This window comes from Rhinolophus hipposideros, assembly GCF_964194185.1.
Source record: "Rhinolophus hipposideros genome assembly, chromosome: 5".
In the NCBI taxonomy this organism is placed as follows: Eukaryota; Metazoa; Chordata; class Mammalia; order Chiroptera; family Rhinolophidae; genus Rhinolophus; species Rhinolophus hipposideros.
This window is the reverse complement of record NC_138051.1, coordinates 38,537,965-38,608,566: the sequence shown is the minus strand read 5'-3', so window position 1 is coordinate 38,608,566 and position 70,602 is coordinate 38,537,965. Positions and strand designations below refer to the sequence as shown.

The 70,602-nt window shown below is 47.0% G+C and overlaps 3 protein-coding genes across 4 annotated transcripts in view; 1 reads left to right on the top strand and 2 right to left on the bottom strand.

The window, feature by feature from the left end:
• MGA (MAX dimerization protein MGA) overlaps positions 1-2,495 on the bottom strand; it is a 129,069-nt gene extending 126,574 nt beyond the window's left edge. Inside the window, exon 1 of the mRNA XM_081049209.1 lies at positions 2,394-2,495. The gene's annotated coding sequence lies outside the window, so the exon portion shown is untranslated. The remainder of the gene's footprint in view (positions 1-2,393) is intronic.
• Positions 2,496-30,835: 28,340 nt separating this feature from the next.
• Positions 30,836-47,582, bottom strand: TYRO3 (TYRO3 protein tyrosine kinase). 2 transcript variants are annotated; one of them, XM_081049662.1, is made up of 19 exons: positions 47,121-47,582; positions 45,196-45,379; positions 44,895-44,995; positions 43,979-44,149; positions 42,418-42,504; positions 41,515-41,630; positions 39,841-40,018; positions 39,041-39,186; positions 38,383-38,527; positions 37,871-38,000; positions 37,688-37,788; positions 37,302-37,397; positions 36,913-36,993; positions 36,347-36,439; positions 35,818-35,939; positions 35,308-35,417; positions 34,975-35,134; positions 34,658-34,794; positions 30,836-32,299 (listed from the first exon to the last, which is right to left on the bottom strand). In XM_081049662.1, exons 1-19 carry the CDS (start codon positions 47,236-47,238, stop codon positions 31,909-31,911), a joined length of 2,667 nt encoding a protein of 888 aa, XP_080905788.1. In that variant the 5' UTR covers positions 47,239-47,582; the 3' UTR covers positions 30,836-31,908. The 2 variants fall into 2 exon arrangements, with proteins under 2 accessions (XP_080905788.1, XP_080905787.1); XM_081049661.1 differs by lacking the exon at positions 47,121-47,582 and adding an exon at positions 46,640-46,764.
• Positions 47,583-55,353: 7,771 nt separating this feature from the next.
• On the top strand, positions 55,354-70,333 carry RPAP1 (RNA polymerase II associated protein 1). The gene is made up of 25 exons (XM_081048447.1): positions 55,354-55,425; positions 56,193-56,449; positions 56,724-56,872; positions 57,155-57,244; positions 57,718-57,838; positions 58,431-58,652; positions 59,475-59,654; positions 60,680-60,795; positions 61,070-61,168; positions 61,962-62,063; positions 62,286-62,453; positions 62,705-62,878; positions 63,009-63,143; positions 63,236-63,406; positions 63,937-64,094; positions 64,529-64,687; positions 64,829-65,030; positions 65,470-65,579; positions 65,836-66,031; positions 66,235-66,387; positions 66,610-66,752; positions 67,429-68,185; positions 69,317-69,493; positions 69,641-69,700; positions 69,807-70,333. The coding sequence occupies exons 2-25, from the start codon at positions 56,269-56,271 to the stop codon at positions 69,954-69,956; spliced, it is 4,173 nt and encodes a 1,390-aa protein (XP_080904573.1). The 5' UTR covers positions 55,354-55,425; positions 56,193-56,268; the 3' UTR covers positions 69,957-70,333.
• The last annotated feature ends 269 nt before the right edge of the window (positions 70,334-70,602 follow it).

The following is a 70,602-nucleotide window of genomic DNA, read 5'->3' as shown; positions in this document are numbered from 1 at the left end:
CTATAAACCTAAAACTGTTCTAAACAATAACATTTATTTTTCAAATTAAATTCATCCAAAAAATTCTACCACTCAAATAAAATCACTGGTTCACATCTCACGTATACCATTTTAGACTTCAGTGTTAGATTACATTGACGTATATCATTTTAGACTACTAGGTAAATGAACACATATAGGTATATTCCTACAAAAATGTGATCCTACTACACATAATTTTGTAACCTATTTTTTACACTTAACAATATACATAATGCTGTGCTTTCCAAATCATTAGTAGAAATCTGTATCATGTCTACTAGCTAAAAGGTACTACCTTCTATGAGGGCACTATATTTATTTAACCAATCCCCTATTATTCAACACCTAAGTTTTTCCAGTTTTTGCTTTTATAAAAAATACTACAAAGACAACTCTTAAATGAAAATCTTTATAAAGTACCAACCAGTTCTCTAACAAAGAGGAGCTGCTGGGTCAAAGGACATATAGGTATTTAATGCTTTCATAAGGACAGCCAAAATGGCCTCCATTAAGGATGTTCATACATAATTATTAATCAACGGCAGTGTATGAGTATGCCATTTCCGACTCCTATGCCAATGCCAAATATGAACATTTTATTACATATGTGCCAATCTGCCAGACAGAAGAATGAAGTTTTATTTGTTTATAAGTTAAAAAAATGTGTTTTCATCTTTATTGGTTATTTTTATGTCTCTGTGTGTGTGAAAGCTACCTATTCATGTCTTTTACCCGCCATTAGATATTAAGGTCATTAACGTAGGTCCAACACATAGCATAAGATTTTTTTCCCACAATTTGTCTGGCTTTACTCATCATGGGATCCCTATATCTGAAAAACTGCCTGGCACATAGTAAGCACTCAATAAATATGTTAAATGAATACTGAATTAATAAATTTGTCTTTTAACTTTATGGTGTTTCTGCCAACTAGAGGTTGTTTCGTGCAATAATTCTATCAATCTTTGCCTTTATGAATTCTGCCTTTCAGTCATGCTTAGAACAATTCATCCTATTCCAAGATTGGAAAATCGTTTACCTACTTTTTAAAGTAGCAATTTTCTAACTTCACATTTTATATTTAATTCACCTGGATTTTATTTTATTTACATTTTAAGGTACAATTCCTTTTTTAAAACAGCCAATTGTTCCAACATCATTTTGAAATTTTTTCTCCACCTATATGAAATGCCACCTTTATAGTACTAAACAGCCTTATATATTTCTAGATTTATTCTGTTCCACTGCTCTATTCCAGAGTTACTACTTACTGTTTTGATTATCACAGCTTTATTTGTATAGTCACTAGTGTTAAGAGCCCTCCTCATTTTTCTCTTTCAAATTTTTTCCTATTTTACAGGTTCATTCTTCAAAATGAACTTTTTAATCATTTTGTCAAGTTTTCAAAAGGCATTCTGGCTGGAATTCTGTAAATTAATCTCTCTGTTGCTATTTCCCTCATTGGTAAAACGGATATAATAGTACTTACCTCATATGTTACGAGAACTAAATGAATTAAGACATATAAAGTACTATGCTAGAAAGATGTTAACTATTACTCTAATTGCTCAAAAGTGATAACTATCATTATAATGATTGCTCGATAAATGTTTCCAGATTGTGCTCCCACAAAATTCAAAGGCTTTTTAAGATACGTCAAAGGGTAGCCTGCAACTTAAAGAATATGAAAAATATATAATGTATGCCTGCTTCATTTCACTAAAGGCCTTGACCTTTGATAAAATGAAGAGCTGGAGCTGGGAGCAGAGAACCATGAAAAATACCAAAGGCTAGTGACAGGAAGCCTCAATCTTTTTTATATTTTTTATAAAGATTGGCCCATCAAGAGGAGAATCCTTATGGGGCATGAGCAAGTCTCTTCTAATTACTTGTGTTTCCCCATCTCCATAGTGACACAGTGATGACAATACTATTATCTCAATTTCTTTCCAGAAAACACACACGGACGAGACGTCCAAAAGAATAGTTTTCAAGTAAGAAAGTGGGCAGGTACAAAGTATAAACGCTATTGATAAATATGGACAGATGGTGCCAGACTCTAATAACAAATTACCTTCACTAAATTCCCACATCACTGTAATGATGAGGGAGGAGATCGTTATGGGGTTTTTCTTGGGGGGAGATGCGATTATTTCATAGTTGTTAATAATGTTTACTGTTCTTTTGTCCTCTACATGACATTGAGATGAGGCAGAGTCCTACACCATACGAAGGACCTTAAAGAAATAATCTCCTATACGGAGCTAAAATATAAATGACAAAATGGAGGCCGAGAGGGGCAACGTGACTTGCTAATTACAAAAGTTGCTGAAGGCTTAGACCCCTGGCCTCCTAATCCCCAGACCTCAGACCTCGGCTGATGTCACCACACCGCACAGCGTCTCGCCGAGGTTCGCCACGCTTCGAGGTGGGAGGAGTCAAAGCAGGCAATCCGGCCGCAGCGAGAGGCGCTGGAAACCCACAGGACCGCACAGTCGACGGCACGTGACGAGCCACGCCTCTCTCTTCTCCCACCCTCCCCCTTCCCCGCGCCAGCGGCACGCGCTGCCAACCTCGTCATGTGACCTTCACGCGGCCCCAGCGCTCCCCCTGCTAAGAGACTTGTTTCCAGCAGCCATTTTGCCTTGAACTTGTCGTCCGTGCTCACAGCGGAGCTGGACGCCACGAAAACCCGTGGCCAGATTTTACAAGCCGCACACGCGCTTCGAAAGAGCGCTCTGGCCGTCAGGGCTGAGCCGAACCTCACTGAACACGTCGCACCCCGGGGCGCCGGGGAAAGCTGTGGGTGCGCCTCGGCCTGCGATTGGCTGTGGCGTCCACGTGATGCCAGCCCCCCCACCCCTCTCCTACCCCCTACCCACAAAAACACCCAAACATACTCTTAACACCTCGCGCCAAGTACACGCCACTGGGCGCGTGGGGACGAACGGGATGCGTGGCAACCAAGGCGCCTGCGCGTACCTGCCGGGCCGACCGGAGCGGGCCCACGCGCCGCGCCGCTCTGCTCACGGGTCCGGGAATCCTCGCGCTGCTGGACCACCAGGCTAGTCATTGGCTGCCAGCTTTGGTCACGTGCTCAACTCAGGCCTGCCCCTAACCGCTAATCACCTGGCACCGTGCTCGAAGCGGCGCTGAAAGTCTTTCGCACGCGGAAAGGGAGGGTAGTTAGAGGACCTCCTTTTCTGCCGTTAGGGGATGGCATTCACAAAGGGGAAACGAGAAGACAGGGTCTCAAAACTAAGGAAGCTCATACCTACCAGTTTAACTTCGCCTGCCCCTCCAGGAGCCGGGAACCATCGCCCTTGGGCGCTCCCCGATGCACGCCGGGATACGTCTGGCGCCCCTCGGTGCGCTGCAGAGCATGCCGGGAAAGGCACCTCTCCCGATTTCCTGGCTCTCACCTCCCGGGCATTCCTTTCACGTCCCCTTGAAAGCCCGGTCCTTCGGCTTGGAATGAGGCGGATTGAGTAATTATGGGCGTGTAACTGGATATAACAGGCACTGTCAGTCCCCCTCCCCCCACTTGTTCCATCCGTGTGGTCTTGGGGAAACCGCTTAGCCTTTCTGCATAGAGCACGCATTTAGTAAGTACCTGCAGGGTGCCTTTGTGAACATTGCAAAAAAAACCAGCAAGGGTGTTTGCCCACAAGTAAACTACCAGCCTTTCATGGTCAGTGGAAAAGAATGCTAATTTATATACAACTTACTTCAAACCCCACTTGGGAGGGAAAACGACACCTTGCATTTCTGTTGGGACAGAAGACCAGCTCTTCCTTGGTAACTTACTCCTCTTGTTGAGGTAAATGGGGGTGGACGAAACAAGAGTCATTTTAAAGGGCCCTATTACAGTTTCTGGTTCAAGCTGATACTAGCTATGTCTATTGGAAGTGAGAAAAACACCATCTGCTAATGCTGAGAAAAGGTGGTCTTACATCAGAACGAGTTCGTTTTGTAACCTGTTTACACCCCGGCCTCCAGGTCAAAACTTAATACTCTACGCCCAGGAAGCCCCCAATTAAAACAATTCGTATCAGACCTCCTCCACTTTGAACTTCTTTCCTCAGTTTTGCTCATTTCAAAACTTTGGTCTTTCAGTTAAAGGGATGACCAAGCATGGGGAAGACTCACAACAGTGCTGATTCATAAACAAGGCATTAAATGTATCAATGTATAATGTGATTACCAAGCCAAAATATAGAGTTTCAGACACCCTTTTCTTGTTTCAAGATATTTGATGAGCCTAATTAATTACCACACAATTGTTTCCTGACTAGAAAGTCAAAAGAAAGGGAATTAGACTTCTGAATATTTATCCAAAGAATATGAAAACACTAATTTGAAAAGATATATGCACACCTATCTATGTTCATTGCAGCGTTATTTATAATCGCCAACACATGGAAATAACCTAAGTGTCCATCAAGGAATAATTGGATAAAGATGTGGTATGTGTACACACACACACACACACACACACACACACACAGAGGAATATTACTAAGCCATAAAAAAGATGAAATATTGCCATTTACGACAACATGGATGGACCTTGAAGGTATTATACTAAGTGAAATAAGTCAGAAGAAAAAAGACAAAATATAATTTCACTCATGTGGAATATAAAACAAAAAAGAAACAACAAATAAAACAAAAACAAACTCACATTCAGACAACAGACTGATGGTTACCAGAGTGCGAGGGGGGTAGCGGAAGGGCAAAATGGGTAAAATGAGGTCAAATGTATGGCAACAGATGGAAACTAGATATATACATGTTATAGTGTATACAGATACCGAATCATAATGTTGTATATCTGAAAATTATATAATGTTACTAACCAATGTTACCTCAATTAAAGAATAATCATAATAAAAAATATATAAAAATAAAAGGGAATTAGATGATCAGATAATAAAACCATTAAACTATATCTATGTTAATTTGAAGTTTATGAAACATTCCAATATACTTTATTACATGAAACCCTAACAACAACCCTGAGAGAAAAGTACTATACTAATATTACCATCTTCTGAGACAATCTTGAATGGGAAGCTGGAAAACGTGTTTTAACATAGTCTCCAGGCACCTGTAATGCACAACTAGATTTGGGTTCGACTGGCTCTAGTGGAAAGAGCCCAGTCCTCGAAGTCAAAGCCATCTGTGTGAACTTGCAGTTCTCTCACTTACTGTACTTTGACCTTGAACAGGTTTTTGAATTTTTGAGGCTCAGTTCCTTGAACTACAAATTGGGGCCAATCGTACCAAGTCTTTGGATTATCATGATGATTCTGAAATAAAAATATTTAGAATACCTGTCACAGTCCCTGATGAATAGGAGGCACTCTATAAATGGGAGTACTAGTTAGTGGCAAAGTTGTATTCTAACCAGTATCCTGTACTCTGTCCAGTATAGCAGACTCTTGAATCCTTTTTTCTCCACTATTCTCTTTCTCCCCTAGACAGTGCTAGAGGCACACTAACAAATTCTAACACTGCAGATTTCTTTTAGACGTCTTAGTGACTGTTGCCCATCTGTTGGTGCATATTGTTACATTATTTCCTGCCTTCATTTCAAGCTTTTTTCTTCCTTAACATATTAAAATGCTGAACCGTAGACATTATTGAAGTAAAATAATGATGATACAGAGATGCTTAGAAGGTGGAGTGGGCACCTGTGCCTACACTTCAAGGAGGTTAAAGTTGTGTATATTTAAATACCTCAGAGTAAAGACACCCTCAGAACTCACTTCTCTCTTCACTTATGTAACACAATGTTTTCCATGTTCCATTCCCAGTCTTCTTCCAGTTTCTTTTCCTCTTCTAGCTTCACCATTCACTCCTAACCAAGGGAGGATTTAGATAGGGCAGAGTTTCCCATACACATCTGAAATTCAAAATTTCAAATTAATTATCTATCCATTTACCTCACGCACCAGCTACCACGGTATTCCCTTAAATGAGCAATGACACCACTATTCCGATAAGTCTCCCGGTCCAGGAAACCTCCATATCCTTAATTGCTCCTTCTCATCTATTTTCCACTTTCAATGGTTACAACGTCCTGCTGGTTCTCACACGTAAATGTCTTTTAAATCCAACACCTACTTTCCATTTCTTCCACCATTGCATTAGTACAACCCTTATGTCTATGAGACCCTACATATATAAGTATTTCATTATAATGAGAATATCATGTTAAAGTTGATTTCAGAATACAAAATTTGTCATCTATGTTATTTTACAATAGACGAGTAAATGGTTTATAATGTCCTACACAGTGAATGTCCTTAGTAAGGATGAGTGAAATATTTTTTTAATATAAGCAAATGTATCTAAATACATATAAGAAGTTATAAAGTCTGGAAGTTTTGGGCAAATATTTTACTGAGTGCTGAAGAGAATTAGTTGTGATCTTGGAAGTAATTGTAGATATTTTTGCTATCCTCAAATATTTCTGGTTTTCCCAACTTTCAACAACAAAATATAATTGCTCTCCTTTGCTCCTTTGAAGTTCGGAGTGACTGCTTTGGCAATGAAATGTGAGTGGAAATGGCATGTAGTAGTTCTGGGAAGAAGTTTTAAATACTAGTGTACAATTCAGTCATTTTCTCTTTCCTTCTCCACAACCACAAGCAATGGTAGTTACTCCATCAACCTTGTTCCCATAATATGGATGACACAAAGCAGATACCCCAAGACAACTAGCACTGAACATATGTCATGAGCAAGAAACAATTTAGTTTGCTTTAAGAAAGACACTGAGATTTGGGATCTTCAGTTATCACATAACCTAGCACACACTGAACGATACAGAAATGAAGGAAGTTGCTAGAGGTGAGAAAAATGTATTCTGTTAAGGAAGACCCCCATTGCCAATGCACACGATGTGATACAAATTCAGAAACATAAGAGAGTAGAAGACTCTAGCAGCATGAGGGGACAACTGCCTGAGGGTGGAGTAAAAGAAGAGCCTGAAGAAAGAACACTCATTGGAACCTTGCTTTTCATCTCTCCCTACTACATAATCCATTTTTCACAGACCAGCCAAAGTGATCTTTTAAAAGTATTGGTGAGATCTTATGACTCCTCTGCTTGAAACTGGCCAGGTTTCATATTACACTTACCGTTAAATCCACAGTCTTCACCTTGGCCTATAAACCCTAACTGATCTGGTCCTTGCCTACTTATCATTTTGTGGTTTATGCGCACACCCTTGATCACCATTAGCATCCGTACTTTTTATGGGATGAAATCCATGTGGATGGCTCCTTCTCAGTGATTCTCATCAACTCAAATGTGACTTTCTAAGAGAAAGGTTTTAGTTCCCTACCCTAGGTAAAGTAGACTCCCTCCATCTACCGGTCATCTCTAATTTATCATCCTGTTTCTTTTCTTTATGGCACTTCTCCTTATCTAAAACTACGTTATTTGTTGTATTGTTTCACTTCTGCCTCTACCCAAGAGAACACAATCTCCATGAGAATAGAGGCCTCCTCTGTATTCTCAATATCTTGAACAGTTCTGGCACATGACAAACAATCAGCAAGAAAATACTTGCAAACCATGTATGTGATAAGGCTTTACTATCCAGAATATATAAAGGACTCCTACAACTCAACAACAGTAACAACCAAAAAAAAACAAAGCTCAATTAAAAAATGGGCAAAGGAATTGAATAGACATTTCTCCAAAGAAAATATACAAATCATAAACACATTTTAAAAATGCTCAACATCTTCGGCGGTAAGAAAAGATGAAATAGGACCATTTGTGACAACATGGATGGATCTTGAGATTATAATGCTAAGCAAAATACGTCAGACAGAAAAAGCAGAGAACCATATGATTTCACTGATACGTGGTATATAAATAAAAACAACAAAAGAACAAGACAAACAAATGAGAAACAAAAACTCATAGACACAGACAATAGTTTAGTGGTTACCAGAGCGTAAGGGGGGAGGGGGTGGTATATGAAGGTAAAGGGGATCAAATATATGGTGATGGAAGGAGAACTGACTCTGGGTGGTAAACACACAATGGGATTTATAGATGATGTAATACAGAATTGCACACCTGAAATCTATGTTGTACACCTGAAATTTACTAACAATTGTCACCCCAGTAAACTTTAATTTTAAAAAAATGCTCAATATCACTAATCATCAGGGAAATTTGAATCAAAACAATGAGATACCACTTCACACCTCTTAGAATGGCTACTATTATAATTTTTTAAAAAGACAGAAAATAACAAGTGTTGGCAAGGATGTGGAGAAATTGGAATGCTTGTGCATTGTTGGTGGGAATATAAACTAGTGCAGCCACTGTAGAAAACAGGATGGCAGTTCCTCAAAAAACTAAAAATATGTTACCATATAATCCAGCAGTTCCACTTCTGGGTATATACTCAAAAGAATTGAAAGTAGGGTCTTAAAGAGACATTTGTACATCCACGTTCATAGCAGTAATTCATTATAGCCAAAAGGTGGAAACAACCCAAGTATCCATGGACAAGCAAAATGTGATATATGAGTATACATACATACTTTATGTTTCCATTTATATGAGGTACCTAGAGTAGTCAGAATCATAGAGACGGAAAGTGGAAGTGGTTGCCAGGGGCTGCAGGGAGCGAAAAATGGACAATTGTTGTTTAAGAGGTATAGCGTTTCAGTTTTGCAAGATGAAAAAAGTTTTGGAGATTGGTTGCAAAACAATGTGAATGTACTTAACACTACTGACTGTACACTTAAAAATGGTTAAAATGGTAAATTTTATGTTGCATATATTTTACCACAATTTTTATAAAAAGACAGCATATATTTGTTGACACTGGATGAAAGAATGAATGAATCTCATATACAAACTAAGAATTATGTTTTTGATACTCATTTACTGTTTAACTTCACTGGACTTGTCTATCTCCGATGATTAGAGAAAACCATTGTCATTTCTGTTACTCTTGTCTCAAAAACCAAATTTTGATTTTTAATTAAAAAAGAAAGTGTTGTATATCTTACTTATGGTATTTGCCCTAAGAAGTCAGTCTCTGAATCTCTATCTCTGTCTCTGTCTCCATGTGTATGTCCCTCTCTTCCCTCCTCTCCCCTCCCCTCCCCTCCCCTCCCCTCCCCTCCCCTCCCCTTCTCTCTCTCTCTCTCTCTCTCTCTCTCTCTCTCTCTCTCTCTCTCTCTCTCTCTCCTTCTTCTTCTTTAATTCAGCATTTTACTCAATTCTTACAGTAGACTGCTCATTGGCCTCCCTGTCTTCAGTCACTATCCCTATCCAATCCATACTGCACACTGCTCCCAGATTTGTCTTATTTTTCTGAAGCACAGACCTCATTATATAATGCCTCCATATAAAACCATTGACAAAGTCCAACTTATCAATCTTGTCTTTTATGGCTATTACTTATTGAATCTTGTCTAAGAAATCTTTGCCCACCCCAAAGTTGTAAAGTTTTATAGTTTTATCTTTTACACTTAGGTCTAACATATACCTCAAATTAATATTAGTGCATGGTGTGAGGTAGGGTTGAGGTTCATTTTTTTTCCATGAAAATATCAAGTTGATCCAACACTATTTGTGGAAGACTATTTCCCTCCTTTGAATTCCCTTGGTAACTGTATTAGTTATCTATCACTCTGAAACAAATTGCCCCAAAACGCAGCAGCTTAAAACAGGAAATATTTATTTACCTCATGGTTTCTGTGGTTAAGGAATCTGGGAACGGTTTAGCTAGGTGCCTCTGGAAGAATATTTCTCATGAGGTTGAGTCAAGCTGTTGGTCAGGGCTGCAGTCTCATCTGATAGCTTGATTCCAGGGGATGAGGGTCTGCTTCAAAGCCCATTCATGTGTTTTAGGCAGGCCTTGGCAGCCCTCACCACATGGGCCTCTCTGTAGGGCTGCCTTACAACATAGCAGCTAGTTCTTTACTAATAGCAAGCCATCCAAGAGAGAAAGAGTGCCCCCAAGATGTAAGCCATAGTTTTTTTTAAAAACTAACCCCAGAAGTAACATCCTATCACTTCTGTCAGCCCATATTCAAAGGGAGGAGATTATATAAGGGTGTGAATGCCAGGAGGAAGGACTCACTGGGGCCGTCCTAGAGGCAGCCTATAATAACATCCTTTTCAAAAACCAATTGACGATATATGTTTGAGTCTATTCTAGCCTCTGTTCTGTTCCATGTTCTGTTCCATTGACCTGTTTATTTGTCCATATACTAATGCCATGCTGCCTTGATTTCTGTAGCTCTATGGTAAGTCTTGAAGTCAGGCAGTATAAGTCCTTTAACTGTGTCTCAAAATTATTTTGACTATTCTAAGTCCTTTGTAGTTTAGAATCAGCTTGTCAATTTCTATGAAAACCCCATTGGCATTTTAATTGGAATTGCATTGAATCTATAGATCAAATTCTGAATAATTAATATCTTAATATCTACAAATATCTAATACTCATATGAAAAGATGCACAATACTGTTAATTATCAGGGAAATACAAATTAAAACCACAATGAGGTACCACTTTATACCCTCCAGAATGTCTTAAATTAAAAAGACTGACAATAGCAAATGTTAGCTAGATTTAGAGCAACTATAACTCTCACACATTGCTGCTGGCAGTGTAAAATGATACAATCCTTTGGATAGCAGTTAGACAATTTCTCATAATTTTTTTTTTTTTTTTTAGATTTTGTTGGGGAAGGGGAACAGGACTTTATTGGGGAAGAGTGTGTACTTCCAGGACTTTTTTTATTTTTCCCAAATCAAGTTGTTGTCTTTCAATCTCAGTTGTGGAGGGTGCTGTTCAGCTCCTTATATCCCAGTCCAGTTACCGTTGCTAGTTCCCACTATCCCTTGTGGGAGTCGAACTGGCAACCTTGTGGTTGAGAGCCCGCGCTCCAACCAACTGAGCCATCTGGGAGCTCAGTGGCAGCTCAGCTCAAGGTGCCGTGTTCAAACTTAGTTGCAGGGGGCAGAGCCCACCATCCCTTGTGGGACTCGAGGAGTTGAACTGGCAACCTTGTGGTTGAAAGCCCACTGGCCCATGTGGGAATCGAACCGGCAGCCTTCGGAGTTAGGAGCATGGAGCTCTAACCTCCTGAGCCACCGGGCCGGCCCAATTTCTCATAAATTTTAACATATACCTATTCTATGATCCAGAAATTCAACTCTTAGGTATTTGCTCACAGAAATGAAAACATATATCTACAAAAAAGTATCATATAAGAATTTTTGTAACAGCTTTATTTGTAATAACCAAAAACTAGAAACCACCCAAATGTCCATCAATAGATAAATAGATAAACAGATTAATTACCAATGGAATTATTACTCAACAATGAACTATTCATAGATATAACAACATAGATAAATCTCAAAACACATGTTGAGCAAAAGAAGCCAGACATATAATAATATGCATTATATGATTCCATTTACATGACATTCTAGAACCAACAAAATTAATCTATGATGTGATAGAATAAAAATGACCCAAACTCTTTGTCACTATCCTCACTGAAAGGTGAGATTTAGTTCTCTGCCCCTTTGAATTTGTGACTGCTTTGACCTACAAAATATAGCAGAAATGATGCGGTACCAGTTTGGGGTCTAGTCTTTAAAAGGACTGGCAGCTTCCACTTCCTCCTTCTTGAAACCCATGCTGTGAGGAAGCCCAAACAGCTGTGTGGAAGAAAAATTAGGTCTGTAACTGGCAGTCCTAGCTGAGCTTCTAGCCAAGAGCCTATTCTAACTTGCCAGACGTGTGAGTCATCTTGGAAGTGGATTCTCCAGCCTCAGTCAAACTATCCCAGCTGATACACAGAGAGTAGAAACAAATGGATTCCACTAAACCCTTACCAAGTTGCTATATCATAAGCAAATAAATGATTTTTGTTGTTTTAAGCCACTAGGTTTGGGGATATTTTTACATATTAATAGATAACCAAAACATATGGCAATAAAAGTCATATTAGTAGTTGCCTTGCGGAAGAGGACATATCAACTGCAAAGGACACAAGGGGATTTCAGGGGGGATGGAAATGTTCTCCAGCTCGATTGTGTCAGCCGTTATAAGGATGTATCAAAATTCTTCGAACATCAGACTTAAAATCTCTATATTATAATGTATGTAAATTGTATCTAATTAAGTTGATTTTTTAAAAATAATAACTTTGCCGACTCTCTATTCACTAGAAAGTAAAGATTAAATTTTTTGGCTAGCTGAGAGACTCCTCACAAAGTAGCCCTAGCCTGAATTTCCAGGCTATTCCTTTACTCTAAAGCTAAACAAAATGATTTGAAGTTCCACATCGTCCCAGACTTCTTGAGGTTGTTCTATCTTCCCAGCATGTCACTCCTCTGATCTCAGGCTGCCGAGGTCTCAGTCATCCGGTGACATCCACCTTTGCCCGCTCCTGTGCTGAGAAAGGCTTAGTCACCACCTCCTCTTGCTTGCAGAAAACACTTTGTGAATACTTTTATTATAATACTTGTCATCTTGTATTGTAAGCTTTTGTTTACATGTTTTTCTCCTTCATTAGACCCTGACTTCCTTCAAGACAGAGACAACTTCTCAATGATCTTTGTATCACCATCAGCTAAGTACCGGGCAAGTAATAGGTAGTACTCAGTAAGTGGTACAGGTGTCTCTGGAGTCTCCATCCAGTGCCATCGTCCACTATCTGCTTCTGTCTCTTTTCCTCACTCTCTCTCACTCTCTCTCTTACCCCTTTAGCAGTCTCTACAGCCTCACCCACCATCCTGGCTGCAACCATTACTTCACTCCAGATATATCCCAAAGTTATTCATCAGCAGCAAATGTTTACTGAGCATTAAGGACACTGCATTAAAGGCGGGAATACAAGGACTTACAAAAGAATCCACAGGGCTTGAGGATTTGAAGAATACGGAATATTGGAGATAGGAGAGAGAAAGGAAATCAAATATCTTCAAGAAATTGAGCCTGTGTGCCCTAAAGAATAAGGAAGTATCATGAAATGGGGAAGTATGAAGGAAGAATTGGTTTGGGAAGAAACATAATGAATTTTGCGTTGGCCATGTTGGATTTCATACTATTACATTCAAGTGAAACTATGTTAGAATGGAAATGCAGAATTTTACTCATTTGTGAATGCCTCCACCCCCCCCCCCAAAAACCTACATATATATAACGGTTTTTGCCCTCATGAGACTTGTTCAGGTGATAGAACACAAATCAAAGAATTCTGAAAATGAATTTAAAATTGCAATTTATAATAAGTGCCGCAAAGAGGTACATATTCCTATAAAAGCGTATAATATAATAGGAGGAATTGACCTGCTCAAGGAAGCTGGCACTGATCGCTGACGGAAGAGTAGAAGTTGACTAGGGCATGGGAGGAAAAATGTTCTAGGCAAAAGTAACAGCACATGCAAAACCCTACAGCACAGAGACAGAAAGTAGATTAGTGGTTGCCAGGGGCTGATGGAGGGCAAGGGGAAAGGGAGGGACTACCAACGGATATAGAGGGTTTGTGTGTTTTTTTGAGATGATGTTTGTATGTCTCTGGAACGAGACAGTGGTGATGGTTGCACAACTTTGAGAATGTACTAAAATCCACTGAAATATATACTTTAAAAAGATGAATTTTGTGGCATGGGAATTATAGCTTAATTTTTTAATAGAAAAAAGTTACAACAAAGGTGAAGACGAATGCAAGTTAACACCAATACAAAAAGGCCTATGTCAGATAGGCCACGGCACCTTCAAGAAACTAGAAGACAATAAGCATGGCCAAAACACAGAGTGACGGCAAGGCTGAAGAGGTTGAGTACAGAGAATGATGAAAGAGCCATACTTAGAGAAATAATGGTAAGACATGAGACAAAAAAGGAGACCAAAGAGTCAGAGTACAGAGACGAATGGAAGAGCTTCCACACTGAACCTCCCTCCATGGCCCCAGCTGAGAGTGGCAAGAAATGAAACCTGTAAGGGCGTTAGACAAAGAGCCCACAGGGGAGGAGAAGACTTGCACACACACGAGACAGGAGACGATTCCTCAAAGTAGACAACAGTCCACAATCCCGACCATTGCAAAGAAGCTAACGAGGACAGGAATCAAGAAACGTCCTTTGACTTGGGAGATGGATGGGCACAGACGCAGCAGTGTGAGTGAGGGCTGGGGCAAGAGCCAGATGGCAGAGGAATAATGAGAGAATGAGTCATGAAGATATGGAGGTACACAGTTTTGGGCAGGGAAAGGAGGAGGGAAAAAGGGACAGTAGTTTAAAGAGAGTGGGGTCATAGCGAGGCCTTTTTCAAAATAGGAGACACTTGAGCGTCTGAGAATGAGAAAAAGAAGTCAGGAAAAAGGAATCAACTTAAAATGTGAAGGAGAAAAGAATTCGTGTAATAAGTTCCCTTGAGGAGACGGGAGAGGGAGGAATCAAGACACAGGTAGAAAGCACAGACTTAGAAATAAGACAGCCTTTTACTCTGAGGTAGGGAGAGAGAGGCAGTGATGGATAATGTCAGAGATATTTTTTTAGGTGGAGAGGATAATGGAGTTCACGTCATTGGCCTCCGTCTACTCAGTAAAATTAAGAGCAAGTATTTACTAAGCATTCACCACAGTACTAGCCTAAATAATTTTTACATATTGATTCATTTAATGTTACCAACCACCTCATAAGCCATACCTCATTTTATTGCGCTTCACTTTATTGCATTCACAGATGTTGTATTTTTTAGAAATTGAAGGCAAGACCCTCCACCAGCCAAAAGATTGTGGCCCACTGTATTGCAGTGGTCTGGAACCAAACCAGCAATATCTCCAAGGTATGCCTACAGCGTCGTTACCTCCATTTTACAGTAAGGAAACAGAGTCACGGAGAAGTAAAATAACTTTAACAAGGTCACACAGGTAATAAATGGTAGAGCTCATATTTCTATCTGTGTGGTAGGAAGAGAGTGAGGTGATCTGCCAAGATTAAAAGAGCAAGTGGTGGGAAAGGAAGGAAAAAGGGAAATTGATGACTTGAAGAATATAAGAAAGTTTAGAATAGACAAAGTGAAAAATATGCTACTGAGGGTGTGATTAAAGTTAGACCTCTTCCAGAACAGCAGTTCCCATATTTTCTTTCTTTCTCATGAACCCCTGTACTGGAAGATCCCACGATCTTTTCACTCAGTTTTAGGTGATTCAACCCTTCCTTTCGAGTTTCTGGGCTCTAGGTCTACCCATTGGACAGGATTCTCGTAGTAAAAATTGAAGATGGCAGAGAATTATTCTGGTTCTCAGAGATGGGACCTGAAGCCACCCATACACCTGCGCGGTTTTACTGAAAATTATAAAGTGCATGCTTTATATTAGAGTTGGGGGTCTCAGGAGGCCCTATGTTTCAGGGAAGATTTTCTAATATAAAGTGAACAAAGAATTTCTTGAGACTGTTCCTGCAGCCCTTATCACAGGTAACAAACCTGATTTTTCAAAACCAATTTTGAATTTGCTAAAACTTTTAAAATGTTCCATAATTATTTACATCACCAAGGAAACAGAAGAATTTACAAGAAGCCAAACTGTCTCTATTCTCTTCCTCAAATGTCAACGGTACGTTGGCAAAGATTCTTAGAGGAATGAGAACAGAAAAGCACCAACACTAAAAAGCCAAAAACATCTTTATATAGAAACATCAATCAAAAAATGCCACAGCCCAAATTTTATTCCACAGAAAGGCAAACTGGATTCAGAATAGATTCCAAGCAAATTTGCATCATTGATATAGCTTCCTCCAGCAGTATGTATTAGTATGTTTTTCATATCAAAACATTGTGAAGAACACTCAGCTTTTTAATAATAATTCTCTTGAGGTACGAGCATTCATACAATTCAATATTCCAGTTCACATGTACATGTAGAGCTGGGTTGACGAGTCAAAGCATAAATACTGGCACAAATAAATTACACATGGGGCAGCCTGGATATTCAGCTGGACAACCAATTGGGAGTGAAACTCAGATACAAAGATGTCGAGATCCATTGTCCCTGAGATGTGAACAAGGAGCAAACACAGCACAGAATGGAACTGGGTTTAAGAATGTGTCATGTGAATCCGCCTACAGACAACTCTGGGAACTGTTCCTGAAATGGGAGGAGGTTGTCATCACCTCTCCCTCGGTAGCACCATGTGCCATAGAAATCATTTTCGTTTTGGAAGTGCATTTTGATATGCTGTCCCCCTTCCCTCATTTCCCTCCTCCCCACTCTGGGAAATAAACTTGATGCTCACTAACCTCTGCATGTGATGTCAGAGAAAGGAAGTGGGCTGGGGTTGGGGTAGTTTTACAAACCCCTATAGAGCAAGGTTGCCCCTGGGATCACCCAGGCAGACCTGCTCTCTGCCTCCTCCTAGTGGTTGTGGAGGGAAGACTGATTCCTTATAGTGACTGGAAAGAAAGCTAAATTGGGGACAGTCAAGGTCTGTACAGAAGGACTAATGGGGAAGCTTTGACCTGTTTCTTCATTCTCTGTGGACAGACTTAAGAGGAGTGACAAATGGCAACACCTAGTACTTTACTGGGAAGAGAAGCCTACAGTTTCTAACTGCACTGTGTGAAGGCTCAGGAAAGAGCAGCCGTGTCTGACACTGCAGCAGACAGAGTTTAGCCTGTCAAAGCCATTACACGAACAGCTTACCACTGATATCCAGCCACAGTCCTGGGGACTCCACGTATGAGCAAGTGGTTTCTTATAACAGAAGAAAGCCGTCTTCTAATTACTATTCCTAATCAGAGCTAGATGTTATGCATCCACATGTGCAAATAAATTACAGATTGAAGGTCATCCCGTGCCATCTGACCTGAAGCTATCTGCCTGTCCTTTTCAAGAAAGTTCTATATAGTCCCAAAGCCCCACCAAGCCTCTTTCTCTCCTAGCAGAACAGAAAGATACCCACAGATTCTAAAATATCTGTCTTTCTCCTATTACTTTTGCTCCTTGCACAGGCTCAAACCCTCTTCTTGAGTTTTTACATCATATTTCATTCCCTCTTAGTCACTGCTTAGCTACATAGATTTTGGTCCTTATGTTTCTAACAGAGATCAGCTCTTTTCTCTTAGTCACTTTTCCTGTCCCCCTCTCCGATTGGTTTAGAATTATCTCACTATAGTCACACAGAAGGCCCTCCTTGAGACTCCATTATTTATTTCTGTAGCATTTTCAAGGTCACACACACATAACACACTCAGTATTGACCTGGGGCCAGATGTTCTGGGCCCCCATAGACTCCTTCTAAATGGATATGCAGAGCCCGAATACATAGCTCTTGGCGAGTTTGACCCTACGATACCTGCCTGACTGAATGAAGGGAGAGCAAGGTTGTGGGTTGTGAATATGTGAGGTGGATCATTATCCATGGAACATTAAACACTGAGAGGAAAGTCTTCATGTTAACCCCAGTGATCCAGCAATTGTTTTCTGACTTTTCATTAACATTTCCTGCTGGCCTAGGAGATAGGGAAATTCTGAAAACATACTAATAGTACCCTTTCAACAATCACACTGAGAGACGGAAAGCCTGGGTGTTGGGAAAAGCAATTTCATGGTAGGCTATAGCCATCACAATTATCACTTGTGTTGCAATTTGCAACACGCAAAGCACTTTCATAAATAAGAGCTGATTTGATTTTTGCAGCATTCTAGTGAAAAGGCCAAAGAAAGTATTCTTATCTCCATTTTATAGGTGCAGAAGATTCAGAAAGGCTTAGTAACTTATCCAGAGTCAAGCAGGCCAAAAGAGGAAACAAAGCAGAATGAAAGGAGGGAAAACTCAAGAAAGATAAAGTGAAATGTCTGCAGAGAGCTGTTGGCATCTCACCTGCTATGATGCAGGGGACCCTCTGTCAATATGGAGGGAGGCAGGAGAAGGGGGGGGGGAACCTGTCATGAGCAGAGCCCTGCCTTTCTGCCTCCCCCTCACACACTCACATTCCTGATTTTTTCTGCTTCTGCTCCTGCCGCTGCCGCTGCTGTTTGCTTTTTTCTCCTTCCTTAGCATCACTCACTTCCTCTCCCTTTTTCTGCATGAGTCTTTCTCTCCCTAGTACTCCTCTCACTGTTTTCCCTCTGTACCTGGAGGAACCAAACAGCTCCACTGTAAGGATTCTGTGAAACACAGGAACACGCTGTAGTTGACTGACCTGGTGAGCGGAAGACATCACCGGAACCCGCACTGATGTCCTAGGGCCAGTCAACCTGGGCGGGGCCAGAGTTTCCCTTCTGTTCTATTGGCAGCAACTCCGGGGAGTCCAGATGGTCCCAGAAAAAAAATCTCTGGCCCAAGGATATAAAGGCAAAGTTGATTTTAAGCCCCTAGAAATGTTGAATTACTGCTTATGAATTTTGGGATGGGGTTGGATCTAGGGCCCCTGATAGCCGGAATGTGACCTACGCCTACAGGGGGTCACTGTAGCCTCATCCAAGGTTCAGGCGCTCCCGGGGATAGTGCTCGTGGAAGGAACCTCAGGGCTAGAACCGAAGACTGGGAGAGACATAGTCCACTCCTTGCAGGCACTCCTGCCCCAAAAAAATGGTTCAGAGGAAGCTCCTCTATTCCCCAGGGAATCCTCGGGAAGGGATATCACTTGGCCAAGCACTTCATTTGCACGTTTCTATGCGTGCATGGTGCCAAAATGCTGTCCTGAGTTCAGCACAACAGAGGTGAGCACATGCGTACATACCCTCCTTGTGGAGAAAGATGCCCCTTCCTGTGTTGGGAGCTGATTATATTCTGGTTTAACTTTTGTTTGAAAATATTACAGAAGGTAAGAGTGCGGTCTTATGGCCTCCACGTTCCCCTTTCTCACCCCAATCTGAGTGGATGTTTGCAGCTAAGAAAATGGATTGCAGCCGTGAATGGGCAGGATCAGGGGCCATGAGGCAGGCCTGAGCCACTGAGCCAGGCTTGAATTGGAGCAGAGGAACACCCAGGGCAGCTAAGAGGAAGAGAATCTTAATAATAATAATAATAGTAATAATAAATAAATAATGAGAACAATTTTCTCATTTAACTGGAACTGGTAGTAAGCATAGAAGTATCTGGGAACCCTAAAGGCAAACATTATCAAAAGCATGGGCAAAATGGCAACCATCCTGACAGCTGGATCTTCTAGAGAAAATAAGCTGCAGACTGGGGTGGAACAATCCAGTAGAGAAACATGATTTCTTCATCCAAGAAATTACTCCAAGAATTTGGCTGGAGAACATGGTAGAGACAGAACAATCCCAGAAAAACAGAGCTAAGAAGGAACATAGAGATAATCTAGAATCTTTTTTCCCTTTTTTTTTTTTTTTTTTTTTTTTTTACAGGACTAGGATCTGCTAGCGTAGAGGAGCTGCAGACAGAGTACTAACAGATAGGATCCAGTAAAGGAAGTCCTGATCCTGGTAACCTCAGCAAAGGGCAAAAGAGGATGCAGGATCAGAAGTCTGAAGCCAAGGGAATTCATTTACTGAAGACCCAGGTAAGATGGCACACAATCCCTAACTCTAGGACACAGAACATTGCCCAAAGCAAAATAGGGATGGCTGGGTCCCAAACAGGACAGGCATGTTCTTTAGCATCCAGGAGGAAAACTAGCTCATGGAACTTAGTCTTCCCAGTACTGCAGGTGACACAGAAAGCAAGGGAAGAAACTCGCAGCTGGGCTCAGTCTTCCTGGGACTTTTGCATGCTCTGGGAAGGCTCTGTCCACAGAAAAAGGTCTGTCCACTATACCCAACAGCTTGGATATAGTCATAGAATAAGAGAACAAGCTCTAAGTAAAAATGAGATCTCTTCTAATTCAGAACTCCTTTTATGTAACCCTCTGTATCTACTTCTCCCTTCTCCTCATATAGAATTTGCTTTAAGACAATGATTCTCAAGGGGGTGGAGGGTGGGGAAAAAGCATAACAGATTCCCTGGGAAGGAAAAAAGAAAGGGGTAGTGGGCGTTTATATAATAGTTTGTAAGATTACCCACCTCACTCTGATGTGTTCCTCCCTTGCCTCTTTGAGACACCCTGCACAAGAAGTCACTCACAGAGGAGAAGAAAGAAGGACTGCTGCTTTACGGGGGCTAGTGTGCCTTCTGTTGGCCCACCTAGAGTGATAACAAAGGGAATATAATTTAAATCATTACCATATCAATGGTACATACAATCTGGAATTATCCCAAATTCTTTGTCTTAATCCATTCAGGCTGTTATAACAGGATATCTTAAGCTGGGAGGCTTACAAACAACAGAGATTTATTTCTCATAGTTCTAATGGCAGAGAGTCCAAGATCAAGGTTCCAGCAGATTTGATATCTGGTGAGGGTACCACTTCCTGGTTCATAGACTGCTGTCTTCTTGCTGTGTCCTCACATGGTAAAAGGACTGAAGGAGCTCTCTGGAGTCTCTTTTGTAAGAGCACTAATCCCATTCATGAGGGTTCAACCCTCATGACCAAATCACTTCCCAAAGCCCCCACCTCCAATACCATCACACTGGGGATTAGGTTTCAACAAATGAATTTTGGGGAGATACAAGCACTCAGTCTATAGCATTCTTCAATCAACCTCAAAAGTACCCCAGGAATTCCACATTATTTAAGATGTGAGTACCTTTTAGGGAGATAGCATAATCCAAACTAAATCTTCTCTCCTCCAAAATTAAAAGAATTATTATATGAAAAAGGTACTTGGCTTGTCTTTGATTCCTTAATTCAGTTAGTCAACAAGCATTTATTCGAGACTGTAGTAGTTTTTCTATTTCTGATGTAACAAATTACTACAAATTTAGTGGTTTAAAACACACTTTTATTATTATTCAGTACTAGATGTCAGAAGTTCAAAATGGGTTTCGCTGGGCTAAAATCAAGGTGTTGGCAGGGCTGTTTTTCCAGAAGTTCCAGGGGGAATCTAATTCCTGTTGTTTTCCAGTTTCTAGAGGCCACCCACATTTCTTGGCTCATGGCTCCCTCCATATTCAAAGCCGCGTCCAGCAACGTAAGGAAGTCCTTCTCACTCCATCTCTGATTTTCCTTCTTCTGCCTCTTTCTTCTACACATAAGGCCTCTCTTACTTACATTGGGTCCACCAGATAACCCAGGATAATATCCCCATCTCCAGATCAATTGATTAGCAACCTTAATTCAGTCAGCAACATTAATTCCCCTTTGGGAAGAAACCTTACATATTTACAGGTTCCTGGGATTAAGAAGTGGACATTTTTGAGGAGACATTGCTGTGACTACCGTAAAGGCTATCACTCTGTGTGATATTCCAGAGGCTGCTTCAGAGAACAGAAGTAGAGCCAGTGAGTGGCAGTCAGAAGTGCTGAGTTTGTTGTCTTATGTAAATTATCCCTCAACTAAGATTTTTAAAAGTTAATAGATTGACATTCAAGGCCCTCCAAAATCCTAATAATACCCGGGGGACCAAAAACTGATACACATTTTAATAGATGTTATCTATGTATTACTTTTCGATGTTAAATTGAATTATGGTACCAATGTGTAGTATGACGTTCACTCAAAAGACGGTATTAATCACCTAATGCTAGTGTCACCATGGGACAGGCAGGACAAAGAAAATGGCGGGAGCACAGTTGTTGTTCGCACTTCCATCGAGATGTGAGTTTACCTCGACAAGAATTTGCCAGGACAATGGATAGGATGAAGAGGTGCAGTTGAGTTTCACCCACATTCTCTGGATTTAACACCCCTTGACTTCTACCTATGGGGGACCTTAAAAGATGTGATATACCATAGAAAACCAGCTACACTGGCAGTACTTTGGGAAGAAATTGAAAAGGCATGAGCAGCGATACAAGTGGACACTTTGGTCAACGTTGCTCAAGCAGTAGCTCCCCGTAATCAGAAGTATCTGGATGCTGCTGGTAACCACTTTGAGCACCTCTTGTCATCGCAGAAGTCAAACGTGACTTGTGTCTTTTCATCTTTTGTTATCGGTATATATTGAGTATTAGAAATTTAATACAATTTTTTCCTTTCTTAAAATGTGTATAAATTTGTTTTTTTGGCACCCTCTGTAGTTATGGCTACCACTTAGTAAGAATTTACTCTGACTTTATATACATTACCACCAACTGTCCTCACAACAACCCTCTGAGACAGGGTACTCAATTCCCTTTCAATAGATGAAACTAAGGTTCAGAGAGACGAAGTGGGTTGTCCACCTCTCGTCAGCGGCGGAAGTGGGAATGGAGCTAAGTCACTGTGAACTCCACAGCCTGTGCTCTAACCTCCAGCCTCTTCCTTCGGTGTGTGCTCCATGCTCTAAAAAGGCAGCCTATGCTCCAAGTCCAAGGATGGTGTCCCCAAACCCCCAGGCACACTCCCACTATGAGACCGCTCAAGGATCCATTTTAAAACCACCACTACTGAGAAGCCTTCCTTAGCCCCTCACTGGAAAGTCGTTGCTTCTTCTTGTGGGCTCACATAGCTCTACTAATTAGTTTTCAGTCTGTCTTAAGACCTTATTATAGCTGACAGAGTTTATTCTTGCCTGCTTGAATTTGTGGATTCAGAGAAATGCCTTGCCACCCAGATGTGTGGAGATGTCACGATGGTGTTATGTTGTGAGTTACCTTCTTTTACTAGATTCTAATCTCTCTGAGAATGGGGGCCCTTTCTTACTCATTGTTGTATTCTCATAGTGCCTTGTCAGTTCATTGTGCATTGTACATTCAAAACCATGTTTTGAGATACTTTGAGGCACGAAGGCTCTGTGAGTTCATTTAGGCACTCCCTCTGCCTTAAATATATAGCAAGGATAGATAAAATATAAAAAGAAAACACCAAAATGATAGTTCTGAGCTCAAAAACAAGATTATCACCTCTGTGACCCTGAACTAAAGAGAAACACAAGTCATGAGCAAGACTAAAGCCTCAAGGCTTCAAGATCCTACTGGAGGTGCAGGGGAGGCAGCTTAGAGAACAAAAGTACTCCAGTCTCGAGTTAAGCTCAGGGCTTGAAGCCAAGGCTTGGGGCAGTTTCTCCACAAGAGAAAAGAGACTGACAAACATAGCTGCTGATAACTGCCAGACATGTAGCTTACTTGGATTATAAAGGAAATTTTGCATAAATAATAAAAGATTGAGGATTACATAACAATAGAAGTAATATATGACAAAATTAGTGGAGTGGGGAGACTTGACAGCACAATATGCGAATGGGATAGCAAACCAAAGACCATAGATGATACCTCCAGACACTTGGGTGGCAAGGCATTCCTTGAATCCACAAATTCAAGCAGGCAAGAATAAACCCTGTCAGCTACAAAACTTGTGTGAAATCAGAATCTGTGCAGAGAGAGGCAAAGGGGAAGAGCTTGGCTTTTTGACAACACTGAACGTCAGAGAACAACCCCCCCCCCCCCATCACAACTCTCAGTGGAAGCTAGGAGGGGACCCTGCAGGGTCGAGCTCACCAAAGAATGCAACAGCACCAGAAGACGCAGTAAGGTCTCATGGTGATGAGGCAGACTAGGCCCTATAAACTCTCAGAACTGCAAACAAAACTCCTTCCAAGACAAAGCCCTACAATGAGGAGAAACTGCTGGGAATGAAATCTCAGGGACAGGGACAAATGGGAAGAAGGTCCAAACAAAAGTAGGAGAGGGAATCAGAAGCGGCAAATCTCAGAACATATGAGGCCATATTTTTTAAAATCACTATGTAAATACAACTAAAGAGGAAGCTGTCCTCTAAAACTTGAAATTATATATTGAAAGGATATGCCAGGTATTTGGGAAAATTGATCAAGAATGGGCAATACAGAGATATGCTCTATTGAAACTATTGGAGCTAAAGGAAAAAGAAACAATTATTGGTATCCAGGCAAAAAAACCCCATGGGAAAAAGTTACGTATTTTTTGTTAGTTAACACTTTATCCAGAAAGCAATGGAGTAACATATTTAAAGACACTTAAAAAAAAGAAAATGTGAACCACAGATTTTGTATCCAGCCAAATTGATCTTCAAGTATAAAGGCTATAGAAAAACTGTTAGAAATATTGCAAAAACTCATAGACTACTGTTCTTTCTGAGAAATCAACCAAAGAAAAATATCAAAGTCAAATAGTCAAATTTAGAAAAAAAAACAACTGAGATTTTTTAAAGCTAGGTGGTGGACACACCCACCTTGCTATTTGTTTCAAAACTTTTCTGAGCATTAGAAATATTTTCTAATTTAAAAAATATTAAGGAATTATTTTGGCCCTCATTTTCCTTATAGATAATATGGGGTAGTAATTCTCACAACATAGATTTGTGGTTAAGAGTCTGAAACCAGAGGGCTTTGCCGTTTATGAGCAGGTGACATTGGAAGAGTTACTTAACATTTCTGTACCTCATTGAAAAAAAATGGGATAATAATCCACACTCTTACCATTGTTAAGTAGATTAAATATGCTAATATTTGTAAAACTCTAAAACAACACAAAGGAAACAGTTGTGTTTGTTAAACAAGTTAAAACAAATATTTTAAATGTTGAGAATTAAAAATAACAAAGTTTACAAAAGTACAAGAGTACCTTGTATGTAGTATATGCTGGAACAGAGCATTAGGAACAATTATTATCATGTTAAATAGTTTCCAGGTATGAAAAAAGGACCTACAGTCTCCTTAAAAGAAATAATAACAGAATTGGAAGAAGGCGGAACAGTTCCAATAGTATGCAACATATTTCTAGAAGACACTACTGGTGTATTGCAAAAGCTCAACATCTATGAGATTTAACCCTTTCCTCACCCCAGGTTTGTGGGTAATGTGAGACGGTACTGGTAGAAATACATGCTTCATTTTACAATGGAAGTTTGAGCAAGTAACAAATGATTCTGGCTCTTTTTTTTTCCTCATACGGGTATATACATTTCAGTAATTGGATCAAGGGTACCTCAGGGACACAAATAAGAAAATGTGGATGAAAAAGGAGTGCTGTAATAAATCTAACCAAAGGGTGATCAGATCATAAATTCCTAACTGGTTAGGTCATAGTGGGTGGTCACTCCTCAGGCCTAGAACTTCCCTAAAAGGTTATCTTTACCTTAAGCAATCCTTGTCCATTGTTTTTGTGCATCTAGGTTAACACCCCTTTGAAATGTCTGCTTTTCAGACCCCTTAGAGAACACCCTCAAGAGAGCACATAATCTGAACTACTCTGTAATCAAATCCCATACCTGCTTTCTCCCACCTTCATGTAATCTTCTTTCATTCCAAATGTATAAAAGAAACTTCAAAACTGTCATTTTCTGGAGCACTTGAGATCTGCTTCCTGGCATTGTGGTCAGTTTGGCTCAAGTAAACTTGTAAAAATTCCCTACAGCTTTGGATAGTTCTTAGGTCAATAAAAGTATTTCCTAACAGTGAAGATTTAAATGTTTAAAGGGTCTCATTTATTATTTTCATCCATTTTACGTATTGATGTTACATGATACATACATTTCATTCTAATAAAAGACTACTGCTAACAGCCTGTAAAAACTATTGAAAAATTGTTTGTGGGACTGGATTATGATCTTTGGCTTTAGCAATTTCTTCAGACTCTTCATGTACATTTTTGCCCAGTAAGCATTTGCAGACCTTGTTTCCGTGAGGCATTCCCACCGCTCCGGTGCTTGGCTAGGACATCTTCCTGCCCGCACGCTGCCCAGATGGCTCCCGCCCATCTCGCACTCTCCCTCTCTGCCCTCCGGCCACCTACTGTCCATACTGCTCCTTAGCTCTTTCCGGACAAATTGGGGACGCTTTTGTTGTTTCCGTAAGCGTGAGCTCCCTGGGCGTAACAGGAGCTCACAGTTCTTTTCGCTTTCTCTCGGCCAAATCAATCCTTGGTGAATTAAATTTTACCTCCAGAAGAGACACACTTAGACAACTTTAACAAAAGCAGGGTGGGCGTTCGGTGACGGTGGAATGATCGCTGGGCGTTGGGAGGATCCACCCAGTTGACTTCGGCGGGTGTCTCCCCCCCACCCCGGCAGGGAAGGGAAGCGCTCCCTCCCGCCGCCCCAGCCACGTGCTTGCGGCCCGTGGCTCTGCTCTCGGGCCTGCAGCTGGGGCCCTTCCACGCTGCGGACAAAGGGGCTTGTGTCCTGCTGCCCAGTCTGAGCCTTTCCCTGCCAAGGCTGGGGCAGAGCGTGTGGCCTCATCGTGTGGCCCGCCTCCCTAGTGGGCCAGCGGAGCCCGTGGGTTAGGCCGCTCCCCTGACACCAGCCTCGTCCCCTGCAGGAGTCTCCGCTGAGCTGTCGGTAGAAAGTCCAGGTGGCAACCTTGTGTTCCACCCAACATTTCGGGGCACGCTCGCGCCACGTTCTGGCACAGCCATCTGTGCCAGAATGGGTCGGAATGTAAAATTCCCTTCCCCGTTTTCCTGATCCAGCTTCCTCCACTCCACCTCTCTCTGTGTCTCAGAGAGGGCCCAATCAGCTTCTCTCCTTTGTTTTCTCCCAGGGAAAAACAGGAATTTGGGAAAAGGAGAGGAGTCGTGCCTAATATTTATTGAACTTGCCCACATGTCGGGCACTCTTCTAGGCACTTAGAGACTTAGTTTTAGTAAATCCTCAAAAGAACTTGTGAAATAAATATTATTTTCCACATTCAAGTTTTCAATTCTTAGAAAACTGAGGTTGGAGTTTTTCCTCTCTGTGCCCTTCATCATCCACCAAATCCTCCAGTTTTGAATTTTACTAGACTCTTCCCTTCCGTTTACTCCCATGCCCATAGTCATTTAATGACTATTTATTGAGTGCCTACTGTACGCTAAGATGCTACTGTAATGAATAAAGCAGACAAAAACCCAGGGCTCACACACCTGGGGGGAAGGGGTGACAATCACCAACAGTTATTATAATTACAAAAGGGTAACATGAGAGCCCTCAAGTCAAATTCCCCAGGTGCTGGGGGACAGAGCTTTATGGTGAGGGCGTATGACCTGGTCTAAGTTGGCAAAGGGCAGGAAGCTTCCAGAATTGTTGCAGTAGTCTACAGAATGGGAGGTCTCAGGATGCTGATGGCAGGAAGAACCCATTCAAAAGGAACTAGGAGAGTGGAATCAACAGGACTTAAAGACCTGTTAGTTGTGGATGGTGACCCAGCCTCTCTGCCACCTTTACCCTCCCTCCCTGGGGCACTGAAAAGGTGGAGGAACGAGGTCAATACCTGGGTTCTGATCCTGATTGTGCCCCTCCATGCCTGGTGACATCGTGGGCAAATCACTCTTCTGGAAAGCCTTGGGAAACCTGCATTCCTTCCTTAGACTGCAGGTACACAGTTCCCCTAGGGTGCTCCTTAAACCTTGGGGGAACATTGCAAAAAAGGTAAGAGGAACAGGTAGGAAAACTACATCATACACTAATGGAATAGTAGTACTGGCACATGGCAATGGGATAAAGAGTCTAGAAAAACGCCAATATATATGTAATATAGTACATGACAAAGGAAATAATGTATAGAAATGCATAAAGATAGGTTATTCAAGAAAATATTCAGAAAATATAGACTGGTCAATACATGGTGTTAGGAAAATCAATAGCCATTTGGAAAAAAAAAGTTGGATCCGTATCTTACAAGATACATTTTAGATGACTCAAAATGAACACTGAAAAATAAACTAGAAGAAAATATAGGTTTTTAAAAACAATCTCGAAGTAGGGAAGTCCTTTCTAAGTATGACACAAAACCCAGAAGCCACACACATACACCTGCTCATATAGACATAAACAACAACCCAACAAAAACACCATATACACGACATACCACAAACAAAGGAATAATTTCCTTAATATAAATGAGTACTTACATATTAGCAACAAGAGGCCAACAATTTAGTAGAAAAGAATATACAAACAGTTCACAGCAAAGAAAATCAAAATGGCTCTTAAATATGTAAGATGCCTCATTCATAATAAGAAAAATGCAAACTGAAATGACAATGAAATACCAGTCTCACTTATCAGATAGGCAAAAACCTATGGAAGGCAACTTGGCAACATCAACCAAAATTAAAATGCACATTCCTTTGACTTGGCAATTTCTCTTTTAGAAAATTTCCTATAGATATACTCCTAAAAGTATGAAATAATATGCCTAATAAATTCTTTGCAGCACTATTTGTAATAGCAAAGTATTGGAAACAACCTAGATGTCCACCAATAGGGAACTTGCTAAACAACTTATAACATCATACGAAGGAGTAGAGATGCGTATGTGCAGTTCGGGGAAAATCTTCATAATGTAGAGGCTCTGTAGAACATATTAGATTTGAATAACATATAAAATGGAAATGATAATTGTACTTACTGCACAGGGTTGTTGGGAAGATCAAATGAATTAAAATGAATTCTGAAAGCACTTAAAAACAATATCCAGAATCTATACCATTAGCTATTTACTTACACATGTTGTTAATAAAAAGAACAAGGAACAGAACAGTCTGTACATTAATTTATGTAAAAGAAAAATAAATATATGGGTAAAATATCCCTTAAAAACTTCACCGTAAATCAGTAATAGAGGTTGCCTCTGGAGAGAGTAACTGAGGGACTCGGGGCAAGGCACCTTATTTTCACTATCTCCATTTCTATACCTTTTTAATTTTTTACCATAGGTATTTGACACCTATTTGAAAAATTACTTTTTTAAGTAGAAAAATATCAATTAGAAACACACAAGGCAAACGTAATTAAATTTTTTAAGATGTAGAAATGATGTTCCAATCTTTTCCATTAGTGTTATTTTGTTAAAATAATTAAATATTCCAGTCATTTGAATGATTTTCAAACACTTGCTGCACACTTTCAAATTATTGATGGAGCATAGTGCTTGCACTTCCAAGTACGGTCCTTAGACCAGCAGCTAGGTATCACCTAAGAACTTGTTAGAAATTCAGAGTCTCAGGCCCCACCCCAGACGTACTGAATCAGAGTCTACATTTTAATAAGATTCTCAGGCAATTTGTCTGGGGGATCTTGTTTGAGGTATGAGAAACACTGAGCTAGAGGACATAATAAAAAAACAAAGAAATACAAAACAAAACAAAACACTGTTCTACTCATCTCATCTCTTTGACTCCCACCTCTCAAAATTGCTGTGGTTAGATGATTCTGGAAAACAAATTGCTAAGTGAAAGAAGGTAAACAAAATAACCCAAACTATACGACGGTTTGTATTACGTTCAAAAAGCTACATTGATCCATGGTGTCAAAAGTCAGGATAGAAGTTACCTTTGGGGAGGAGGGAGGAGGTAGAGATTGGAGCAAGGCCCAAAGGTTGCTTTTGGAGTGCTGGTAATATTGTTTCTTGATCTGGTTGCTAGTTATTTAGATCTGTTTGTAAAAATTCTTAAGGACTATAGACTTCTGATTTGCATACTTTTTTGTGTGTGTTCAACAAAAAGATTTTCTTTTAATTCCACTAGTATCACCTACCTCAAATCCCTTGACCATGGGAGGGTCAAGGTGCTTGAGGAAAAGATACTGAGCTGATAAAATTATCTACTCTGATTTAATTACTGATAGGTAACTCCCACACACTCAGGTCACAACTCCTGTGTACTTTCAAAGATGCCTACTATTGATTGCATTCACCCAAAAGATGACATGATCACAATAGAGCTTCAGGGTGCTCTCTGGAGTGGTGGGAGGAGAAAGAGATGCAGGCTCTGCTCTCTGACTTAGTGGGTTTCCAGCCTGTAACCTCCTGCATGTTACTCTGCATTTCTGTCCTCTGGGAGGATAATTATATTCCCACCTTAGAGGAATGCTCTCTGTATTAAATGAGATAATGGATATGACGTGCTAGGTGCCATGCCTGGCACATAGTAGGAGACGATTCATGGACAATTCTCGGAGAGTAAAGGTCTCAATCAATAATTCCCAAACACTACCTCACAGATAATCATTACCTGCAGTTAAAGCTAATTACAGCAGGAAACATTCTGAAAGCCACTTCCCTGGAAATCAGTTCAGGTCTAATGATCCACGTGGGAACCAGAATCTGGAGTACCAGAAACAGGTTTTTCAGGATATTTGCTTTCAGAAACACCCACCCCATTCCATTGCCTTCAGCCAGCACTGCAATACCTCTCTGTCCCGCCCAATCTTCCCACACCCCTCCACACAGAGCTGGGCCTGTTTCTCAGGTCTCCTGCTGCTCGTTCCCATGAGCTTGCTCTAAAAGCTTCTAAACTAAAATTTTCCAGTGGAAATACTTAGAAGCAAACTTCATACTATTTTTAATCCTCAAGAGGCTCACCGTTCTCTTTGCCCACTTGTTTCCAGAACTTCTCCTGGCTCCAGGCAAGTGTAAAGGTGAGAACAAAGTCTCTACACCCCATATAGAAGGAAAAGTCTGATAGAGGGGTAGGAGACAGCCAAAGCAGTCTCTTTGTCATTGTTCCAAGGTAAACAACTTTTTCAAAACATCTGCATTTTCAAAAGGTCAATGGTTATCTCTAGGTGGTAGGATATAGGTATTTGGCATTTTAAAAATGATTTTCTGCATTTTCCTCATTGTTTACAATGACTGTGTATTATCTTTAATATAAGATTCTTTGGGGTCTTCTCTAATTACAAAAGTATTTTGTGCTCAATGCAGAAAACTTGGAAAGCACAAAGGAAAAAAGTTCTCCTTAATCACATCATGTAAAGATAACAGCTGTTAACATTTTGGCGTATGTCTTTCCAGACTTTTCTCTAGGCAGAGATGCTTCATTTTTGTGATCTGGGAACAAAGTAAACATTTAAGTGACAAAGCCTTGGGTCTTCAGTCTTCAATTTTATTTGTTTTTAAACAGCATCTAATGGTTTAGAAATGTCCCTAACAGCAAGGACCCACCCCATGCACTCCCCCAGCCAGGACTGAGGTCCAGGCTCCAGTAACTCCCCCTCACCCACACCAGCCATCAGGCCTGTTTTCTTTCTGTCTCCGGAGGCCTGGGACAGAAGACGGTCTCCAGTTAGAGGGGAAGTGGGGACTAAGGGACACTGAATGGAAGGATTAGGCTCAGACACAGCTGCCTTTGTTAGTCTTAAAATATTGTGGGATTTGGTAGCATGCTCACTGTAAGAGGGCGTAAAGAGGTGCTCCTGGACTCCTCTCTGGCCTTGCTCATTCCTGGGCAAGCCCTACAGCACCCCTTCATCTTGCCAGGCTCAGGCATTGCCTTTAGAAGCTGGGCAGGTGGCAGCCTGTGGTAATCCCGCATGCCTCACTGTGACCTGGTCACACGCCTCGCTTTGCTCCGGGCCTAGGCAGGATGGGTAATCAGGAAGGTGACGATGGTTCAGACCTGAGAGTCCCACTGCCTCCTCCCACAGGGCTTAGGTCCTGACTGTACTAGCCCCTTATCAACTCTCACCTAACAGGAACAATACAAGGGCATCTCTTTGTGAGGAGGGGCAAACTTGGACATAGAAGCCCAAGCATGGGCATAGCTGGGCCCCCGGGCCAGAGACCCCTCAATGCATGCACTGAAGCAGCAGGAGCAGCTCAGCTGGGAGAGTAGGGGCCCACAGGGCTGAATGTACTCTCCCCCAACTCCTCTCCACACCCATGGTAACCATGGAAACATAACCACCCCCTCCTGCCAGCTGCCTGGGTTTAGACAACCAGGCTTGGCCCACCTCCACCCAGCCAAGGCCTGAACTGATGCCAGGCTGGCCACAGAGTGGCTGCAGGAAGAACCGGGATTGGGCGATTTGGTCAGTCCAGGCTTCCAGCACAGCTTGGGAAGACTACCACAGGAGCCTCCACGCCTCGCTGCCTGGGCTGGGGTCACACAGGGCTAGGTCAGCCAGGCGCAGGGCCCGGATGCCCTGTGCCTGCGGCCTAACAGCTACTATGAGGCAGTAGCCCTTGCTGCAGCAATATTAGCCTCTGGGCCTCGTTGAGGGGGCTTTCTGGCTGCTGTTCCCCCTGCCAGGGCCGCTCATCCAGCCCTCCAGGGTTGAGGATGTACCGGTAGTCACTGGGGACGCCCCCGACGGCCCCTATGCCCCTGCCATCCTCAGCCCCACCAGTGGCCTGCGCCCCACCAGGCAGCTCCAGGCTAGCTCCCTCGACAGGCTCCTCAGCTCTCTCGAGGTTGATATACAAGGGGTCCTGGCTCGCGGACAGTACAGACAGGTGGCCCAGAATGTTCTCCAGCTCCATTCGCAGGCATGTGAAGCTCGGGCGCTGCTTGGGGTCGGCACTCCAGCACTGGTACATGAGCTCGTACCTGGGACAGACAGAACAGTGAGGGGAGGTGGTGAGGAACCAAAAGAAAGGAGAAGGATGGTCCTTCCCTCAAACACGGAGGTCCCTTAATCATATGGAACCAGGATTTTTGAAATTTTATTTAACACACTCATGTATAGGGCTTAACATGTATCATGCACTCTTCTAAGTATTTTATGTTTACTATTCAGTTCTCACAATAAGGAATCCCTATTGTACCAGTGTGGAAACTGAGGCACGGAGAGGTTGAGAACCTTAACTAAGGTCACACAGGTAGAAAGTGATGGAGCTGCTATTCAAAGCCAGATGGGGTGACTCCAGAGTCCCTCTTGGGAGGGGGTACTAGGAGGGTTTGTGTCTTCCAGAACACAGCCTGGAAAGTGGATTTCAGCCATCACCCTTTGTCCTAAATCCTCACCCCCTCAGGCAGTCTTAAATCCTCTTTGTTCATGGACACCTTTGAGAATCTGAGAAACGCTTCCAGCCTTCTTCCCCTGGCTGGAACACTTTTGATATGCAATTTCAGGAGTATTACAGGTTCCCTGAGATGGTATCCCATTCCCAGGCAATGTCTCAGGCTGACACCAGATCTAGTCCGAGAGAGCCTGACTCGCTTGCCTGTGCACACAATGAAAGCTCTACACACTGCCCCCCACACCAGCCCTTCTTGACAGGGGCCCCCCAGTGACGGAGGGCAATCATGCCAGACACCAAATAGGCCGTGGGAATTGTCCCGGGCCACGGGTCCACGGCCAGGCTGGGATACATTGTCAAGGCTGTGAGAGGAGCCAACTGGCGCCCGTCCACCAAGCTGCCTAATGGGAGACCAGCGTCCGCCCACCCTCTATCAACAACACTAGTTCCCACCCAGGAGACTAAACCAGGGACTGGTCTCCACTGCCCAGCAAAGTCTCTGCAGCCCCAGAGGCCGAGGCAGGCTGCAGCCAAAAGGAGACCGGAGCTTCCTGCCCCTGCCATGCCCTGAGCTCTGCTGAATGAATAGGAGGGGTAAGGCCTGGTTCATGCACTCAGCCTTCCCTCTTACCCACAGCCCAGGCTTCGAGCACCTCAAACCCACTGCCCTATACAGAAAGAGGACCCCACCGTTCAGGCCGAGCCTTCTTCTCTTTGTCCGTATTCTTGGACCTCTGGAGGTCCAACCCCACAGCAAGAAATAGGGAGCAGATTTCTTCCCTGGATCACTGTGGACTCCCTCCTGCTGGTACTACCATGTTTCCCCCGAAAATAAGGCCTAACCGGAAAATAAGCCCTAGTGTGATTTTTCAGGATGACATCCCCTGAACATAAGCCCTAATGCGTCTTTTGGAGCAAAAATTAATATAAGACCTGGTCTTATTTTCAGAGAAACACAGTAGTAAAAAGGTCCTCTCGGGGCCCAGGGAGTCTCCGGCTTGCACTGGGTGGGGGGAACAACACTAGAACAGACAAATAACAGCTGGTGTCACGATTAAGAGGCATGTATTCTAAAATGACAGGGAACTAGGTTCAAACCCTAACCTATCCACTTAATAGCTGTGTGACATTGGTCATGTTCCTTAACCTCTTTAATCTGAGTTCCTCATCTACAAAATGGGCATAACAAGTCATTTCCTCACAGGGTTAGAGGAGGATTACCAGAAAGAACGCCCATAAAGTACCCAGCTAATGTCAGTGATACTGTCTTCTAGTCACAAGGGGTTCATAACACTGCCCTGTGCAGTGGGCGTATCACCACTCGCCCCACTCCCGACGGCTCCAGGCTTCCAGAAAGGAAAGAAGGCAGTTCCCTTCTCCCCAGGATCTCAGTTTGTTATCTTAGGTCTCTCCACTCCCTCAAGGGGAGGCCAAGACAAGAAAGGAACACAACCTCCAGCCCCCAGCGCCCCTCCTTGTCAAGCAAGGAATGTGATGGAGCAGCAGTTTTTTCCTTGCCTCTGTGCAGCCCTCTCAGGGCGCTCAGCCCAGCAGGTTTTCTTAGACTCGCTGGGGACTGAGCGGGAGTGGGGGTGGGGAGAAGGTGACATGGAAACCTGCACTGGTGCTCATCCCTGTAACTTCTGCCCTTGGGGTTCCTTGGTTCTCCGCGGAAACTGGAGAAAACAGAGTGATAGGAAAAGCCTGGAGCAAGAAAATATTGGATGGGAAAGAGGAAGAGAAAGAAAACAGGGAAGTGCAGATGAAGAGGAAGTTTGGGTGAAGGTCAATCTTCCCCCTAACAAATGACAAGGGTATTTATATTTTTATAAAAAGCCTAATTGAGGTTCTGAGCTGCCACTGGTGCAGCAGCTGTGGTGGTGGCCACCAGCTGAACCCCCAGATTCCTGTTTCCTCCCAGAAATCCCCTGCCTGGGGCACTTACAAGTCCTCCATACAGCCCGGAGGCTGTTTCAGGCGGTTCCCGCCGATGAGGTAGTTGTAAATCTCAGCGTTCTCGATGCCAGCGTACGGTGTCTGCCCGCGAGTCATGATCTCCCAGATGGTCACCCCGAAGGCCCACTGGGACAGAATCAAGGTTAGAGGAGAGGTGTCATGGGGCTCCCTGAGCCAGGCAGAGCTCTGAGGCTCGAGGCCCCCACAAAGTAACCAAGGCCCACGAGTGCAGGCCTGGCTGGGCCCTTGAGGAGCCTAAAGGTACCCCCACGCACCAGTCCACACCACTGGCGTCACCACGCTCACCACGTCACTTTGCACAGTATACAGGTTGTCAGCCAGGCTCTCCAGGGCCAGCCACTTGACAGGCAATTTGGAAGCACAGCCCTGGCGATAGTAGTCCCCGCTATAGATCTTCCGGGAGAGTCCAAAGTCGGCCACACACACCGTCATGTCTTCTGCCAGCCTGTGAGGGGGATTGGGAGGATGAGGCTGGCAGCCTTACTAAAGCCAGGCATCTTTGCTCCTGAGCTGTCCCCTCACACAGCAGATACTGCCCAGGCTAGAGCTGACCATTAGCCAGCTCCGCCTGGCACTAGCCACTCCCTCCCACCCCCATACCCCCCAGAAGTCACATACATGCAATTCCGAGCGGCCAGGTCTCGGTGGATGAAGTTCCGGGAGCTCAGGTACTCCATGCCACAAGCAATGTCCACCATGAACCGGATCAGGGTCTGCAAGGGCAGGTTCTGGCGGGCAGACACGGAAAGTTCAGGCTGGATCTGTCCACCCAGCTAGGACAGGATAAATGGGTTCCCCGGCCAGAAAGCCTAAAGACTGTCCTCAGCATCACCAAAAGGAAGGGGAAAGAGGGACTTCCCAAGGCAAGGAAGATGTGGCAAATCTTTCAGAGTACCGAGGAATCAAGACTCCCCCAATCTGGGGCTCCACAGGTCTCTCCACCTAGAAAAGGCCCTTGCCCAGCCTAAAATTCCCTGCAGGGCCTTGTGAGGAAAAAGGAAGCCTGTTAGCATAAAGCATCAAACTCAGAGGCCGCCTTCTCCCAACCAGCTCAATTGGCCCTCCCCACCCACACAACGGGTCTTTGTCCCTCTCCAACTCATGGCCACTCCCACCCCAGGCACTCACAAAGGGGTTCTCCCCAATCCGGGAGGCAAGCAGGAAGGCGTGCAGGTCCCCGTGCTTCATGAAGGGCAGGATGACCATGGGGATGGGGAGACGGCCTTTGGCCCTGCTCCGGAGGCTCACCCCTGAGAACAAGGCAGAGTCAGGAGCGGGTATATGAGGGTCAAAAGACGGCTCAGGTGTCTGCATGAGTCCCCACCTGCTGGGTCCTACCTCTAGCCCCGGCTCTACTACCTTTTGCCCCTCAAGTTCCACCCAGGAACTCTGACTGCCCCCAGCTCTCTGGGGCATCTTCTCTGTCCCCTCCTCCCTTCACACGAGCAGTCTTCATGTGCCAACCTTTGGTACAGGCCTGCAAACAGGACTCCCTACCTGGAGTCTGATCAGATTTCAGCCAGGACCCTCCTGGCTGTTTTGCTATCCACTTACTCACCAGGTAAGTCCAAACTTCTCTCCCACAGGCTGCCCTCCTACCTCGGAGGAGCACCATTTTAGCCCTATTTTATTCTGCCTCCCCCAAGAAGGGGCTCACCAACAAGCTTGGCCACATGTGGGTGGTCAAACTCCTTCATGCAAGCCGCTTCCCTGAGGAACTCTTCGATGTCGCTTGAGGCAATGATGTCAGCTGGGAGAATGGGATGGGAGGGAGAAAATGAGTATGATGTGCCCCCAGTTCTGACCCAAGACGCCTAGGCCTTGTCCTTCAGATGTCCTGGGCTTCCCAGCAGGGGGGCTGGGGGGACGGCCAGGAAACAGTCTGGCCATGAGCAGGAGACACCCCGCCACAGGTGTGGTGCTATCCAGCAATTTCTCCATTTGCTAATGCTTTCCTTTGGGTTTGGACAGGCCTGCAGTTCAACCAACCACAGTTTTCATCACCCTGAGTGAGACCAGAAGACAGTCACTGCTCAGGGGAGAGCAAAGACTGGGGCACGAACGTGTGTGGGTTCATGCCTTTAGATTAGTCACGTGGCATCCCAGTGAGTGCTAAATCTCCTTGAAGAGTCTCGGGGCCCAGCAGAACCTGCTTCAGGATCAATCAGCCCTTTCACCCTCCCCAGTGATACCCTCGCTCCACATCTCCTATTCTCCACTTACCTTTTAGCATCTTTACAGCTACTTTCACAAAGGAGCCATCCTCCTGCTTCAGCTGGGCCTCCCGCACTGAACCAAACTCTCCTAGGAACGAATCCAAATGATGGTGAGTTCCCTTGCCCTCCTGTCCCTCACCGCCTTCCCTCCCAGGTGACCCTCCATAGGGACACAAAATCATTAGACTCTGGAGCCATTGGAGGAGGCCCCCTCATCCATAGCCAAAGCAAAGTATGCTGGGATTAACTCCTCAGCACGCCCTGTCCCCAGCTACCATTCCCCTAAGCGTCCCAAACTCAGGAGTCTATAAGCATATCCTGTTTATAGGAGCTGACCCAAATCCACTGAGACACAGCAATATCCACTCGTGCCAATGCCCGCACAGCCCCACGTACCTTTCCCCAGCATCCGGCCCAGGGTGAACTGCTGCTCTGGGATGAGCACATCCTCCAGTTTGTCCTTCAGCTCATCGCTGATGCCCAAGCTGTCCACTGTTGGGAAGGGAGTGGTAAGAAGAGAGAGGAACCTCTCTGCTTCCTGATCCAAATCACATCCTGCCTCCTGCCCCCGACTCCACCCGCAGAGCAGAGATGAGCTTAGTTCAGCTCTCCCACAGCTAGGACAGTGACCTCCACAAGAGTAGGTCTGTGTGTCTTCCATACTGTGTGCTTTGGACCCATCAAGGTCCAGACACATTGGTCAAATTGATGAATTAGTAAAAGGAATGAGGACAAGGGGTAAGATAGCCCATTTTTCTCTCCTGTGATTTCCCACCACTCACGCGTGGCCTCGATGCGCTCGGGCCTTTCCCGATTGAAGGACCGGGCTGCCCGGAAGTGAACGGCTGGCTCCCCTTGGGCCATGACACTGTCAAAGGCTTGCCTAAAGGGAAATCCAGGACTAGGGGTCAGCTCCAAGGTCTTCAGTCACGGCCCACCTCTCCCTCCATGTTCCTACCCCTTACCCAAACCGTGTCTCCTTCCGCCTCTTTCGCAGCAGGATGAGGGCCAAGGCAGCAGCCGTCACCAGGGCTGTCAGCACACCCAGGACCACGGGCACCCAGGACGTGCGGCTGTGGGGCGGGCCCTGCTGGCCTGGGGGAAATAGGGGCCTAAGGTCGGCTGACACCAAGGAGTCCCTTTAGAACTTCCTGATGACAGCCATCTGACCTGGTCAAGAGATTCCCTTCAGTCAATTAAGGTTCCAAGTAGAAAGAGGGTCCAGAAGAAGACCCAACAGTTTCTACCCTGTCAGTGACAGGCCCTGGCTAGTGGGACCTACAGCATAACCAGAGATTTCTATTCTAGTTCTGAGGCAGGGGGAGGAGAATGAGATGCTGTTTAAATATCAACCCTAGCCTCAACGGCTTCATTATAAGTCCTCAGCCTAGGAAAGTCGGGTGCTGCCAGCCTCCCCCCGAGTCCAGGGTGCTCCTGAAAGCCCCAGTCCCCTAGCCTCTCCCTCTACAGGCCTCACCTGCGTGGTCATGAGACGAGACCACCAGTGGCGGACTCCAGGGCCCACAGCCAGCTGCATTGGAGATGCACACACGCACAGTCAGGTCTTTCTGGGGATCCCAGACTGTCAAGTTGGCCCAGGTCCCCTCCACTATCAGCTCACCCTGCAGCCAGGAAAAGCCCCCATCCCACACTGAGTCTGAGCAAAAGGCCTCCAGCTGGGCCTGGAGGCGGAAAAAAAGGTGTAGCTAGGAAGTAGGAGCCTAGAGACACTGGGTTCAGAGGCTGCAGGAGCACAACCGGATAGGAGTTATCACATTCCTGCTCCAGGCTGCAGAGGCCTCTCCTGAACACAAACGAGGCTCAGTCCCAGCAGGGGAGGTGGGGGATGGAGGGAACTGGGCCGGGGATCAGAAAGCCTTATCTACGCCCTCCTCCAGTTTGTGCAGAAATGTGTCTCCTACTTTACATCCAACATGGCCACTGGATGCAATACTAACTGGAGACATAATTCAGTAAGGAGTGCAGCCTGAAGGGAAAGGTGGGAGCAGTGGGCTTGCTGGGTGGTGGGAGGCCCAGCCACCAAGGTCCCTAGGCCCCCCCAAGGACAGCCATTCCGAAGCCCTCAGGGGTGACTCTGGCACACCTAGACAGCAGAGGTTTTTGTTCCCCCTTACCTGCGTTCCATTGTCTTGAACCCAGGACAGTTTATAGGGTCCCAGGGGGCCTTCCAAAGAGCCATCAGGGATCACTTCTTCCCACTCCAGGATGAGGCCTGAGTCTGTGCGGATGGCACGGAGGTTCTGGGGAGCACTGGCTGGGGCTGTACCCACAGAGAGAAGGTTGCTAAGAGTCCTGCCCTGCCCACCATCACTATCCCAGGCAGGCCTTTGGAAACAGCTCCCAAGAACTGAACAGCTCAGAGAGCAACAGGTGGGGGAAGAGCTCGCCTCCCCGCCCTAAGGCTGAGCAATGGCAGCCCTCCAGAAACAGTGTTGCTCTTCATCCCCTTGGTGACGGCCTCAGTCGCCACATCCCTCATTGCGCCCTAGTGACAGTCCTGCCAGCCTCCTTGCAATTGCTAGAGAATGCCAAGCAAGTTCCCACCATGGGGTCTTTGCACTCACTGTGCCCACTTCCTGCAGTGGTTTTCCACCAAACATGGCTCCTTCCTTATCAGTCAGACCTCGGATCTCTTTATGGGGTATTCCTGGACCACCTTGGGCACTCTCGTTACTAATTATCTGATCTTTTCTACTTTGCTTGTCTACTCCAGCCACTAGAACTAGAGCTGCATGGGAGAGGGACAGATTTAGTAGCTCATAAGTATGCTGCAGGCACTCGGTGTTTGTCAAGTGATGCATGAAGCTCACTCAGGGAGCGACCTCTCCCAGTCAACTCCATTCAGAATTAGAGCCACCATGGCCCCTTCCCCGCTCCAGCCCTCCCCAGCCACTCTGCTCTGTAAGCCCCTTACCTAGGCCCTTTGTCCGAAAAGGCACCCAGTCAGCATATGGAGAAGGCCCCAAGGCATTAGCACAGCGCACCCTGAGGCTGTAGTTGGTGGCAGGTGCCAGGTCCCGGAGAAGGCAGGTAAAAGGTGGCACAGGGACCACAACAGCCAGGACCTCCCAGCCTCCTGGGGCCTGTGTCACCTACAGAAAAGCAGAAAACTAATGATGTAGAGGGAAACGGCAGATGGGATAGATAGATATGAGTATGGAGTTGGGGGGCCTTCAGCTAACGCCTCCCTTCTAAGTCTATCAGCAAACACTTGTAACCCACACCCTTCCACCGGCCCCCGTTCCAATAACACACCAGGTTCCATACCTCCCTGCTTTGGTAAATGCTGTTACTTTTGTTTAGAATGATCTGCTCTTCCTAGCAAAGTCCAACTCATCCTTTAAGACTCAACACAAATACCACTTTCTCTGTGAAAGACTGTTTCACCTACTCCAGAAAAGTCATGCCCCTTTGTGCTTGGTACATAACTCAGGGAGAGTAGTTAACGATTACTGCAACTGTTTGCATCCAGGCAGCACAGTCTTGGTGTTTCCCAAGGGCAGAGTAACTGGAGCCCAGAGATACCATAAACCTGGCCTTTAACTTATCTTTGGGGAGCCCGGGGCAAGAGTACAAATGGAGATTCATGTACCATAGAGCTAAATATTTAAAAGTTATAAATCAGATAACAAATTATTAAATAAAATATTTCCTATCTTAATATACTGACAAACGGAACTTCAAAACAACCTGGCAGGTCAGGTTTGCATTTATACTCCTCCAAATGCTTGAACTCCCAAGTCACAATGTGGTGGCACAAGCATCTGTACCCTGTGGGACATGATGGGCACAGGTGTGGAAATGCGGCCTGCATACCTTCCCTCACAGATGGCTGCCCTTTGGACAGAGAGGATGGCCCGGGGACAGGCCCACACAGGCCTGGAAGCAGACTTGCCGTGAGACAAGAGCTTGTTTTCAGTGGTACGGTGTGGTGGCTGGGGTGGGGGTGGGGCTTATCCTCATGATCGGGACAGGCATGTCCCCCCCTGGGACTTGCAGGTTCCTTGCCCAGGGGCAAGGGATGCAGTCAAAGGAGGCCCAGAGCGGGCTCATCTAAATGGAGGAGCCCAGAGCAGGAGGGGCCTCTCCTGCCTGGGGATCTGCCTAGAACAGTTTCTAGAAGGTGCTCGTTCAATACCTTTTGAGTAAACGTATGAAAATAAATAACCCTGCATCACCTCTTGTTTTCAGTATCACCTTACCAAGGTTTTCCACTCTCTAGGGCTTAGAATCTAGTCTCCTTATTCTCTTTGGCATGAGTCGGGGGGCGAGGCATGTGAGTGCAGGTATCAGATAAACCAAAGGTTTGGGTTTTCGACAACATAAGAAAAACTCTTCCAGACATGACATATCTGCTTTACGGATCTGCTTTCCAGCCTGAAGAATGCACGTGTTGAAGCCAATCTGTAGTCACTTGGTTGCCAGAGCACCCTATGATAAGGGGAAGTGGTCTGGGCTGTTCCTAATAAGGGAACAACACCTGAATAGAGCTGGAGACCAAGCTCCAGGGGCAAGTCTAGACAAACGTGACACCACTGTCCACAAAGTGCCACAGGCCAGGAGAGCCTGTCCCACCCTCTCAGCTTACCTGGACCGTACAGGACTGGAGCATGGCTCGGCCATCAGCTCCTGGCGTCCAGGCCACGCTGGCGTTGTTGCTGGAGAGCTTCGTCACTGTGATGTTGAAAGGAGCTGCAGGCAGTGCTGTGGATGGGGACTTAGAGTCAGTGCCCTGGAGCTCAGTGCCCAGGAACGACAGGACAGGAGGGAGCAGAAGGCATGACAGGCAAGCCTTGAGTCCCTCCCTAGGGTTTGCTCTCAAGCCCCAAACTAAAGCTGTCTATTTAGCACTCCCAGGACCACAGTTAATACACAAGCCAATTAACCAGTAGGAGACAGCTGCTCGTACCTGGGAGTGCCTAGGCTGTGGAGAGAGGTTGCCTCTCCCTGAATCAGGGGCCCTGTCTGACCAAGGAAAAGGATAAAACAGTGGGTATGTGCGAGGACATACCTTGGCCTTGGGAGATACAAACAAGAGGCAGTCTCTGCAGCCACAGCTCATCCCTCCACACGCTGGCTCTCTCCTCCTCCTTCCTTCTCTCCCTCTACACACCAGCCCTTTAGGTCTCCTTTATCATCCTACCAGGTGGTTTTTCCCTCCCCTGTTCCCTCCACAGGGGCTGGCAGAGGCAAGGTTGGGCATGAGCCTTGACCATCTCCTGCTGGCTCCCTCTCTCCCTCCTTCCCAAGGGCTCTGCTTCGTGATGGGAAATCTGCTGTGACGTCAGGTTTCTATTCTCATCTCAGCCACTGCAGGGTCTCAGGTGCTCCCACTAGGAATGGAACTATGCCAATTAACCCCTCATCCCTCAGATCCCAGCAGGACTGAGGGGAGATAAAACACCAAATGGTTCTGCCTTTACCCACTGCTGGACAGCTTGCCGAGAATGCCCCTGCCTCATCTCCTCTCCCTCCCCTCCAGCCCTCCTACCTTGAAGACGGACAGTGGCTGGGCGAGAAGAAGCCAGGCCTTTCGGGTTGTGAGCTTCACAGGAGAACACAGTGCTCTGGGTTACCCCTGGGACCAGAAAACTGCAGTCAGCCCCCAAGCAGCAACTCCCACTCAGTCTGGGATTGGGGAAGGTGGATACTTACGCTCTGGATGTGAATATCCTAGAAGTCCCTCCAGCCAAAGCAAGGAGCTAGATAGTGGGGTATGGCAGAACGAACAGGGACTTTGGAGTCTAATGTGCCTGGATGTAAATCCCAGGGTTGGGGCTCTGTCTTCTCATCTCCCAAATGGGTGCATTGTGAGAACCAAATGATGTAAAGTGCATGGTACACAGTAAGCACTTGAGAAATGTTACACCATCCCTCCCACCTCAATCCCTTCTCCTGCAGACAGCACAGAGCTGCCTCCCTTTTCTGGTCACTCCTTTATTACACATTCCAGAGCCCTTCTCTATTTGCTCTGTGCCATACCACTGTTGTATTTGCAGATTCTTTGCCTTGCAATAATTCTCACCTTATGCATGTGTCTTGTCTCCCCAATTATACTAATTCCTTGGGGGCTGGACAGACGGTTTCTGTTTCTTTTGTATTCGCTCCATCCCCCACGGTGCCTAGCACAGTGTGTGTGGCATAGGAATTCAGTGAGTGCTCATTATCAGGCTGGCTGCCTGAGGGGCCCAACCACATACATGTGGCGAGAACTGAACCCAACCTCCTTTCTAATCTGCTCCAACCCAGTGCCTCCACAACAGGATCTGCCCTCATTTCCAAAAGGTCCTGCCATCCACTTCTTCTCAAGATTCATATTGCTAGGGGACTTGGCAGATCAGAGCCCATCCCCTCCACCTTTCGGTACATGAGACCAAGCTCAGACAACAACCTTTTTCGGCCAGTTCAAGCCTCCACTGAAACACTAACTTTGTTTCACATATAAGCCAGCCTCACAAGCTTGTGAGGTGTGTGCCCGAGGATCTTGGGGTCCAGGTGGGTGTACAGGCATGGCTGCTTCGGGCCTAACTGTGCAGAAGTATGCGCAGACACAGTTGTTTGGGAAAATAATAGAAGGGCTATTAGGAAAGGAGGCTCTGTAGCTTTGTACTTGCCTCCCTTCCCTGCTTTCCCTCCCCCTGCCCTTTCCCTGGACTCTGCAGCCTGAGACTGCCGTCTTCTAGGCAAGTCTGCCAGACACTTCTCCTAGCTCTGCGTGGGCTGCTTCCTGGTTCCATCCCTGGGGAGGAGTGGGGGGGATGGGTGCCCCTAGTCCCATGTCATGTCCCAGGGCCAGCTGTACACAGCCTACACTACCATGAATCAGGGCAAGAGGCCCCAGCATCCTCCTTAAGCACACACAGCAGGGTCCCTGCTAATCAGCCCCCCCAGCTGGCCTAGCACACCTGATTAATGAGCTTAGCAATGGTGCAGCTCACGTTCCCAAGCACAGTTCGCTCTGGACACTCACAACAGCAAACAGTGATTTAGGCAGATCTGAACTCCTGTCAGCCTCACCACCCCTGCTCAAAGCCCCCTCCGAGGCTGCTCACCTGTTACATTTAAAACAGAAGGAGAGGGAGCAGGTCCCCCAACCTTCATGCTTCCTCTCCACCAGATAATGGTAACAGGTTCAGGGGGACCCACGGCCTCACAAAACAGTTGGAAAGAGGCATTGGGTGGCACTGCCAGGTCTTTCGGCTCCACAGTGAAAAATGGCACACCTAGGGAGAAAAGGGGGTGGGGAGTAAGCCTTGCCACCTCTCAGCTTCCAAGTGCCCAAGCCGCAAGTTAGCTACCATTGGAAGCCCTCTCTGCAGAAGGTCCCACAGGCCCTTATGATTGGGTCAGCTGCAGAACAGTCACCTAGCTTGACGAAAGAGCTCTTTTTCGGCCCCCTTAGGAATGTTCTTTATGCTGTCCCCTTGAGCATAGCAGATTCTCCCTTCTCAGACCTGCTCTGATAGCCCTTCTGGGAGCAAGGGTGGAGGCAGGTGGGGAGCTGGGGGAAGGGCAAAAAGGAGAAGTGGGAGGGAGCTTTAGCAGAGTTCTGCTGGCTGGCCCCAGATCCAGTTTAGAGCCCTTTGTTACTTTCTTAGTCACTTTGTTTTCCTGGGCTGAACAGCTTGGAGCTCCCACAGCTGCAGATCCTTCCTCCCTCCCCTCTCTCTCCCCCTCCTGGCCTGGCCACTTGGCATAACAGGGTCCATCCAGTCCCAGATGGGTGCTTGAGGCTTGTTACTCAGACAACTGAAACTGTCTGCATCCCATAGGTTGTGGGTCCTAGTTGCCCCCTTGGTTCTCAAATATCCAGACTCCAGTGGGTATGGTCTTCCAATGCCTGGGGTGGGCCTGGAGCTTGGTGCAATCAGGCTCCAGAGGGCAGTGAGGCAGCTTTCTTCCACTGAGCTTTCTGCTCCAGAGGTGTGATCAGCAGCAGACAGCCAACATGCCCACATGCCTCCTCACCTTCTACTATGAGCCACACCGGCTGGGAGGTCTCGGTTTCGCCCCCATCCTCCACCTGGCACCAGTATCGGCCTGCATCAGAGCGCTCCACTGACTTCAGGCTGTGGAAACAAGAGACTAGGCTCACCTCCCAGAGTCAAGGAGGCAGCTCTGCTGGGCAGACTCAATGGGTTCAGCCTGCCCCCACTTCTGGAAGGTTCTGGAAGGAATAAAGAAACCACAGCCCTCCGGGCATCAGCATTGTCCCCAGCTCCCAGTGTCCCCAGGCTGGCATCCCACACCTTCCCCCACAGTCTTATACCTGAGGAAGCCGATCCAGTGCTGCTCGCTGACTGAGATGTACACCTGGTCCACACTCTGGACCACAGCCCCGTCCTTCACCCACTGTATCTCAGGCTCCTCCATTCCCTCCAGACTGCAGTTGAGCTTCACTGGCTGCCCCTGAGACACTGTCAGCTTCACGGGGGCTCCCATGAACTTTAGGCCTGAGAGGTGGGAAGGAGAATGTGTCAGTCAGTTTGAGAGGTCCCCTGTCTCTGGAAATATCCCCCCTTACTCTTCTAGAATTTAGCTTCTGTGTCAGAGAGCTCATTCTCAGCTACTGAGCAAGGAAGCAGAGATAGGACAGTGTGGAAGGGAAGGTGGCTTAGCCCTGGGCTATGGGAAGGGGCATGACAAGCTCTCCAGGCATCATTTCTGCCACTGCCAAGCTCCCCACAACTCGAAGGAAGTGACCTCTTCCTCATACCTCCCTGCTGGGCAATGTCAAGTTCAGGCTCAACAACCAAAAAGAAGGCAAGCCAGGCTAAAACAATGGGGCGTTGTCATATACCTAGGGCAGGTACTGCCCTGGGAATGACTGCTGTACCCGGCCAGTGCAACAGGCAACCAGCTAGCTCTCTACCCAAGGTGTCAGCCCAGACCGGCACTACTGCTGGCACACCCCGGTACCCCACCCAGGCACAGGAAAGGAGGCTGAGGAAAGGAAGAGGGGGTGCTCCCCTGAAGTGGAGAACATATGGCTGCAACACCACGTCAGATCAAACACATGGCACCCTTACTGGCAGGCGCCTGCTCTATTAATACCTGAATGTGTGCAGGGCGGGTGCTAGGAAAATGGGAGGTAGAAGGGAGGGTAGAGGCCCTGAATGGGGCCCAAGACCCCTGAGTTACTGTCACACCAATAGGAACCACCCTCTGAATACTACCCTCTACACACACCCACACCTCTGGTCTCTTGGCATGTTTTTAAGCAGTTAAGGAGAGGTGAGCTATCCACACAGCTGAAATCAGTCCTGCTTCTTCCTGCCCTTTGCTGTGTGACTCTAGGCAAACCCTGGGCTCTCTGATCCTGAGACACACACCTTCCAGTTAGTAAATAGTTGTCACACTTCCCTGAGGGGTTGATATGGCAAGGAGCGCTCTCTCAAGAGAAGGTGCCACCTCGGTTCCTGCTGTCCTGGCCTGTTTCTTCTTTACTCCTTCACTGTCTCAGGAGCAGTCACAGGACAAGGAGGGAGGGCTAGCCTCACACCCCGTACTCACCCAGCACTCCCAGGGGTGTGTGGTGTGAACTTGGGATCCAGGGTGCTGCAAGCAGCACTCCTATGACTGGCAAACGGCTCAGTGGCTATGTGGGAACCCAAGACTAACCCCCACAAAGACTAGCAACCTTGCCCCAGCCCTTCCTCTCCAACATTCCTGGCTTCAGTAGGCTCAGAGTGGGCACAGGAACCAGAGCATACCCAGATGTTTTCTGTGACCGGGCACGCTCACAGCCCCTGTACTTAAATGGTGCCTCTTGAGTGCTCAGCCCCAGCCCCTGTGGTTTCAGAGAGGGACCCTGGTGTGTGGGGCGGGCAGAACGGTGTTCCCTGGACTGGGAAGGGAAAGCAAACAACTAGGAACATCGAGGCGGGAAAAATCCAGTCCCAAACATCCCCCGCTGACCACTCAACCCACAGCCCCACTCCTTTCCTTTCCAACCCGCCAGAAGAGCCCCGGACGCGAAAAAGTTGGGGGTGGGGGCTCCGAGATCCTGCAGCCGACACAGCGCTGCGCCCCCTCCCCCAGCCCCCGAGCCTCGGCCTCCCAGCTTCGGCCCCACCACCCAAATATCTGGCCCGCCCAGGCCGGGAACTCGATCGGCTGCTGGCCCCCGGCTCCGACCCCGGCCGCGCCCCTCCGCGGCCCCCGCTTTCCGCCGCCTCTCGGGCCAGCCCCTACCTGCGGCCACTGGCTCGCGGAGCAACAGAGCGGCCAGACCCACCAGCAGCAGCAGCGGCGGCGGCGGCGACGGCAGCGGCGGGAGCCCCGACCGCTCCATGCTCCGCCTCAGCGCCATCGGCGGCGACGCCGCACCATGCCGGGCCGGGCCCACGAGCGACCAGGGAGGAGAGAGGAGGGAAGAAGGAGGAGGGAGGAGAGAGGAGGACCGCGGGAGGGGCAGGGGTTGGCCCGGGGGGCGGTGCTGGGGCCCGTGCCTCCGAGACCCGCGCCCGCGGCGAGTCGCGGCGGCTGCCGTCAGCAGAGCCGGGTCCGTGGGGCCGCTCCTGGGCCACCGCGCTCCTTCCACAGCCGTCGCCGCCGTCGCCGCTGATTCATGTTCTCGGAGCCGCCGCCTCCTCCCCAGCTCTCCCGCCCGCAGCCGGAGCTCGTACCGCCCCCCCGCGGAGCCCCGGGCGGCTTGCTCCAAGCGCCAACCCGGTGGTGACCAGCCTGGCCTCCAGCCCCGCGCGGATCCCCACCCACATATCTTCCCAGCCCTGGCCAACACCTCCTGCCCCAGCTACCCAATGCCGAACCCCAGGATCTCGCTTGTCCCCTAGATGAGCACCCCAGCCACGCCCCTCCTTTCCAAAATATCTCTAGAAGCCTCTACCACATCCCAACTTTTTATCCAGACTCTGATCCCGAAACCCAGCACCCGCCTCTCAGGAGATAAAGTATCTCAATCCCATAGACACTTCCAACCACCAGGCCCCCCGAAATTGTGACTTAGGGCTCCCAGAACAGGATCTACTAGCACCCCTTCGTGCCTCTTTCAGGAGCCTTTCCCCCAAATACTCCATGTTCTTGCTTCATTTCCCACCCTTTTATCTCCAAGACCTTGGGCTTTGAGTCTTGACTTTTCAAAGCTCTCCTTGGTAATAATCAGGTTTTATCTGCTATTCCTACTGCTACGTAGGCCAAAGCCCAGTGGCCCCTATATTTTGGGGTTGTCGTTCTTCATAGTTGCTTCCTCTGCTTCTACCCATTCCCCCTCATTCCCCAGAATATGGTATGAAAGTTGGCTGTATCAAAACAATATCCAACAAAACATTTAACTATTATTAGTAGAGGACCTTGCACAAGTCAGCACTGCATATGTAAATAGGCAGATGCCAGTTAAATGAATGAATAATTGCCTCAGAGCTTGGCCTGCTCCACAACCAGTAATCACTGGGGTGGCTGTGCCCACGGACATCCTGTCAGGCAGATGCAGAGCTGGTTCCAAATCCAGCCTACCAAGTGTTCTCCCCTGGCCCTTGCCTCTATCTGGCTCCTGGAGCCTACTCCAGATGGCCCTTCCCAGAAGTCCTAGGTGGGGTGCACGGACAAGCGACTCAGCCCCGTTTCCCGCAGCCTCATTGGATCTTTCCAGGGATTCTCCTTCTGAGCAGTGGGGGCCTGCCTCTTCCTCCACTTGGCCCGATCAGTGCTTGTTTACTAATTATACTAATGATAACAACAAACAGCAGTGCTGGCGGCAGCCTCAGAACCAGCTGGGGGCGCCCCTGAGGCAGCAGCATAGGGAGAGACTCCGGAAGTGCCATCAGAGTTGGATGGCAGGGGCCAAGTCACCAGTTTAACTCAGCGGTCTTGCCAACTTTCTTGGGCACTGTGGGTTGGCTCCAGGACCCTTTCCTAAAGGAAAAACTACTTGCTCTGTTCCACAGTTTCTGAGCTTGGGCTGAGTCGGATCAGGGCAGGCAGACAAGTCTGGGGCTGAAGCCAGATTTGCAAGGGCCGCTACTGCGGCAAAGTGGCTGCTGCAGCCCTACACTTGAACACTTTGTCACTTCTCGAGTCTCTCTCCCCTACTCTCTTCTCTGGAAGGAACTTCAAGTTTCCAGGGAAAGGAAGCCTCCTTCTATTCACTCTGGCTGACACTGGAAAGACCCCTCCTAGAGGATGCCGAACCCAGAGCCCAGCCTTCCACTTCCTTTACTCCCCATTCCCTCCCTGTCATTTCCTGAATTCTGATAAGGAAGCTCAGCCCAAGGACCATCCTTTACCACCCAAAATGGGCTTCTCAGACATGTCTTGGATGCCACTGGACTCTCCACTCAGTGGAGACTCCAAGTCTCCACTCAGAGACATGACAAACTTCTTACCTAAGCTGCACACCTGAGGCATATCACTGTCACCCAAGAGCAGGACACTTTCCATGTGGGGCTGGGAGCGCTGAGTTCCTGCTTCCTCTACCCCTGCTTCTGAATCCCTTGCAATTCTTAGTATGTCTACTTGCAGGGTATGGGGGGACTATGGAGTCTTGATCCTCTGAGTTTCCAGCTCCTACATAGGGTACTTGCCTTCCTGAGCACTCAAAACTCATTCTTCTTACCTATCTGCCCCACCTTTCTTTCTCTCTCTGGGCACAGTATAGGACATGCTTTAAGGGTATACAAGCAGGTATAATTTTTGCGGGAGAGGGTGTAGGTGGGTAAGAGGGTGTGCATGGTGATGTATGAGGGAGGGTGTGCATTGTGCAAACTCTAAATGTGACTGACGCTTTGTGGGTGGATTGGGAGAAAATGTGTGCGTGTGTGTGTGTGTGTGTGTGTGTGTGTGTAGGAGGTTGGCTGCCTATGCAAATACATGCCTGCAAAAATCTCCCTTCCTTTCATAAACGCATTGCTTGGAAGGAAACTAATGAAATCAACAGGAAATGTATTGACCTAATGCAAGAGTAAGCTGTCCCAGGAGTTCCTGTCCTCGGAACAGAACCAGAGTCAGCTATGACCTATCCCTGGGGAATAAGAAGGGGCTGCAGGAGAGAGGAAGGGCTGGCAGCAGTCCCTCATTATGGGTGGAGCTAGGTTGGGCCCTGGCATCTCCCTACTCAGGTGAATTAAGTATCTGCCCACTCTCTGCCTTTTATGACCTAGGACTGCCTGAGGAGGCCAATGAACAAGAGAGGGGAAAGACAAATCTGGAAATAAAAACCATCTGTCCATAGTAGGTGGCCACCCTGATGGCATCTTCCAACAGTCTCAGAAAGCGGCTGCTTCAGCATTTTCAGAGTTAGGATCTCCTCCTCCATCCCCCTTGGGGGGGTGGGTGGGACCAAGGTGAACCATGAGGTCATGGCAGTCTCCCCAGCCTTGTGACCGAGAACCTATTCTTTCCCAGCCACTGGTCAAAGAGGGGAGAGTTAGGAAGGTCCACTGAAGGAACAAGCAGGCCACAGACTGTGTTCCTCATCCTCTTAGCGAAGCCAGAGAATCTATGCCTGTGGGACTTGGAGGTACAATGCTAGGGGTGCTGGGGACTGTTGCTGCGCTGCACCTGCCAAACACCCTTGCCTGAAATTCCTCAGCCCAAAACAATGCCACTCCTCGCCCACCTGAAAATGAAGAAGAAAGGTAAATTCCTAGGAGAAACTACACTTTGACTTACAGTCATAGGGTACTTTCAAATGATCGGATTTTCCCCCAAAAGCAGATTTAGGAAGAGAGCAATAAGTTTGGAGTTTCTAAAACAGCAGGTGGGTCCAAAAGTGTGGAAGAAAAAAATGATCCTCTTCGAAATTTCACCAAGGGATGGCCCTGAGAGGAAGAGTTTCATGTGTGAGTGCATGTGTATCAGAATGCCCTGTATGTGGCTGTCTGAATGAGGTCTGACAATTAAGTTCTCAAACTCATCCTAGAAAAAGTTCTACATACCTCATTGCTGAATATCACTACACCCCAACGCCAGTGCCTAGTCCACCCTTCAAAGCAGTTTTGGAACTCTTTCTGGAATGGCCATCAGAGCTGTCCTTGATGTCCTGAATGTCATCAAAATGTCTTTCTTTCAATATTTCCTCCATCTTCGGGTAAAGAAAGAAGTCACTGGGGGCCAGATCAGGTGAGTAGGGAGGGTGTTCCAATACAGTTATTTGTTTATTGACTAAAAACTCCCTCACAGACAGTGCCCTGTGCGCTGGTGCATTGTCGTGATGCAAGAGCCATGAATTGTTGGCGAAAAGTTCAGGCCATCTAACTATTTCACGCAGCCTTTTCAGCACTTCCAGATTGTACACTTGGTTAACTGTTTGTCCAGTTGGTACAAATTCATAATGAAGAATCCCTTTGATATCAAAAAAGGTTAGCAACATTGTTTTGACTCTTGATTTGGACTGACGGAACTTTTTTGGTCACGGAGAATTGGCTGACTTCCACTGTGCACTTTGACGCTATGTTTCAGAGTCGTATTGGTACACCCATGTTTGGTCACCAGTGATAACATGGCCCAAAAGTTCTAAGCAAACTTCGACTCTCCTTTGCTTTTGTTCATTGGTGAGCTTCTTTGGGATCATTTGTGCACACACATCTCTCATGCTAAGAGTTTCAGTTAAGACTTTCCTAACTGTTTCTCTATCGATGTTTACTTGGTCTGCTATGCTTCTCACAGTCAGCCAATGATTTTGACACACAATTAGACAGATTTTTGCTACGTTTTCATCAGTTCTGCTTGTTATCGGCCACCCTGACATTTCTCTTCATCAGTGACACTTCCTCTCCCCTCAGAAAAAGGTTTAATCCATTTGTACACTGCTGTTTTCTTCATGGCATTATCCCCATAAACTTGGACTAACATGTCCTTGATTTCACTTCCACTCTTGCCAAGTTTAACAAGAAATTTAATGTTTGTTCATTGCTCTAATTCAAGCTCAGACATTCTCGCGACAGCACACAAAAACACGCAATAACAATAATGAACGCCACTCAGCAAGACACCGCCACATAGCAACATGAACACAGCTGTGAGACACTGATATACCAAGGTTATGAAGCCTTACAAGCTCTTTGTACAGTGCTGCCAATGTAAGCGCACGGTGGCAAGTTTGCAAACTTAATTGTCAGACCTCATAGTTCACTTTTGACTTGACCCTCCTTAATCATAGCTTTGCAAATGAGGCTTTTCTGGCTCTCTTTTTATAAAAACCTTTTAATTATGGAATATTTCAAACATACACACAAGTAGAGAGAACAGTATAATGATGAACCTCAATGTACCATCACTCTGCTTCAATGATTACCTTCGCCAATTGGGTTCTACTGTCCTATTTTTTTGTTGTTGTTTTGCTGGATTTTTAAAAAGCAAATCTTAGCCATATAATTAATTTCAGCTATAAATATTACACTATGTATCTTGATGTAACAGACTTTTAAAAATATTCATCCATATATAATTCAGATGGTTACATATAGAAATATGTATAGATATGCGTATATACAACAGTATACCCATATATTTTCTTTGTCAGCTGAGAAGAACCTAAGAGCAAGACACCCCAGTGGCAATGAGCATACCTAGCACCCAAAACTTAGTTTCTGATACCATTTTCCAATAAAAGGAAACAAAAGTATGGGAGAGATAACTAATTATAGGTTTGGAGCAGGAAATATACAAAATGAGCTTGGATCATCTTATCGTGCCAAAAAGTAAGGAAGTGGTCAAAAATAAAAACACACACACACACACACACACACACACACACACACTCTCACACAAACAAAATGATGAGGTATATCAAAGGATATATCAAAAGGTATATCAAAATATAAATATATATTTGAACAAATAAATTAATAGGGAGCATAGATAAATCTCCCATGCAGATGAATTACAAATAACTTACGTAGATACTTCACTCTCAAGGAGAAGGAGCACGACTCCACACTCCAGTGTGGGCTGTGCAAAGTGACCGCTTTCCAAAGAAGACAGGATGGAAACAGGGTTAAAAAGTAACTTTACAGTGGGAAGATCTGACAAACATTTCCTCAGCCAGGTGATTAAAGTTAACGCCAACAGCGATAATTCATGTTGATTGTAGCTACCTTTGATATGATGTGATAAAAATGGTATTTTAGGTCTGTGATCTCCTCTCAAAAACCCATAACCCCAGTCTAATCGTGAGAAAAACATCAGATAAATCCCAGTTGAGGGACATTGTACAAAATACCCTACTGGTACTACTCTAAACTGTCCAAGTCGTCAAAAACCAAAGCCTGTCACACAAACAAAGCTGTCACAGCCAGGAAGAGCGTAAGGAGACATGACAACTAAATATAAAGTGGTATCCTTGATGGAACAGAAAAAGGACATTAGGGAAAAGTTGGGGATATCTGAATAAAGGATGGACTTTAGTTAGTAATAATGTGTCAATATTGGTTCATTAATTCTAAAAAAAAGTAAAATATTAATGTTAGATGTTAATAACAGGAAACTATGTTTAGGATAAATAGAAAACTATTTGGAATTTTTCAGTAGATCTAAAACTATTCTAAAATAAAGTTTACTTAAAAAAACACACATTCATACCCAATTAATTTTTTAAAATCCTTAGTATCCTATTACACCCAGTTTGTGTTTAGTTTTCTCTAACAGTCTCTAGAAATGTCTTTTTACAGTAGGTTTATTTGAATCAGGATACAAACAAGGACCACATATTTAATTACTAATCTCTTATAGACTTTTAAATCTATAAGAGGTCCTCCTTCTCTCTTAGACATGAAATTTATAGAAGAAACTGGGTCATTTATAGAATTACCCACAATCTGGATTTGGTTAATTGTATCCCTGTGCTATCATTTAACACATTCTTCTACCACCCATATTTCCTAAAGATGGGTAGTTAGATCTAGAAGCTTGGCTAGATTCAGGTTCAATTCTTTGGCATGAAGCCTTCTGAGGAAGTGTTTTGTACTTCCAATTGTTATCAATCAGGAGGCACATTATGTCCAGTGCTCCCACTTTTAGTGATGTTAAGATTCATCAGTAGGTTCATAAATTGGCAACCTGATCCATCCATATAAAGTCCTCAACAACCTTTCACCTAATAGTTTTATCAGTCATTGATGATCCATTGCCTGGAGTGATTATATCATTCCTGGTTGCAAACAATGATTTTCTTTCCTTTTTTTTTTTCTTTTTAATAATTTATTTTGAAAGCAGTAATTCACCTAAAAAATTTTTTTTCAACTTTTACCTATTTTATTTTAAGTTTGTTTTTCCAGGACCCATCAGCTCCAAGTCAAGTAGTTGTTTCAATCTAGTTGTGGAGGGTGCAGCTCACATTGGCCCATACGGGGATAGAACCTGCAACCCTGGTTTTACAAGCATCGCGCTCTAACCAACTGAGCTAAACAGCCACCCCTTCAAACAATGATTTTCTATTATTCTTCCTGCATTTTTGGCTCTAGTTCCCCTCCCTTACTTCCCGTAACTTCTGACTAGGTACAGTACTATTTTGGACCCCGAGGTTGGCTAAATTCTAGTAACTGAAATACTGCTGCAGTTGAGAGCTTAAGAGCTAAAGAAAGATTCTATAGAATACCTGGAAACTTATTGGAAATGCAAATTCTTGGGTCCCGTTCCAGACCTACTGAAGCAGAAATTCTGAGGGTGAGACTCAGCAATCTGTTTTAACCAGCCCTCCAGGTAACTGATACCTGCTAAAGTTTGAAAACCACTGGACTATTATTGGCTGCCCTAAGTTGGCCTTCAACCAAGCAATGATTTACTAAGGTCCTCTGTGCGCGGCAATATGCTGGGTGCTGAGCATTACAAATGCAAAAAAAGGCCTGGCGCTCCAAGGAACTCACAGTCTATTCAAGGGAACAGGATATATGCTTGTGAAAAGGTAACTAGTGATAGTTGATAGTCGGCAGTGCATTCCCAACATGCCACACGCGTTGTACAGGTGGAAGATTCCACGGAAAGTTCAGTGGGTTGGCCGGGTTGGCCAAGGTTTTAGAGTTGACTCCAGTTAGGCCTTAAAAGAAGAGAAAAACTTTGGGGACAGGGGTGAAGGGAAAAGAAGGAGGATTTCTAATAAGGGACACTAGCATGAGCAAAGGCAGGAGGATCACCTTGTGGGCAATGAGGCTGCTTTCTCCTCTCTTCTCACCACTCCCATTTTTCAGCTTGGGTTCCGGGGTGTAGGTTAGGGTTATCAGGGCTGGTGAGTGCAGAGAAGCGGCTGAGGAACCCTTTGCCTCTGTTGCAGGTGCGGTTTGTGTAGAAGGGCCTGTGCCTGCTGTACGTCCGCAGGATGAGTGTTCTGAGCGTCGGCGTCGAGCTCACGTGCTGGGTAAGACAAGGAAAGCTGAGTACCTTGGAGCTCACGGGCCGGGAGCACCCAACCAACAAGCCCCAGAACGGGCGGAGCCAAACCGGGGAAAGGCGGGACCTGGCGGCGGGGCGGAAACTCAAGTGCGGCGGCGGCGGAAACTCGGCCCTTGCGGGGCAAGATGGCGGCGCCCAGGCGGTCCTAGAGCAAGTAGGTGGCTGGGCTGGAGAGAAGGATTTCAGGGGATCCCGGTGGAGGGCTCTGCTGTAGGGTATCTAGTTCCTTTATGGGAGCCTACCCGAGTGTGTTTGGATTGCACAGGAGCGGCCGCGGGCCCCTGGGGTACGGGGATCCCGGGGACGGCCCTCCATCCGCGGGCAGCATGAGCTGAGACGCGATGATTTCTCTTTGTTGACGGGGTTAGCCCCGGAGCGCGCTGGACCACAAAGCCCTACGGGCGATTGTGGGGTCCGGCCGTGCACAACTATTGAACTTCTTTGATGAAATTTATCCTTATGTATTTTGTTCTTTTTGATGCTGTTGTAAGTGGAATTGTTTTCTTAACTTCGTTTTCTGATCGTAGTTTACTAGTATCTAGGAATGCAAATGATTTTTATATATCGATGTTTTACAGCCCAAGGTAATTCAATACTTTTCGGCCAGGCATGTTCTCTACAGTGTGATACAGAATCACCACTCCCTGATAGGACACATTTATCTGCCAGGCTCCTGATGGCATTTTTCTTAGTTCTCCTATCATTGTTCCTGAGAGTTTTTAATCATTCACAGGTGGTAAACGACTTAAGTTGGCAGTAAATATTGTTGCTAGACTGATGACATCAGGGAGGGCTAAATAGTGAGGGAATGGCAAAATGTATGAATTAGGAAAATTGAACCCAAGGAAAAAGAGTCTTATTTGATACACAATAAAGATAACCAGGGTTCAGTTAAAGAGGGCTGATCTTCATTGCTTTTAGGGGTGAATGAGAGGGAGTCCCCACACCGAAGCAGTGCTGGAAAGAGTCACACTGGAGAGGCAACTGGAATGTCAAGATGCTGTCCAGACCAAAGCCAGGGGAGTCTGAGGTGGACCTGCTGCGATTCCAGAGTCAGTTTCTCGCAGCTGGTGCAGCCCCAGCAGTACAATTGGTGAAGAAAGGAAGCAGGAGAGGTGGCGATGCTAACCTGGGCCAGTCTCCCCTGGAGGATCATCGGGATGTGGTGATGCTGGACAGTGAGTGGCGGTGGGTTTGAGGCTGAGAAGGAGAGAGGGTACAGCTTCAGTGTCCCCTCTCCCGTCTGGATTCTGCCCTACCATTATTTCAGACACTGCATAGCCTCTGTGGCTACAGCCTCATTTTACATAGGAAGAAGTGAGACTCAAAGAGGTTAAAAGATCTTGCCCAAAGTGACACAGCTTGATCCAGGGCCCCATAGCAGATGCCTTTCTTTCTTTGTCTTTCCCTGAGCCCTCAGATTCTTCTTGGGTGTTTTTTTTTCTTTCTCAGATCTTCCAGATTTGCCCCCAGCTTTGGTTCCTGCTCCCCCAAAAAGAGCCAGGCCCAGCCCTGGCCAGCCCCTGGCTGAACATGAGGACCCCGAAGAGAGGCTGAACAGACATGATCAGCACATCACTGCTGTCTTGACTAAGATTGTTGTGCGTCTCAACCTGGCTGAGTGGGACAAGGCATCCTAGGGCAGCAAAGGCTATTGGGTGGAGGTGGTGCGACTTACGAGTAAAGGGAGTTTCAGAAAGGTGGGACTTTATCCCCCTACAGTCAGGTTGGGGGCTGGTTTAGAATCACTATGCCCTAAAGAGCAAGGTGGGTTCCTTACTCCCTAGAGTAAGTTTCTAGTCATACAGAATTGGGGTTAGTGGGATAGGCTCCATGCTGGGAAAATATCTACATCGTCACTACTTTGTGCTTTGTTGCTGCAGGAACGAGATACAAGTTCAGTGGCCGTGAATCTCCCTGTGCCCAGTGGCGTTGCATTCCCTCCTGTATTCCATCGCTCACAGGGGAGACAGGTAGGCAGGGGTAACCTTAGATTGCCCTTCGGGTACAGTCAGGTGAGTGTCATAGTGCATCTTCCCCAGGTAGGTAATCTTAATAATGATATGCAATTCTGTTGTTAAAGCAGCACTATATTAAGCACTTCATATGCATTACTTCATTTAATCCTCATAATAACCATGAAAGGTAGGTATCATTATCCCCGTTTTTTTCAGATGAGGGAACTGGAATGCCCAAAAGAGAAATAACTTTTCCAACACTACATATCTACTATATGGAAGAGCTAGCTGGAAATCCAACCCAAGTCTATCACACTTCAAGACCTATGCTTCTATAGTACCCTGCTTTTTTGAGGACTAGGGTTGTGACCCTTGGAAATTAAGGAAGTCCCTTTTATTTTTTTGTTCCAGTGAACTTGGTATAAAGAGGTTGAGAAAAGAATGAGGTAATGAGTATCAATCATCTGGGTTTTCTTTTTGCTCCATAGAGGAAGCCAGCAACATCTGGTAAGAAAAGCATCTTTGCCCAGGAAATTGCAGCAAGGAGAGTGTCTGAAGCCAGAGCTCCACCTGTTAAAGAAGTTTTGTCTAGCCTGGACCCACCAGAGGGTGAGCTGGAGTTGAAGAGGCATAGCCTGGGCCTTTTTGTGATACATGATCAAAGAGTCATCTTTGGATATACATATTTTCTGCCTCAAACATAAAGTGCAGTTGAACCATCCATAGAGAAAGCTGTCCTATACCCCCGCTTAGAGTATTGCATATGGGTGGCTTGGGTCCACATCTGGGTCTTGAGTGCAGGGAGAGAGCAGGCCATTACTCAACCCTAGGAGAAAGGAAGGGGATAGAAATGTCTGGCAGAGACTGTAAAGTAAAGATGGAAGCCAGGATTCTTTTAATGATGCAGATTACTAGCAGAATAGCTGGGTGCAGGTCCTGGAGGCAGACAGCTGCCTGAACATCTAAGAGAAGAGTTAGAAAAGATATTTGTAAGGGAAACCTTCTCATATAAGCTCAAGGGAAAGAATGAATAGAGAGGTCACCACCCCAACCCAACTTGTTTGGAAGGAGGGGCTCCTCCACTCTGTGCCTGGGAAAGCTTTGGGGCTTCCATCTGTCTCCAGCGCTAATGGGATTGGAGAAGAGGGCCAGAAAGCCCAGTTCGTATGAGGTGATGAAACTAATCATATACTTCTTTCAGGTTCTGTGGCCTGTGAGTCATTTATACGTGGGGAGCAGGACTGCCAGGTTCCGTGGGGCAACCACAGCTTCCAGGGACCCCATCTGGTCACAGGGAAGGGGCTCAGGGGCCAGGAGGCTGAGCAGGAAGCCCAGACTATCCATGAAGAGAACATAGCAAGACTGCAAGCCATGACTCCTGAGGAGATCCTGCAGGAACAGCAGCGGTTGCTGGCTCAGCTTGGTATGGCCACCTGGCTTTCCTACTGGTACCAGGCTGGGAAAGGACTGCCACTAATTGAGGAAGGCTTACTGTGAGTGTCAGGCATTGTGCTGAGTACTTTAATGCATTATTTCATTCTGTCCCCAAACTGTTGCTGTGAGGCAGCTGGTACTAACCTCATTTACTTAGGAAAAGAAAAACTGAGGCTCAGAAATGTAAGAAATTCTCCCCCAAGTCACACAGCTGGTAAGGACCCTGGGTGAGATGTAGACCCAGGTCTGTGTCGTCTCCCAAGCCCTGCTCTTAACCACGCTGCTGTGTGTACTGTGCTACCCTAGTGTGATAGGCACTGTTATAGCTGTTCTATAGTGCGGCTGCGCTGGACGGGACTGACGCTCTGCCATACTACACCGCCTTCCTAGCTTCTGTTCCCCAAAACTAGCACCAAGTCAATCTTGTTCCAAACTATATATCTAACACCTATATAGAGCACAGCATAGATATTTGGTTTTTAGTGAATATTTGTGCATAAATCAAACAGCTAAATGCCTTCTTTTTCACCCTAGTCAACATTCATTCATTTATTCCATAGCCACTTACTTTGGGTCTCTAAACCTGGAGTCAAGCGCAGGGATGAGCATAAACCTGGGCCAGGGAACTGGGAAGGGTGGGCAGGCAGGTCACTGAGGCCCCAAGAGAGCTCAGGGGGCTCAGTTCAGGGCTGGAAAGTGGCTTGTCTTGGCCTTGGCACCCATAGGCAGGCTGTATGCAGCAGGTTTCAGGTCTAGAGGAAGCTGGGGGGGACCTGCCCTCACCCACTTTCCCCTCCCCCCTCTCCTGTAGATCCCAGCTTGGTTGCCTTCTTGAGGTCTCACAGCCACACCCCTGAGCAAGCAGAAGAAAAGGCCACCGAGGAGCCGAGGCCAGGAGGACCCATTGCTGAGGTTATTGGAGAGGAGCCCGTTATGCCAACTTCTGCCAATGAGTCCAAGCAGGAAGATGAGCTAGAGCCAGGAGTGCCAGGTTTGGAGGACGGGTTACATCTTTTGGGGAATAAAAGTAGAGGAAAGTATTCCTTCTCCTAGGCCTGGCAGATGAGAAAGGAGTATCTTCCCTGTCCTTGGACATCGAACGCTAATCCTCATTACTGGCTTGAAATCAGTCTTCATTTGCTGATATGTATGTTCTTCCTGTATGTGCTTCCTGTTTTCTTATCCTGTTACTGCTCCTTCTCTCCCTTCCCTGGTAAGAGGCAGGCAGCAGTGTGTGATAGCTAAACAGCCCCATTCCCCCTGCAGACCATTTCCCTGCTGCTTTTGCAATGGCTGTCCCAGCGCTGGATCCATCCATCCCACAGTTTTCTGCCTCTGCTGTCAGTGTTGCGGGAAGATGGCAGGTCCGGGGTGATGGGAGAAGAGTCTGACGCAGGTCTTCTGAATATGCCAGACCTGATGCAGAGGGGCTAGTGGGAGCACTCATTTCCTAGGAACTTGATTATTTTATTAGTGATTAGCAAAAGCAGAAATTGAATTATGAGAGCCAGGAACCTCCTGCCCCTGAATAAGCTCTCGGCCAGCTGAGCAGGTTGGGTGGGGGTTGGGATGAGGAAGCAAGAGGACGTTGTGGATCTTGCCCGGCTGAAGCAGTATGGCTGCCCCCTCGTTGTCCCCACTCCTCTCCTCCTCTAGGATGTTGGCGCTGGGCAGTGGAGAACTGTTTTCCCTGACATATGGGATCCTCTCTGCCTACTCTGTTCCCTCTCTTCTCTTCCTTACCTCTTCATCTTCCTCTTTCCCCTCCCAACTAATCCTTGGGGTCAGAAAGGGATTAGAGCCCAGGGGCTGGGTACCTTCTGCCATATCTGAGACATTCACCCAGTTCTCAGGAGCTCCAGCCCCTGGGTCATACCATATAGCCATAGCTGAAGGTAGAAGCTGCCAGACCCTTGGGCAGAGCTAGATGTGGCAGCTGCTGGGTGATGGCTAGGACCCCAATGGATTGGTGAGCTGAGCCCCTTAGGGAGTACTACTCCCCTTGCATCTCCCCAGTTCCGGCACTTCCGGTGGCCCCCCACAAGGAATGGCTGCACATGGACACTGTTGAGCTGGAGAAGCTCCATTGGACCCAGGACCTGCCCCCACTGCGACGGCAGCAGACACAGGAGGTAAGGAGGGCCCGCCGGCCTACACGGGGAGGAGCAGGTGGGAGTGGAGCTGTGGCTCTTGTACCCAGAACTCAGGCCTTTTTCTTCCCCCGAGCTTGAGAAACATTTCTCCTTTGCGCTCCCCTTCCTGGTACCATGGGCTAGAGGAGCCCCATTTCTAGTCAGAGGTAGAGTCAGGACCTGAATCCCGAGCGAGCGGCCTGGGACTAAAGGTGGAGTGGGTGTAGGGAAGTTGCTGCCGCCCAGCCCGTAGTCCTCTTTCTCTTCCCATTAGAGGATGCAGGCCCGATTCAGTCTTCAAGGAGAACTGCTGGCCCCCGATGTGGACCTACCCACCCACTTGGGACTGCACCACCATGGAGAGGAGGCAGAGGTGAGGCATGGGGCCCAGGAGGACTGGGCAGCTTTTAACAACCATGTGGGAAAGGCACCTCCTGTGTGCCCTGTTCCAGTTCATGACTTTGTTGTCTAGTCAGGTTCTTAGGCTTGAAATCTTTTTCCTCGTTCCCTTACTTTCTAGTCATTGCCAGAACTTGCCAGTTCTATCTTACCTCCCCTTGATGCTTCCTAGATAAAAGCCTTGCTCCCCGTTGTCTACTCAACCACCATGTCTTCCACTGTCCGCCATGCCATTCCATCTCATCCCTCATGGGGCCGCCATGCTGATTCCAGCTTGGCCATGCCTTGCCTCAGAAAGCTCCCTGGCTCCCCTCTGCTCACAGAATAGCCTTGGCCCCTTACCCCAACAAGACAGTCCTTCCACAGTCTGTCCCTGCCTCCCTCACTCCTGCCACACCATTCTGCTGCTCTCCCCCCACATGCGTCCTGCTCCAGGGAATGCCTTTACCCAATGCTGTAGGCCAGGCCATTGAAGCTCTGCACACCCACTTTTCCCGGTCCCCCTTCTCTTTCCTATTCTCTGGTTGCAAATTAAACACCGATTACTACCTTTCTCCCAATTTGCCTTACGTCACGGTTACTTGTGTACAAATCTTACTTTCTTTACCAGTTTGAGGATCCATGGAGAGCAGAGACAAGAGATATCACTTATCTTTCTCTTCCCCTTGACTCCTAACTCAATGCCTGGCCTATAGGAGTTGCTGTGTATTTGTTGGGCGGTGCTGCTCTGTGTCTTGGCTCTTTCTGACTTCTTGTCCCTGCCCCAGAGAGCAGGGTACTCCCTACAGGAGCTGTTCCACCTGACGCGCAGCCAAGTGTCCCAGCAGAGAGTACTTGCACTGCATGTGTTGGCCCAGGTCATTGGCAGGGTGAGTGGACTGCTGGTTTGCTACCCTCACACCTCACCTCTCAACCTCAGACTTTCTCACCTTTTCTCACCTCCTGCCCTTTTCACTCTGGCCCATACATCAACTGTCCGTGAGTCGTCAGACTGGGAATGGGACAAACCCAGGGTCATATGTGGGCATGTAAAGGGTTTAGATCAAAGACTGTAACTTCCTCCTGCAAGGTTTTATCCTCCTGCCTCCCAGGCCCAGGCTGGTGAATTTGGGGACCGGCTAGAGGGCAGTGTCTTGTGCCTCCTTTTGGATGCTGGTTTCCTCTTCCTGCTGCGCTTCTCCCTGGATGACAGAGTGGATGGTGTCATTGCAGCTGCTATCCAGGCTCTTCGGGCTCTGCTGGTTGCTCCTGGAGATGAGGTACAACAGGGACAGGAATGGGGCTTTGAGGCATCAGGGTCCCAACTCCTGCTGCTGGGCATGCCATCATTGTGAAGGCTTTGCCAGGCAGAGCAGAGAATGGGATGGCAGAGCCACCCTCTTCTCCTAAAGGCTCCAAAGCCCAGAGCCCTGCCTTTCTGTTCCTTGTGGGTAGTTCTGTTCTCTTCTCTTGGACTCATTTCTTGGCCTGACCCTTCCTTTTTCCCACCTGATTCTTCTTTCTCTGGCAGGAGCTCCTTGACAGCACCTTCTCCTGGTACCATGGAGCTTTGGTGTTCCCTCTGATGCCCAGCCAGGAGGACAAGGATGAGGATGAAGAGCCCCCAGCAGAAAAGGCAAAAAGGAAGAGCCCTGAGGAAGAAAACCGGCCTCCGTCTGACTTGGCCCGATATGATGTCATCAAGGTACAGCTGCTGGGACAGTTGCACCTGTCCCATGACCTCAAGGGCAAGCACGTGTTGGGCAAGAGGGGTCATTCATCAAGGCCTGGGGCCCAGCTGCATTTGGCAGTGGGTTTATCTCTCTGGTCCCCAGGGGCTTCTGGCCACTAACCTGCTGCCTCGGCTGCGCTACATTCTGGAGGTGACTTGCCCAGGACCTTCTGTAGTCCTAGACATCCTTGCCGTGCTCGTTCGCCTGGCCCGGCATTCCCTGGAATCAGCCACAAGGGTGAGAAAGAAGAGGGACCGGGCAGAAAGCCCAGCTGGGCCTGGTCCTGACCCTTACCCTCCCTATCTCCCTTTCTTCCTGTCCCCCCACAGGTCCTGGAGTGCCCTCGGCTTTTGGAGACCATTGTTCGAGAGTTCCTGCCCACCAGCTGGTCCCCTGTGGGGGTGGGGCCTACCCCCAGTCTACACAAAGTGCCCTGTGCTGCTGCCATGAAATTACTTCGTGTCCTGGCCTCGGCTGGTAGGAATCTTGCTGCCCGGCTGGTGAGCAGGATGCAGGGCAAGGGGCGGTGGGGAGAGGTTGGGGGGGAAGGGCTGCTGAGACAGTGCTGGGTTGAGGGCTAAGCCTGGCCGCTGGACTCTGGGTGGCCCACTCATGACATCTTTCTCTTTATCTCTGATCCAATTGCTTAGAAATGCAACAAAAACCACTGGTCAGGAACCTAGTCACCTGGAGCCGAGTATATCCTGTAGGCCCACTCTGGTCTTGTTATGAGGGCTCTCTGCTCTCTGGACCCAGACCAGACGAGCATATACAGATGGGCATCCATCACCCATAGCCCAGTAGCCCTAGAAAAGGTGCCCAGCAAGTGCTCGCTAAAAAGGAGAGGAGTGGGGAAGGGAGGGAGAGAGAGATGGATGAGGTAGTTTTACCCTAGCGCAGGACTATGACCCTATGGCACCAGAGAGGTATGGAACATGGCTGAGTTGAGCCAATCTCTACAGTGAGAGGACTTCAGGCTACTTGTGACTCCCACCTGACCTTGATCCCCAGATTCTCTTTTCACCCTCAGTTAAGCAGCTTTGATCTCCGGAGCCGTCTGTGCCGCTTTATAGCTGAGGTTCCTCAGGAAATGGCCTTGCCCCTGGAGGAAGCTGAAACGCTGAACACTGAGGCCTTCCGTCTATGGGCTGTGGCCGCCTCCTATGGCCAGGGAGGTGACCTTTACAGGTGAGGGGAGATGGCATAGGCTCCCTGGCAGACCCATCCAGTTCTGCACTCTGGCCTAACCTAATGACTCAGCTTCGCTTAAGGTTTCAAGCTTGGAGGGAGACTGAGAATGAGGAAGAGGAGATTGTGGGAGTAATGAAGAGGGTGTGAAGGTCAGAACTAGCCAGGGGAGAGTGGAACAGAGCTGAGTTAGCTGCATTCTATGCACAGCAGCACTGGTTTAAATCTGATTGAAATTCCCTGTAGGGAAGCCTTGCAGGGCGACCTCCTTCCCTCAGCCGCCGGCCTTCCTTTCCTCTTGAAGCCAGCAGTACCCAGCCCTGGGGCTTCTCCCTTCTCATCCTCCTTCAGACTGCAGAGCCCTGGGCTGGGCCTTGCCTTGCCTTACATCTCCATCTCTCTTCTACACTAAAGGCAGTAATTGTTCTTTCCAGGGAGCTATACCCAGTGCTGATGCGGGCCCTACAGGCCGTGCCAACGCAGCTCAGCACCCACCCCTGTCAGCCCCTGGCCATGCAGCGGATAGCCTCGCTACTTACTGTCCTCACGCAGCTGACCCTGGCAGCTGGCAGCACTGCCCCCAAGCCCAGCAGGTAGGTGATAGCCCTGAGCTGCTGGCAGGGCCCTCCTACCAGGAGCTCCAAGACAGGCAGGAGAGCTCCCCCCTAGGGAGACCTTAGAGGGAAGTCAAGGCAGCCGGATCCTCACTGTGGTCCCTTTTGGCACCCCTGTAGTGAGTCTGCTGAGGCCAGGCTTTCGGCCACCCCTTCCTTGATCACTTGGACACAGGTGTCTGGGCTCCAGCCTCTCGTGGAGCCATGTCTAAGACAGACCTTGGAGTTGCTGCCCAGACCTGAGATGTGGAATGCTCTGGGCCCTGTGCCCACTGCCTGCCTGCTCTTCCTGGATGCCTACTACCAGGCCTGGAGCCAGCAGGTGAGTGATGCCTGCTTGCCTTCCACCATGCCCTGCTTGTCTTCCCTCCATCCTAATATTCCACCCTCTTTCTCTCTGTCTCCCTCTCTCCACTCCTACCTCCCCATCCCCACCGTTTCCTTCCCTCTACTTTTTCCCTCCTACCTTTCATTCTCTTTCCACCTCCATACCCAGTAGAACTTCAAAAGAGCCTTGTTGGTGGGGACCAGAGAACCCCTCAGCTTCCTTGGAGCCTTGATGCTCTCTCAGGACCCCTAGACAGCAAGTGCCAGAGCAGAAGATCCTCAGGGTCTTCTGTCCTTCTAGAAGGGTCAGAAGGCAGGAGCCTCCAAGCAATGGCTGTTTTTGGCCATGGAGCTGTGGGCTTGGCCTAGGTCCACAGGGTCTAGGAGAATGGGTGCCCTGGGCTGTCAGCTCAGTGGCCCCCTTGGTCCTCCAGCCAGGCTTGTGCCCAGAAGATTGGCTTCAGGATATGGAGCGCCTGTCGGAGGAGCTGTTGCTGCCCCTCCTGAGCCAGCCTACTTTGGGGAGTCTGTGGGCCTCCCTTGGGTATGTATGTATGTATGCATGTATGTGTGAGTATAGTTGAGGGGAGAGGCATTTTCTCTCCTTGTGGTATTCTGGGGTCTAGCTCCTTGGTCCATCCCAGGTGGAAGCCTTCAGCCCAAGGGAAACCTGAATCCCTAGCAGGCAGCAGTGGGGGGCTCTGAGGAAGGTGGGCACTGGTCTGCACAGCCAAGCCCCTGCCTAGTTTAGCCTGGCACGTACCAGGCTATAGCCCTCAGCTTTTCCATTCTGTCTCTAGGAGCTGCTCTCCTCTCTGCAACCCGCAGTCCTGCGCTCCGGCCCCCGAAGCTCTCCCTAGCCTCGTGTCACTGGGCTGCACAGGAGGCTGCCCGCTTCTCAGTCTGGCTGGCTCAGCCTCTCCCTTCCCATTCCTCACTGCCCTCCTCTCTCTTTTTAACACCCTGGCCCGGATCCACAAGGCGCTATGTGGCCAGGTGAGCCCTAGGTACTTGGTTAGGGGCCAGGAAGGGGGCCACGATGGCCGAAGTCAGAAAGAAAGGGGGAGGACGCCGCTTGGGGAAGGGAGGCCTCTTCTACCCATTTCTCTGAATTTGGCTGGGGAGGGAGCAGCCACCTGGGGACCCCCAGAAGGGATCAAAGTCACCTTCTAGATCTGAACAAGCTTGCTTTTCCTCAGCTGGCTACTGTATTGGCTGCCCCAGGACTCCAGAACTACTTCCTCCAGTGTGTGGCTCCTAGGGCTGCCCCGCACCTCACACCCTTCTCTGCGTGGGCCCTGCGTCATGAGCACCACCTGCAGTATCTGGCAGTCACCCTGGCACAGAGAGCGGTGGGTGCCCCCCACCCCTCCCATACCTGTGCCCACTTCCCTCATCCCCCATTATCTCTATCCCTCTTTGATGGAACCTGTGCTGCTGCTGGCAGGCCATGCACTTCCTGCTTTCTTCCAGACATGCCCTTCAGCATATATCCCCTTTGCTTATACCCTCGTCCTCACTTCTCTTTGCTTTGTCCTCTCTCACCCCCCTGACCCCCTGCCTTCTGTCCACAGGCAGCATTCCAGCCAATGCCAGCCACCAGTGCTGCCCTCCTTCATGGCGTGGCCTTGGCCCTGCTGAGCCGGCTGCTGCCTGGAAGCGAGCACCTTGCCCATGAGCTACTGCTGAGCTGTGTGTTCCGGCTGGAGTTCTTCCCGTAAGTCCAGGGTTGGTGGCATCAACTCAGCCTTTTGAGAGGCTGCTATGATTAACAGAACAGCCCTGAATTTGGAGCCAGGAGACCTGGGCTTCATTCTCTTTCTTCCATGGATTACTCTTAACCTGTGTGAGCTTCCATTTCCTCATTAGTAAAGTGAAGCTAAGGATAACCGTACTAGGGAATTATTATGAGACTTCAGTGTGACTGTATAGCTGAAAAATGGTATATAAACTAGCTATATACATATAGTAGCTAACAGAGTGCTCAGTCTGTCTAGTATTCCCTTAAGTATTTGTCCAGATTTTAAGTATTTTTAAAATTCATTTTTCAATTACAGTTGACATACAGTATTACATTAGTTTCAGGTGTACAACATAGTGATTAGACATGTACATACCCTACAAAGTAATCACCCTAATAAGTAGAGAGGTACTACTGTTATCCCCATTTTACTCTGAGGAAACTGAGGCACAGAGAAGTTCTGTAAACTTGCACCGAGGCAGCTAGCTCTAGGGTCCATCCTCTTAACTGCCACACACACTACATGGAAGGTTATTAGGGGAACAGGGAAGAGCAGTATTGGACTAGGAACTTGTCAGAAGCCCTGGAGAGCTGGCATGATCTGGGTGCTATGGTTCCAGCCCTTATTTTTGGCTTTTGGGTTCTGTTGCAGGGAAAGAGCATCAGGGGGGCCAGAGGCAGCTGACTTCTCCGACCGGCTCTCCGTAGGGAGCAGCAGGAACTCTGGGTGTGGGCGAGGGGCTCTGCTGGCTCAGGCCTGCCAGGACCTCCCCAGCATCCGCAGCTGCTACCTGACCCACTGCCCATTGGCCCAAGCCAGCCTGCTAGCCTCTCAGGCCTTGTACCGAGGGGAGCTACAGCGAGTCCCAGCACTGCTGCTCCCCTTGCCTAAGGAGCCGCTTCTGCCCACCGACTGGCCTTTCCTGCCCTTGATTCGCCTCTACCACCAGGCCTCAGACACCCCCTCGGGGGTCCCTCTAGCTGACACTGTGGGGACAGCCAGGCGGGCCCTGCAGTGGGTGCTACTCCTGGAGAGCTGGCGCCCCCGGGCCCTCTGGGCTGTGCCTCCTGCTGCCCGCCTCGCACGGCTCATGTGTGTGTTCCTGGTGGACAGTGAACTGTTCCGGGAGACCCCAGTCCAACGTCTGGTGGCCGCCCTCCTGGCCCGGCTCTGTCAGCCTGAAGTGCTGCCAAACCTCAACCTGGATTGCCCACTTCCTGGCCTGACGTCTTTCCCTGACCTCTATGCCAACTTCCTGGAGCATTTTGAGGCTGTCTCTTTTGGGGACCACCTTTTTGGGGCTCTGGTACTCTTTCCCCTGCAGCGTCGGTTCAGCGTCACCTTGCGCCTCACCCTCTTTGGGGAGCACGTGGGAGCCTTGCGAGCTTTGGGCCTGCCTCTGAGCCAGGTACTTTCTCAGCCCAGCTCAGCCTACTATGGACCTCCTGTACTGGGCTTTGGGGGCAGTCCTGAGGAGTGGGGAGCTTTGGTGGGCCTCGGGTTCCTTGTCAAGGCACTGAAGGTTGGCTAGAATTTGGATTGTTGAGGAGGAAGGACAGAATGTCCCTAGAGGAACCGCATAATCAAAAGATCAGAGACAGGAATGAGATAGAAGGGTGGGAGGAATCTAGAACAGATTTTAGTTTGAGAACTTGGCTAATAAAGTCTTAGCCTGGAATATCAGGCTAAGGAGCTCAATTTATAAGCTGTAAAGAGCTATTTTTTTTAACATTTGGTTTTAACATTTTCATTACAACTTCTTCGGTAAGCTTAAAATATAAGTATTTTAACATATAAATACATTTAATATACGTATATAAAATATAAATGTGAATTTTATATTTGAGAAGTACAAAATATTTTTGAGAATTAAAAAGAACATTACAGTCATCTGCCATCCTACTGTCCAGTGGTAAGCGTTTCGATTTTGATTTATCTTTTTGTAGTCTTTTTTACATGCCTATATAATTTTATAAAATTGGGATCACTGCATGTTTTCTTCATTTGACATTATATTTATAAGAAATCAACATTTTTTATTATATAATAATCCATTGTGAGGGTGCACCCCAGTTTATTTTATCAGAACCCTTTAGTGGGCATTAAAGTTGTTTCTGACTTTTTGCTATTTTACGTAATACTGTGATAAACACTATTGGACAACTTTATTTCTCTCATAATCATTTCTGCATTGAATTGATTTTTTAGAAAGAGAATTACTGCTCCAAAGAACATGAACTTTTGAAAAGTTTGATAATAGAATTGAGCCGTTGAACATGACATTTTGAAAGTTTTCATTTTAAGTAGATTAAACAAGGAGTGATGGCAGTAGAAATTCACAACGGTTTCTCAGTTTCACCTCCTTTCCAGCTCTTCAGTCTTTAGCCTTGATCCTTGTGATAGAGAAGGAAGGATGTCTGTCCAGAACCTGACCTCTGCCCTCATGATTTGATTCATGTGACCATCAACCATCGCCCTGTTTTCCGATGACACACATTCCCACCCTCACCCTGAGGATATCTCGTCTTCCCTGTCACAGTTGCCTGTGTCCCTGGAGTGCTACACGGGGCCTCCTGAAGACAACCTAGCCCTCCTTCAGCTCTACTTCCGGGTCCTGGTTACTAGAGCGCTTCGTCCGTGCTGGTGCCCAGTGCTCTATGCCGTGGCTGTGGCTCATATCAACACCTTCATCTTCTCCCAGGACCCAAAGAGCTCCGTAAGTTACATCCCCATCTCCAGAGGGAGAAAGAGAGCCTGCGATTGAGCTGCCTCTGGGCCAGCTGTAGAGGAAGCGAGAGCCAGGCAGGGCCACTGGGGGTACCAGCCCTTGGCCCAGTGCCACCTCTTCCTGTTCTGCTTCTAGGATGAAGTCAAGGCTGCCCGCAGGAGCATGCTACAGAAAGTTTGGCTGCTGGCAGATGAGGTAGGATTGGGCACATACTGGAGATGGGAGAATAGAGGGTCTTGGAGGATAGAGATCTCAACAGGATCTTACTACGTACTTCATAAAGTTTCTTCCCTCTTTGCAGGGTCTCCGGCAGCACCTCCTCTACTATAAGCTTCCTAATTCCACTCTCCCAGAAGGCTTTGAAATGTATCCTCAGTTGCCACCTCTGCGTCAGCAGTACCTCCAGAGACTGACCTCAGGGATACCCCAAAATGGGAAATCAGAGACCTAGTATAGCTGTTACAGATAAAGAGATGGATACGTTCTCCTGGGGTTCATCAACAGATGCCTGGTCAGACCCTTTCTGTCCTAAGGGTGGGCAGGAGACAAAGGAACAGTAATAGTAGGCTTGTCTTCCTGAAAGCAGGCTGTGTGAGCTTTTCTGGAGCAGGGTGAGCCCTATCATATCCTGATATCTGGGGCTCAGGATCTGGGACTTCTGAAGGTCTGTGCTGGGAGTGAAGGGTGACTTAGCTATTTATCCTGTCTTGGGGACAAGACAAATTAAGTACACCTCTGCTCCCTACCTTCCTCACCCCCCCCCCAGGCTAGGGTATATGAACTCTATAGCTGTGTACCGAAATAAATTTTTTATCTTCTGAGAATCTGATTTGGACTGATTTCAGATGTGTTGATTCAGGATTGGCATCAAGAATTGGGTTATCTCAGGGGAGTGATGTGAGAGAGATGGGGAATTATGAGTGGGAGGTGAAAACAGTCCACATCTGGGAACAACAAAAATGTGGGTCCCAGTTCTGGAGTGGAGCCAGGCCAGGGCAATGCTCTGGGGATTGGGCACTTGTGGAAGGATACTCAGCAGTCTCCTTGAAGTGTAGGTGTTCTTAATGAGGTCCTCGTTTCCTATGGTCCCTTATTCC

Excerpts from the sequence above, each read along its gene's own strand:
- TYRO3 (XM_081049662.1), bottom strand. The coding sequence starts at position 47,238 with ATGGCGCTGAGGCGGAGCATGGAGCGGTCGGGGCTCCCGCCGCTGCCG. Across the intron at positions 44,150-44,894 it reads GGTGTGGCTCATAGTAGAAG|GTGTGCCATTTTTCACTGTG; the intron begins GTGAGGAGGCAT and ends TTTTCTCCCTAG. Across the intron at positions 39,187-39,840 it reads TTTTCGGACAAAGGGCCTAG|CCCCAGCCAGTGCTCCCCAG; the intron begins GTAAGGGGCTTA and ends CTGTGGGTACAG.
- RPAP1 (XM_081048447.1), top strand. The coding sequence starts at position 56,269 with ATGCTGTCCAGACCAAAGCCAGGGGAGTCTGAGGTGGACCTGCTGCGA. Across the intron at positions 63,144-63,235 it reads CCCTGGAATCAGCCACAAGG|GTCCTGGAGTGCCCTCGGCT; the intron begins GTGAGAAAGAAG and ends GTCCCCCCACAG. Across the intron at positions 68,186-69,316 it reads TGGGCCTGCCTCTGAGCCAG|TTGCCTGTGTCCCTGGAGTG; the intron begins GTACTTTCTCAG and ends TCCCTGTCACAG.